Source organism: Alnus glutinosa, chromosome 13 (assembly GCF_958979055.1).
Source record: "Alnus glutinosa chromosome 13, dhAlnGlut1.1, whole genome shotgun sequence".
Lineage (NCBI taxonomy): Eukaryota > Viridiplantae > Streptophyta > Magnoliopsida > Fagales > Betulaceae > Alnus > Alnus glutinosa.
Genome location: NC_084898.1, coordinates 20,545,240 through 20,617,328, shown reverse-complemented (window position 1 = coordinate 20,617,328; position 72,089 = coordinate 20,545,240). Strand labels below are relative to the sequence as shown.

General features: G+C 34.1%; 3 protein-coding genes and 2 long non-coding RNA genes across 5 annotated transcripts; all 5 read right to left on the bottom strand.

Moving 5' to 3' along the window:
• Positions 1 to 20,929: 20,929 nt before the first annotated feature.
• LOC133853786 (receptor-like protein 9b) lies at positions 20,930 to 23,823 on the bottom strand. Its single transcript, XM_062289813.1, has 2 exons — positions 23,329 to 23,823; positions 20,930 to 23,023 (listed from the first exon to the last, which is right to left on the bottom strand). The coding sequence occupies exons 1-2, from the start codon at positions 23,783 to 23,785 to the stop codon at positions 21,000 to 21,002; spliced, it is 2,481 nt and encodes an 826-aa protein (XP_062145797.1). The 5' UTR covers positions 23,786 to 23,823; the 3' UTR covers positions 20,930 to 20,999.
• A 5,688-nt stretch (positions 23,824 to 29,511) lies between these two features.
• Positions 29,512 to 30,479, bottom strand: LOC133853658 (uncharacterized). The gene is made up of 3 exons (XR_009896697.1): positions 30,365 to 30,479; positions 29,950 to 30,105; positions 29,512 to 29,740 (listed from the first exon to the last, which is right to left on the bottom strand). It is a non-coding gene; the product is annotated as an uncharacterized LOC133853658 (long non-coding RNA).
• Positions 30,480 to 35,038: 4,559 nt separating this feature from the next.
• LOC133854955 (uncharacterized) lies at positions 35,039 to 36,856 on the bottom strand. The gene is made up of 2 exons (XR_009896892.1): positions 36,441 to 36,856; positions 35,039 to 35,217 (listed from the first exon to the last, which is right to left on the bottom strand). It is a non-coding gene; the product is annotated as an uncharacterized LOC133854955 (long non-coding RNA).
• Positions 36,857 to 38,077: 1,221 nt separating this feature from the next.
• On the bottom strand, positions 38,078 to 40,626 carry LOC133853674 (receptor-like protein 56). Its single transcript, XM_062289670.1, has 2 exons — positions 40,261 to 40,626; positions 38,078 to 39,951 (listed from the first exon to the last, which is right to left on the bottom strand). The coding sequence occupies exons 1-2, from the start codon at positions 40,622 to 40,624 to the stop codon at positions 38,078 to 38,080; spliced, it is 2,238 nt and encodes a 745-aa protein (XP_062145654.1). The 5' UTR covers positions 40,625 to 40,626.
• A 22,254-nt stretch (positions 40,627 to 62,880) lies between these two features.
• LOC133853961 (receptor-like protein 56) lies at positions 62,881 to 65,840 on the bottom strand. Its single transcript, XM_062289981.1, has 2 exons — positions 65,486 to 65,840; positions 62,881 to 65,205 (listed from the first exon to the last, which is right to left on the bottom strand). The coding sequence occupies exons 1-2, from the start codon at positions 65,838 to 65,840 to the stop codon at positions 62,882 to 62,884; spliced, it is 2,679 nt and encodes an 892-aa protein (XP_062145965.1). The 3' UTR covers position 62,881.
• Between the last annotated feature and the right edge of the window lie 6,249 nt (positions 65,841 to 72,089).

Below are 72,089 nucleotides of genomic sequence, written 5' to 3'. Positions count from 1 at the left end.
AGCTTTCCAACGCAACAATTTCCAGCCAATTCGGAGATTCGTGAAAAAAGATATGGCTGTTTGAATTTCAGTCGTCGGATCATCCCGAAAATCCGGAACCATCTCTCTTATTATTTTTCTTTTGCTTCATCCCTTGTCTCCCCAAAGCTAGAGCCAATACTCGTTTTTCTCCACATTCTCAGCCACTTAATCACTTTTTTTTCCACTCAACATCATTCCATAAAACACTCACCACTCATTCCATAAAACACTCACCACTCATTCCATAAAACACTCACCACTCATCTCTCCACTCATACACCCACTCACCCATTCCACACAAACCACTTGGCTATAAAAGGAGACCAAGGCTGAAAATCAAGAAAGAGAGGAGGCATGAGCCTCTTTGTACATAACTTCTTGCTTCTTTTCTTCTTGTAGCTTATTTCTTTCCTTTTGCAACTCTTTGATTTTTATGCTTTTAATGTTTTAAGTTGTAGTTATTTTATCATGTGTAGCTAATATTTTCGTTTGGGGTTGAGGATGAAACCTCACCATTGAAGAAAAACCGAGTTTCTTGCTTGTTCATGCTATTTGAGTTTATGGGTTTGATTTCTCATTGTTCTACTTCGATTTTCTTGAAATGATGTTTTGATATCTCTTGTGGTTTCCGGATACAAGTGATGATGTGGAATAAGTTTCATTAAATCGGTTGCTTGGTTTTTCATCTATCAAAACATTGGACATTCATTGTGCGTCGTTTGACTAATACATTGTTTTATCGGTTCGAATGAAGATATCCATTGTGATTGAATGATACATTGGATGTTTGGATTTCAATTGGTACTCTTTGTGATTTGTGCTATGAACGAAATCATTGAATGATCTAAATGATTTTTGAAGCAATGTAGAGCATACCTAAGATTTATACGTGACAACCTCGAATAAGTGTGATGAGCATGAGATTAGGTTGATATGATTTGGTGAGTGTGGATTCCAAAACCCTAGACCCCTTTATCTTCATTATTTTTGTTCATGTTTTCTTTTATAAAAAACCCCTAAATTTGGAACTAGGTTAAAATATGATTAGTTTGAATAGAGATTAATTTTCGCAACACAATTCCCTGTGGGATCGACCTCGCACTTGCATAACGCTATATTGCAAAACGATTCGTGCACTTGCGAGTACATAATTTAAGACACATCAAAAACTATTTTAAGAAAAAAAAATTCCTATTCAAACAAAGAGGCAAAAATTAATCCATATCTTAAATTAAAGAAATGAGTATAGAAATAAAAAAAATAATAAAAAAAAAACCAAAAATCATTTAAATTCATCATATCTTAGATCAACTTCTTAAAAATGAAAGGAGGCGAATACTAATTGGGTGGCATTTCAATATGAAAAATTGCCCAAGTTTTGTTTCCTTCGGCAGAATCTGGAAGTCATGCATATATATATATATCCCGAAACACTCGGCGGTTGGGGGGAAGGCTGTTTCCTCAAAGAGTGGAGGAGCTAATGTATCTGATATATTCAAATGAAGTCCTTTCGGGGCTTGGTTTCTCAACAGGCCTGGGGACAATGAGCCGGGTTTCAGCTGAGCCCATTATTCGGGACAGCCCAATTGGTGAAATCAAAGTGGTGCAGGTTAGCCCAGTGGCATAAGTCTAGCTCGGAGGGCCTGGTTGACATCCCGATCATGCAGGATGTCAAATGCGCACGCGTCTGTGGCCTCCACACGACTTTCCAGAATCTACCTTTCTCGTTGGGATTCTCTCTGGTCGACTTTCGGGTAATTTTCTCTCGCACCAAACATCCCCGGTCTTCGTTTTCTATTCATTTTTCTCCCTTAAATTCCCTCATTTCCATCTTCAATTCCCTTTTCAAGAAATGGGTTTTCGAGTTTGCTGTTGATTTGATTCTTTACACCCCCAAAATTGCCGACTTTTGGGAACTGTTTCATAGTCTTTTTTCTTTTTGTCGTGGCATTATGTTGACGATGATTTTTTCATGTGAATTCTCTAAGATGCTTGATTTTTGCTTGAATTTGTATGAATTGGTTTATTATGTACCTGCATGAGCTTTTGATTTCCAACTTTGTCGTTCATTTTCTTTAGTTTTTTATCCTATTGATATTCGGTATCTCACAGTCACAGTCTAAATTGGTGTTGAGTTAATAATTCTTTCGATTTTTTTTTTACATAATTCAGATTATTATATGCATGAAAATTTTCTCCTGGTCCTGAAAATCGCTTATTTCAAGCTTGTAATGATCGAGTTCTTACTATCGGTACTTCAGGGCCTTTCTGTTTCAGTCAATACTAGAGGATTTTGCATTCGTGGTGGTCTGTTTGCTGCAAAAATTTTAGGTTGTATACTTGTATGGATATTGTGAATACTTGTGTGACTTATTTTCTGTTATTTGTATGTATTTTTGTACTATTTTATTTTGTTTTGGGTATGTTGTTAGTCAGTCCACCTCTTTTTAAGTTTTAGGATCCTTTACCCTCTTCCTTCTGAATCAATGAGTGGGAATGATCATTTCTTATAATTATTTTCACGTATTCAACTAGAAAAAAAAAAAAAAAAAAACACACTAATATGCTTCATAATTAAATCTGGACATATCAATTAATTAAGGTTCTGTCTGGCGTTAAATGACTTTTAAAAAAATGTATTTTTCATATATTTTAGTGTTTGGTCCGACCGAAAGTAATAGTCAAACTAAAAATATTTTTAATTTGACCATAAAAACTTTTTTACTGTTCGTAAAATAGTTTATCCATTTTTAAAGCTGTAAATTATTTTTTTGAGTTTAACCATTCCCTTGTCAAATTATTTTTTAAAACTGATCGATCGCCTTTCGTTTTTTCTGGCTTGATTTTGTTCGAAGTATAACTGCCATAATTTTAAGTATACAATAATATGCCTCCACATGGAGCTCGCTCATACGTTGACCGTTGTATCAAACACCACTTTCGCCCAATGGAGAATAACTCACTACTCCATTGTACAATGGCCTTCCCTAGTATTTGTCTACACATGTTTCTTTTTTGTTTTTTTTTTTTTAAGAAAAATAAATAAATAAATAAAATCAGGATTTCTCCAATTTTAAGAAATTTGGACAGAAGATGGTTTTTGAACTTTTATTAGTTTTTTGAAATCAGGACAGTGATAACTTTTTTCGAACATTTCTTTTTAAATATTCTAGCCGTTAGCTATCGGCATATTGCAAAAATTACTATTCATATATTCATCAAGATGACGTCGTTTTGAAGTTTAATATTAAAATGACCTCGTTTTGAGTTATGTTTACATTATTATTATTATTATTATTTTTATGTTGCTTTTTTGTGTAACACTTGGCAAATATGCAAAAGTAATTAATGTGAAATCAATATATATTAATCAAAAGATTAGGGCTTAAAAGAAAATAAAACAAACCCAAAACACTAAAAATAGACTTAAATTATTTTTAAAATCGTTTAAAATAAGCTTTAATAAATACTTAAAAGAATGCCAAAAAAGCTAAAACAGGTCCAAAATGCGTATTATGTAATATGTGGATAGCAAATAATAACTTTGCGGATACAGTTAGTAAAAATATGATGTGAATATTTAAAATTTGATGTCTGTACTTTTTAAATACAACTAAAAACATTATAAATAATCACATCTACTTGTACACCCTAATTAAAGCGTCCCTTTGGGCATCATAGTACATTGTTTGACTGTATGACACACTAAACTAAACAGACATTTTTAATCAAACCATGGCTTCTCTCTTACCCACTTCACCATGGGTCCAACCATGTTTTCCAATATTCTTTCTTATACACGTGTCTTTCCTTCTTTCAAAGATCGAATACTATATAGTACATAATGCATAAAATAATATTTTGTCTCTTTTAAAATGAAAATAAAAATCATGAAAAGCACAAAAATGTGGTATCAGAATTTCTGTAAGTGAAAATATCAAAATCGTTTGGTTATTAATATCCAATTTTAAAGACACGGGACGTAAATGAAAAATCTATATATATATATATATATATATATATATATAATTTTTTTTTCTTTTTTTAATAAGTACATTATTCATTCAATTGATAAGGTCCATTAAGCCTTACTCTTCCACAAAAGGCACCTTAAGGGAAGAGGTTTGCTCAAGGCTTATAAAGCCCACAACCCAGGCATACCTTGGCAATGTGGGACTCTTAACACGCCCCCTCACGTGTGGCATCTTTTGGCCAAACACGTGTTCAACATTGGGAGGGAAGGCCCAACATTGTCCAAGGGCTTGTAGCTTTGATACCATGATAAGGTCCATTATAAAGCCCACAACCCAGGCATACCTTGGCAATGTGGGACTCTTAACACGCCCCCTCACGTGTGGCATCTTTTGGCCAAACACGTGTTCAACATTGGGAGGGAAGGCCCAACATTGTCCAAGGGCTTGTAGCTTTGATACCATGATAAAGTCACTTGAGCTTTACTCATTCCCAAAAGGCACCTCAAGGGAAGAGGTTTGCTCAAGGCTTATAAAGCCCACAACCCAGGCATACCTTGGCAATGTGGGACTCTTAACATCAATAACATGAGAGGGTTACAAGAATAATAGATTAAGATATTATGTTTTCCAACAACAGACTTAAACTGAAAAAACAACGCTAAATCTAAAAACAACAAACAGGAGATGGGTGTGTTAACGATCCCAAATTAGTCAAAAATGTTTCAATCCCTTAAACTTTGAACAATAATCAAAGAATAGGCTGCATAAGGCAGTATATATACATGGGTGGAACCAGCCCAAGAATTGGGGGGTTCCAACCCCTCCAAATTTTCAAAAAAATCATCAGATTTTTGGTATTTTTATAAAATGAACCCCCAAAAAATTTAATTATTTTAGCTTTAGAACCCCTAAAATTATTTTTCTAGTTCTGCCGTGGCGGCGATAAAGGTAAAAAAAAACAAAAAGTCTTTAAGCATAGGAGAGTTAGAAGGTGAGAGCGAGGGTGAACATGTTTGGAAACCTTTTCAAATTGGGATTTGATTCATATACAACACCATCACAACAACCACACAACAACTTCTCACATGAGTGTGGGCTCCAGTGTGTAGGGTCCACCCTCATGTGAGGGGTTGTGTGGTTGTTGTGTTGGTGTTGTAAATTTAACATTTTCCTTTCAAATTCCAATTGCTTATTAATTTCTCACACAATTCACATGCATGGAGCCCCACTGCATTGACGTATGTTCGATATATAGATGTGGTTGCTAACAAACTGGCTTGCTTGCATTGAATTTTACACACAATAAGACAACATTCTTTGAATGCTGCCTCTTTAAATTAGGTCTATCAATTTTTGATACGGATTCAATACTAAATTAGTTGGTTAAGATTTAAGAATTTAATCTGTTTAATTAAATTGGTCGGTCGAATTAGAGTTGACCTATATAGTCTTATACACATGTATCGACAAGACTCAAACCCGACATGCGACATTTAGGGTTGATAAGTTTTTATACGACCTGCAAACACAACTGAAATTAATTGGTTAGAGTTGAAGGGTTTGATGAGTCTTTGACCTTATAGTCTTATATTCATATTTCGATACAACCTGCAAACCCAAAACGGAATTAATTGGTTAAAATTGAGGGGTTTGATGAGTATTTGGCCTTATAGTCTTATATCCATACTTCGATACAACCTAAACCAGACACGCAGATTCTGTCAAATATCACGTTAGCGCCACGTATCGCCAATAAGATGGCGACACGTGTCCATCTTAACAAAATAAATATATATATATATATATATATGTTTGGGTTTGGAGTGGTGAAGCTGACTGCTGAGATCAACGCGCAATGAGAAATAACCGTCAGATGGGATCTGTTATTGAGAGAGAGAGAGTAGGTGGATAGCACTTCGGCAGCAACATGATGCCACATGTCAATCAATTATAACACTCCACATGGCAATTGACATGCATGCCCCCACTCCCCATGTGATATATAATATAATAATATTGGGCAGGCCTCCAACTCCGTGTTGATTGGAGCCTTTTTTGTTTTGTTGTCTACTTGTCGTGCAACCCATGCACTAATTAAGTTACGTACAAAAGGAATGCGATGGGATTCTTGCCTAACATTAAACATACCACCATAGACCATTGGGCTCCTTCGATATATATATATATATAACTTTTTAGTTGTGACATTATATAAAAATGAAAATAGTTACGAGCGTTGTTCGGGTACAATGGTATTGCTCTGTTCATGTGAATGACATGCTTTATGGGCAAAGACGGATTTAAGGGGCCAGGGGCGGTCCTACATTGGGGCTAGGGGGGGCCTGGCCCCTCCCAAGCCTCAAAATTTTCCTCTAAAATTTTTTTTTTCACAAAAAAAAATAAAAAAAAAATTAAAATTTACCCCCTAATTTTTTTAATTTTTTCAGTTTTGCTCTCTCAAATTATTTTTTTTTTTCGATTTGGCCCCTCCATCTTTTAAAGCCTGGGTCCGCCACTGTATGGGGCTGATATAGTTGTATAGGCCCGGCCTCCTCCCCCGGAATTTCAAATATTTTTTTTTTTTTAAAAAAAAAAGAAAGGGTAAAAAATTAAAATTTAGTCTATTGGCCCTTACTAACAATTTTTTTTTTGCCATTACCCATAAGAGTTTTTGGCTCCATATTTGTTTATGGGTGCTGTTTTAAATACCATAAAATGCTTTGACTTTTATCGCTTGACACCAAATATTGTTTTTCAGATTAGATGGTCAAAGACTCAATTCAATAAGTGTTTTATAAGTATTTGAAGAAACTTCACTTAACCATTTTGAATTGTCGTCGCTTTTGTCATTACTCCACTAAACTTCAAAAACTCTAAATTTAGTGTCTTTGTCTTTCAGTTTTTTTTATTATTATTATTATTTTTTTTTTTTTCAATTTCACACATCCGTTAAGATTTTTCATTAAATCCTATCAAAATTTCAAAAATCTCCATTTTTTTTTTCAAATATTTAGACGGTATTTTTGAAAATTCTTTTAAATTCTAACCAACGCCTAAATCTTTGCATTTTTTTTTCTTTTTTTTTTCCCCTAAAAATAAGGAATTGTAGTTTGAGAATTTTGATATCCCTTCGTTAAGATTTAACTGAAAATTCTAATGGATGGGTAAAATTGAAGAAAAAGAAAAATAAAAATAAATACACTAAATTGAGAGTTTTTAAAGTTTAGAAGGATAATTGTAAATGTAATGAAGTTTAGATGGGTTAATGAAGTTTCTCTATGTATTTTGTGTGTCGAATTATTTGTTAGTAAGTTTTGTTTTTTTTTTTTTCAGCAAAAAAGTAAAAAACAATCATAAAAAAAATATAAACAAACAAGCCCTCATATATCTTTTTTTTTTTTGAAGTGAGCTTGTATTTCCATAGATGAAGAAACGGTTAACACTCGGAAGAAACAAGACTCAATATACAAGCAGGGAGATTACCAAACCATACATGATTTTGAGGATGGAGAACAGCCAATTTGGCTAAGTTATGCGCCACCATATTCCCAGCCCTCCTGACATGACTAACAGCCCAGCTATTAAAACCTCTCAGAATTTGACGCGTCTCCCCTATAAGATTGCCAAGATAACCATCCTCATCACCCTCCCTGGAAATAGCACGGACCACCTCCAAGGCGTCGCCTTCCAAAACCACATTCTTTAAGCCCAAAAACAGACCGAATTCAGCACAAATTTTTGCTCCTAGGGCCTCTACCACCGCAGGGTTCGAAATATACCGGTGATAAGAGCATCTAGCCGCTAAGATTTTACCTGTGCAGTCTCTGGCCACAATGCCAACCCCAGATAACCTCTATTTTCTATCAACCGCAGCATCCCAATTCAGTTTGTAAACTCCTTGTGGAGGTTTAGACCACTGATGAGATAAAGGGGGTGGATCAGGATGAGGCTGAATAAAGGAAGATTCACATGCATTCTTGAAATCCTGAAGGGCTTCAACAGCTCCTTTGATCAAACAGTTGGGAGGGGTAAAGACTGCTAATATTCTAGCCGTTAAATATTCTAGCCGTTAGCTATCAGCATATTGCAAAAATTACTATTCATATATTCATCAAGATGACGTCGTTTTGAAGTTTAATATTAAAATGACATCGTTTTGAGTTATGTTTATATTATTATTATTATTATTATTATTATTATGTTGCTTTTTTGTGTAACACTTGGCAAATATGCAAAAGTAATTAATGTGAAATCAATATATATTAATCAAAAGATTAGGGCTTAAAAGAAAATAAAACAAACCCAAAACACTAAAAATAGCCTTAAATTATTTTCAAAATCATTTAAAATAGGCTTTAATAAATACTTAAAATAATGCCAAAAAAGCTAAAACAGGTCCAAAATGCGTATTATGTAATATGTGGATAGCAAATAATAACTGCATTTAATTAATAAATTCAATAAGCCAATAACTTTGCGAATACAGTTAGTAAAAATATAATGTGGATATTTAAAATTTGATGTCTGTACTTTTTAAATACAACTAAAAATATTATAAATAATCACATCTACTTGTACACCCTAATTAAAGCGTCCCTTTGGGTATTATAGTACGTTATTTGACTGTATGACACACTAAACTAAACAGACATTTTTAATCAAACCATGGCTTCTCTCTTACCCACTTCACCATGGGTCCAACCATGTTTTCCAATATTCTTTCTTATACACGTGTCTTTCCTTCTTTCAAAGATCGAATACTATATAGTACATAATGCATAAAATAATATTTTGTCTCTTTTAAAATGAAAATAAAAATCATGAAAAGCACAAAAATGTGGTATCAGAATTTCTGTAAGTGAAAATATCAAAATCGTTTGGTTATTAATATCCAATTTTAAAGACACGGGACGTAAATGAAAAATCTATATATATATATATATATATATAATTTTTTTTTCTTTTTTTAATAAGTACATCATTCATTCAATAACATGAGAGGGTTACAAGAATAATAGATTAAGATATTATGTTTTCCAACAACAGACTTAAACCGAAAAAACAACGCTAAATTTAAAAACAACAATCAGGAAATGGGTGCGTTAACGATCCTAAATTAGTCAAAAATGTTTCGATCCCTTAAACTTTGAACAAAAATCAAAGAATAGGCTGCATAAGACAGTATATATACATGGGTGGAACCAGCCCAAGAATTGGGGGGTTCCGACCCCTCCAAATTTTCAAAAAAATCATCAGATTTTTGGTATTTTTATAAAATGAACCCCTCAAAAATTTAATTATTTTAGCTTTAGAACCCCTAAAATTATTTTTCTAGTTCTGCCGTGGCGGCAATAAAGGTAAAAAAAAAACAAAAAGTCTTTAAGCATAGGAGAGTTAGAAGGTGAGAGCGATGGTGAACATGTTTGGAAACCTTTTCAAATTCCAATTGCTTATTAATTTCTCACATAATTCACATGCATGGAGCCCCACTGCATCGACGTATGTTCGATAGATGTGGTTGCTAACAAACTGGCTTGCTTGCATTGAATTTTACACACAATAAGACAACATTCTTTGAATGCTGCCTCTTTAAATTAGGTCTATCAATTTTTGACACAGATTCAATACTAAATTAGTTGGTTAAGATTTAAGAATTTAATCTGTTTAATTAAATTGGTCGGTTGAATTAGAGTTGACCTATATAGTCTTATACACATGTATCGACAAGACTCAAACCCGACATGCGACATTTAGGGTTGAAAAGTTTTTATACGACCTGCAAACACAACACGAAATTAATTGGTTAGAGTTGAAGGGTTTGATGAGTCTTTGACCTTATAGTCTTATATTCATGTTTCGATACGACCTGCAAACCCAAAACGGAATTAATTGATTAAAATTGAGGGGTTTGATGAGTATTTGACTTTATAGTCTTATATCCATACTTCGATATGACCTAAACCAGACATGCAGATTCTGTGAAATGTCACGTTAGCGCCACGTATCGCCAATAAGATGGCGACACGTGTCCATCTTAACAAAAAATATATATATATTAAAAAATAAATAAATTTACTTATTTTTTTTAAAAAAAAATTAAAATAAAATAAACAGAATCTGTTAAAAATTTTAACTGAATTTGACTCTAGGGATCGATTTGTAATTATTGCTAACCACAATGACCTCCCATGAACTTTTTGAACTATAGGGAGTAAAAAAATAATTATGGTATACCACAGGGACCAGTGGTGCAATTATCCCATATATATATATATATATATATATATATATATATATATAAAACATTAAACAATTTTTTGAGTTTAAGTTTATTCTTTTCAAATCATCAGAGTTCGTCAGACTACAATCAAAAGTTAGAGGACCACCATCAAAAGTTGTCGTACCTCTGTTGGACCATAGTCGAAAGCTGTCGGACCTCCACTAGACCATCATCGAAGGATGTCAGAAGTCGCTGGTCGTTTTTTACTGTCTCTTATTTTCTGCACGAGCCAAACAACAAAAATTATTTTTAAAAAAATTATTTTTTTTTTCGACGAATTTTTTTTATTTTTTTTTATTTTTACGTCGAAACAAACTGAGTGTTTGTCTTAAAAAATTCAAGAAATAAGAAATAAGGGAAAAAAAATGAAAATAATTAGCTAGAAACTAGAATTTAATAATATATTCGACCCACATTAAAAAAAAATTAATGTCAAAGTTGCGATTGAGATGGAGAGAGAGAGATTAGGAATTGAATGATTTCACATTATAAACGATTATAAACGATCGAGAAGGGTTTGGAGTGGTGGGGATGACTGCTGAGAAGCCTGAGATCAACGCGCAATGAGTGATAACCGTCTGATGGGATCTGCATGTTATTGAGAGAGAGAGAGAGAGAGAGAGAGCAGGTGCATAGCACTTCGGCAGCAACATGATGCCACGTGTCAATCAATTATAACACTCCACATGGCAATTGACATGCATGCCCCCCCCCCCCATGTGATATATAATATAATAATATTGGGCAGGCCTCCAACTCCGTGTTGACTGGAGCCTTTTTTTGTTTTGTTGTCTACTTGTCGTGCAACCCATGCACTAATTAAGTTACGTACAAAAGGAATGTGATGGGATTCTTGCCTAACATTAAACATACCACCATAGACCATTGGGCTCCTTCGATATATATATATGAAAAAATATATAACTTTTTAGTTGTGACATTATATAAAAATGAAAATAGTTGCTAGCGTTGTTCGGGTACAATGGTATTGCTCTGTTCACGTGAACGACATGCTTTATGGGCAAAGACGAATTTAAGGGGCAGATACAGTTGTATAGGCCTTGCCTCCTCTCCTGAAATTTAATTTTTTTTTTTTTTTTTTTTTTTTTTAAAAAAAAAAAAGAAAGGGTAAAAAATTAAAATTTAGTCTATTGGCCCTTACTAACAAGTCTGTTTTTAAATACCATAAAATGCTTTGACTTTTATCGCTTGACACCAAATATTATTTTTCAGATTAGATGGTCAAAGACTCAATTCAACAAGTGTTTTATAAGTATTTGGAAAAATTTCACTTAACCATTTTGAATTGTCTTCGCTCTTGTTATTACTCCACTAAACTTCAAAAACTCTAAATTTAGTATCTCTGTCTTTCAGTTTTTTTTTTTTTATTATTTTTTATTATTTATTTATTTTTTTCAATTTCACCCATCGGTTAAGATTTTTCATTAAATCCTATCAAAATTTCAAAAATCTCCATTTTTTTTTCAAATATTTAGACGGTATTTTTGAAAATTCTTTTAAATTCTAACCAACGCCTAAATCTTTGCATTTTTTTTCTTTTTTTTTTTCCCCTAAAAATAAGGATTGTAGTTTGAGAATTTTGATATCACTTCGTTAAGATTTAACTGAAAATTGTAATGGATGGGTAAAATTGAAGAAAAAGAAAAATAAAAATAAATACACTAAATTGAGAGTTTTTAAAGTTTAGAAGGATAATTGTAAATGTAATGAAGTTTAGATGGGTTAATGAAGTTTCTCTATGTATTTTGTGTGTCGAATTATTTGTTAGCAAGTTTTTTTTTTTTTTTTCAGCAAAAAAAGTAAAAAACAATTATAAAAAAAATATAAACAAACAAGCCCTCATATATCTTAATGATAGTTTGTCGGTTGGAGAAAAAAAAAATTAATATGCAAAGAGATGAACAGTTGTTTTTCTTAATCTTCGGTCGTGGACATGGTTTTATTTATTTATTATTGCAAATCTAGAGATTGTTTGAGGGGCATGACTCTGAAGTTGACAAATAAAAAGGTTGATTGTAAAGTCGGATGAAGAGCCAACTTTATTCATCCTACAAAAGAATGCTTAGGGAGAGAGAGAGTGCTTATGTAAGAAATAAATATAAGATTCTTATTTGGGCAGTGTTTAGATCGGAATAGGATTACCTCGATTTCAAATGAAATGAATGCTATTTATTTTATGATTATGATTAAAGTTAATACGTCTAATGATGTACATGATTTCACATTATTTAAAATTTTAAAAAATATATTAATATTGATTTCATATACACCGTTAAATACTAGAAAAGATCTAAATGCTAATCTTGATTCTTGATTGAGAAGCTCCAAACAAATTGCAATGTACAATACAAAATCTAACGGCTATCGTTTGTTTGCCAAACATTATGAAACAAACAAATAATTATATACTTGCAAGAAAATAATAATAAAAAGTTAATAATAATAATAAGAGTAAATGTCTAATAAATCCCTGAGTCAATGTGCGATTTGAAATCAAATTTTCACTGTTTAAAAATCAAATTTTGTGGCTTTAGTTTATCACGGATTTGAAATTAACCATTCTGTAATTTTTCCATCCATTTTCCAACCGTCCGTTAAGGTGAGTCATTGTTGATACATGTAGGCATTGACACATTAGGTAAAATGACGTCGTTTTAAATATTTCAAAATTTCAATTTTATTTAATATTGAAAAATAGGGGGGTGGTTGCAAGTGACAACCACCCCCTTGGGGAGGGGGTGGCCTGTGAGCCACCATTAGAGGTGGCCAATGCCACCTTCGGGGTGGCTTGCTGCCTCCCCATGTTTCGGGGGTGGCCTGCTTGCCAACCCAAAGGCTAAGGGTGGCGCGCTAGCCACCCTAGAGGTAGCCGGCGCCACCTCAACTTTAGGTGTGGCTCACCACCAACCCCTTACTCTAGGGTGGCTCCCATATGGGGTTGGGGCCACCCCCGTCCCCAAGGGGGTTAGTGGCTACCCCCCAAATTAAAGTTTTTAAATTTATAAAACGACTTTACTTGATATGTCAGCGCCTACGTGGATAAACAGTGACTCACCCTAACAGATGTTAGAAAAATGTATGGAAAAATCACGGAAGGGCTAATTTCAAATGCATGACAAATTTAAGCAGTAAAATTTGTTTTTTAAACAGTAAGAAATTGATTTCAAATCGCGCGTCAACTTATAAATTTATTAGGAAAAATGTTAGATTTACAACATCATTACAACAAGTGCACAACAACCCCTCACATGAGGGTGAACCTCACACATTGGAGCTCACCCTCATATAAAGGGTTGTTGTGCATTTGTTGTGATGGTGTAGTGCAAGAATCAAATCCCATTTATTAGATTATTTATTCTACTAATAATTACAAGCCTCCAACCCCGTAAGATGCACACGTGTATGTGGCCTCCACACGACTTTCCAGAATCCACCTTTCTAATTGGGATTCTCTCTGGTTGACTTTCGGGTAATTTTCTCTCGCGCCAAACATCCCCGGTCTTCGTTTTCTATTCAATTTTCTCAAATAAATTTCCTTATGTCCATCTTTAATTCCCTTTTCAAGAAATTGGTTTTCGAGTTTGCTGTTGATTTGATTATTTACACCCCAAAATTGCCGACTTTTGGGAATTGTTTCATAGTCTTTTATTTATTAATTTTTTATTTTTTCGCCGTGCCATTATATTGACGATGATTTTTTCATGTGAATTCTCTAAGATGCTTGATTTTTGCTTGAATTTGTATGAATTGGTTTATTGTGTACTGCATGAGCTTTTGATTTCCAACTTTGTCGTTCATTTTCTTTAGTTTTTTAATCCTATTGATATTCTGTATCTCACAGTCTGAGTTTTTTTTTTTTTTTTTTGAAGTAAGAGTACAGCTGTCATTAAAACAAGCCAAGACCCAAAGGTCCAATTACATTGGTAAGGAATACCATGACTCCCCAAACATAAAATCAGAACTAATTTCTGATTTGGGAGCAAACTACCTAAAAAAACACTCAAAGATTACAAGAACCAACATTGGAAGCCCCTCTAAACAAATAATCACCACTACTAAAATAATAGAGGGCTGATCCACTCTATAAAAGCGAATAAGTCTACTAATATCCAAGCATCTACAAGGCAGCCTGCAGATCTTAACTAACAAAGAAACAAAAAAACTACATCTAAAAAACAAAAACCAAAACAAAACCAACTTAAAAACCACCGAACAGAGACCGGGAGGCGAGAGCCTCCAGCAAGAACCACTAGAACCTCCGAACAATCCAACAGCTGCAGTCAACAACAACCAAACAAAAACAAAGAAAACACAACTGCAAATGCTCTGGCCGACCATATTCCCCACTTCCCCCTTTTGACTCGATGGATTAGACGCTAATCCCGAATCTGAACCGGAAATTTGGGCGCTTTTCGGGTGAGGCCGGACGTGTCGAGCGAGGAAAGGATCGGGTTACCAGAGAAAAAGATCCGCCCAAAACCGAGCCCCTACGCGCCCAAAACTGCCGTTCTAGTAGAAACCCTAAACCGTCGCTACTACAATCAACCACAAAAACTGAACGAAAACAACCCCATCGTGGCCATCGACCTGCAACGCCGTCACAAAGACTCCTGTAAGACATCGGCTCCAACGTGGCATTCCAATCCAGCATCACCACTTCAGAAACACCTATGCGAAGCCCAAAAACCCCCAGCACCACGAATCAGACCGTAGCCCAAAGAAGAGAACCAAAACTTGGAAACGGGGAAAATCATCTGCTGTTACACTCCAGAAATCGAAAGAAAAACAAAAAAAAACCACTTCTCCATCCCAAAAAGGATGAGAACAAAACCACCTCTCCATCCTGAAAAGGACGAGAAAACACCACCCCTTCACCTCTAAAGAGCTGGCAAAGCCCGAAGAGAGAAAGAAATTTATTGCTAAACAAAAACTACCACAAAACACTAGGGAGAAGGGAAGCGTAAAGGAACACGCTCAAAAAGATTTTTGCCTTCAAAGGAAAAAAAATCGCCTTCTAGGATATTTTTTCCCTTTACTTGTTATTTTATTATTTACTATCTCACAGTCTAAGTTGGTGTTGAGTTATACTTATTTCGATATTTTTTCTACATAATTCAGATTATTATATGCATGAAAATTTTCTCTTGGTCCTGAAAATCGCTTATTTCAAGCTTGTAATGATCGAGTTCTTACTATCAGAACTTCAGAGCCTTTCTGTTTCAGTCAATACTTGAGGATTTTGCATTCGTGGTGGTCTGTTTGCTGCAAAAGTTTTTGGTTGTATGGATATTGTGAATACTTCAGTGATTGGCACTCTTTCGTGCAAGATAGTTTTGCAAGCTTATGTTGTTTAACGTGAATACTTGACGATTAATTCATCCAAAATAAAATAAAATTGATAAGTACAGCAATTTTATAAAAAAGCACTGACAGACGCAGCCCAACTACAAAAAGTATACAAGAGCAACTCAAATTAGGGTTCATTCAATTGTGATTTTAAAAGCCACATCACATTAGAGAGGATAAGAGGGGAATAAGAGTCTTGCATATAGCATTACTCATATATGTGTCTGTGTTTTGAGTTTATATAGGTTATTTTGGATGGCTGAGACTTTTTATTATTTTCAAGGATTAGGATGTAGTTTTTATTAGATTTTCGAGGGTAGAAGAGTGCTTTAATTGTTGTAGCTAATTATTACTCAGTGATTTTGATCTTTATTACTCTCTTTTTAATCTCTAGCACAAACAGATCTATTTTCGAGGGTTTCTCCTACATTACATCCACACACACCCCTATTGAGTCTAGAACCCATGTCCTCAGCGTTCACCTTATTCTTACATGAAAAAGAGATGTTATTTGGGTTAAAGGTCATTGACACCAGAAAATATGTATGTTATTTTAAGTTGTACATCTACATGTCATTAGTATCTCATTGCGTTTGACAAATATATGGCTGTTTTTCTATGTAAGTATTCTGCACCCTGTTCTGTGTTGAAACATAAGTTGGTAGTTGGCCAAATCATAGTAATTTATTGATGGAGGCATTGAGCTGTTTGATTAGTAAGTCATTGGATACAGAGCTTCAAGAATTTTCTGAGATTGTGATAACCATAATGGTGATATTGTTCCCTTTTGGAAACTTTATGAAACAATTATTCTTATTATTATGAGTTTTGAGCTGTGTCCAGCGTGAAGGTAGACAGGGAGAAATAATCAGGTTTTTAAATAACTCTTGTCTTTTTTTCTTTTTCTTCTTCTTCTTCTTCTTCTTCTTTTTTATTTTTATTTTTTATTTTTTATTTTATTTTATCTGGCTAGCAGAACTCAGGTGTTTGTTGCTTCCAAGTTTGCTGGTTTATGAATCTCTGTTACAAGAAGTTGTACTGGTTTGTGTCATTGACATACCATTCCGAAACCTATGAATTGGACAAAATGTATTAAAATGGAATTTGTTTAGCCCAATTCATGTGCTTGGAGCAAGAAAAAAAAAAGGTGAATTCAAATTCACCCATGAATTGAATTGAATAGAATTAGAATTTTTGTGAACTGGTCAAATTCAATTCAAATCTAATTTGAGAAGAAGAATCAAACATTACTGCTTTCATATTGAGGATAGCAATTAGTCTTTAATGATATTTTTAACTTCATTATTTTTTCATGTTAGTGTAACCGGTAACGTCTTCTTCTGTAATTTATATAGCATTGAACTTAGTTGTGTCAATTTTGTGCTTGACCTGCAAAGTTTTTGTTGTTTCAAAAGTAATTTTTCACTGTAACTTTTTAGGTAGCACCCAGAAGTCCATTTTTGCTAACTACATTGCTATCCTTTTTGTCATATTTCATCTTCTTTGCAGGTAAATTGCTTCGTAAGAGGAGTAGATGGCTTTTTTGTTTAAGGGGATGAAAGAGGAGGCATCTGAATGCCCCTTTGATGCAAAGGACATTCAGAGATGTCCATTTTTGAGGAACATCAACAAACCCACTTGCTTTTCCTTCTCTTCAGCTAATTTCCTCATTCCTGTAAGTTCTATTTCTTTTCTCCTTTATTTCGCTTTACCATTTGTTTAGTTTCTTCTTAATCTTTATTAATAGATGATGATTTATCAATATGCTTTGATATTGAGATTGACTGTGTTTTATTTTCTTCAGGCCCAATTTTGACATGGCGTTTAGCCTCTCTTTCATGGGAAGGATGGGGTTGTTCCACTCTCAGGGAGATCTAATGTTCATAGTGACATTCCAGAACCTGAGCCTTCACCTTGTTAGAAATAAGGAGAAGGAGATGGATGTCTGTAATGGAAGAGGGAGAGAACACAAAGGTAAACAAAGGACTACATCTTTACTGATTTCCTTACATGCTTGATTACAAACTAGTCTACTATATAGACTTAACAAAAAGGTAAAGACTAGAGTACAAAGAGATAAATTAAAGGTTAATAACATGGTGGTATGGGTTGAGGAATGGCTTGACCAGAGGGATGGCTTGCTGCTGCAATGGTGACTTGTGATTGTGGAAGACTTGTTGATGCAGAGATGGTGAGGTTGCTGCAGACTTGTTGATGCTGATGAGTGGTTAACTTGTTGCTGAGGTTTATCCTCTAATACACCTCAGTTCAACCCTTTAGCAACAAAAGCAGCCACCATAAGTTTGTCAGCATTTGGACTGGGAGGGCCATTTGGTTTTGTTAACTTCTCTGAGAAGTGGAAGAAGCAGAAGAAGTCTGAGCCGTCCAGCAAGAGGGAACCCTCTTCTGAGGTAGATTTACATCCTTTTGCCAAGGCTAACATTTTATTCTGAAAAAGGAAGTGATTTTGGGAAAAATTGCACAAGGGTTTGTTAACCAATGCATTGGTGCTTTGGGATAATAAAATCTGTTATGGGATTTCGAATATCCAGTTTAGGAAATTAATTCATAATTTCATCTTATACAGAAAATTGTTTGAGATATTGCATTAGTGTCATTCTATAAACCTCACTTGAAAATTGTGACGAGCATCAATGTAGAGGAAATAATTTGACAGGCAACGGTCCAATCCGGCAACTCACAGAAGAATATGTAAAAATGCTTAATGAATCATGCCCTATGCTCTCAATTTCAAATAAATAATTAATTACATGTTGCAAACCTGACCGAGACTTCTTTTTGTTTCTGATCAACCATGCAAAAAGGAAATGTATCAAAACACGAGGCACTGGGAAATGCTGGGTTAGAAACAAGAAACTGCCCAATTGGCAAGACCTACAGAGCAGTGAGCCGTGTTCTCCCTCTCGTGGCAACAGCTCCTCAGCCACCACCTAGTATGAAGTTTAGATGCCCTCCGGCTGTAGTTGCTGCAAGTAGGGCTGTAGTTGCTGCAAGTAGGTTATTATAGATTTTTTTTAGTTTAAATTTGTGTTTTTATTTTTATTTTTATAGACTTTATTATATAATGGGTCAAACGGGTCGTGTCGTGTCAACTTGTTATTTAACTGGATCGTGTTAGGGTTAAAGAGTCTAACCTTTTTAGTTAAACGGACCGTGTTAGGGTTGACCCTTAACGGGTTCACGGGTCAAACGAGTTGACTCGAACCCGACACGCGAACCCGTTTTGATAGCCCTGGTTGCAAGGGCTGCCCTGTGCAGGATTGCCCTTGTTAAAAATTTATGCCCTCAGCCTCTACCTGCTAAAACTCATCAATCTTGTGAATAATCTTTCTAGTGGGAGTTTGTTACGTGAATGATTTTACAAATACTTAGAGTCCGTTTGGGTTTGCGATTTCAAAAAGTGTGATTTAAAATCACGATTTTAAATTGTGCGATTTAAAAAAAATGATTTTTAAAAACGCAGTTAAGTGTTTGGCAAAATCGCAGTTTAGCATTTAAAATTGCAAATTAGCCTTTAAAATTCTGCGTTTTCAAAAAAGCATCATCTTACCTGCGATTTGAAATAGTAGATTTTCTGCGTTTTCAAATCGCATTTTTTAAAAACACAGTTCCCAAACGATTTATATTCTGGGATTTGGTTTAAAATCGCACTTATTGTCTACGAAATTGCAATCCCAAACGCACCCTTAATGAGATAATTTGTTAGGTTTTGAGGAAACCTATACTCTTTAGATTCGTTAAAAGGAACCTAAACATTTTCAAACACAAAGTTTGAGATTAATTTTTTGCATACCTTCTCATTATTTCATCATGCTTAAATAGAAAATATTACAACCGTAAAGGTGGAAATAAAAATAAATATGGTAATCAAATTATTTGATTTGATTACCGTCAATTACAATCAATCCTCTAAAAAATAATTATTCTATAAGGTAAGTATCAAATCATAACATATATTCTAACATAAAGAAAATATTCTACCATATTATATATTCTAATATTAATATTTGCTCCACGTAGAATTCCATTTTCATAATAATATTTATGTTATCAATATTTATTTATTTACTTTTTCCTTCTTGTGGGTAGCATATAATGCATGATCATTTCTCTTCTATGATTAACTTGGAGCCCTAACTATTCCTTAGAAAACTACTTTTGTTTTTATAATGTGACCTATGAGAATAATTACTTTTTCTCTTAACTATTTAGAATATAATAATTGTTTGGGGAGTTGTGAAAATTAGAACCACCGCCTAAAGAAAGGAAGAGCAAATGGCAAAGAGAAATGGACTGGTTACTCTCCTCGACCAACTATATGGTTGAGTTAGTTCCTGCTAAACAAAATGGTGCAAATGGCTTGACCCTGTTTTGCTAAATCAATCTAGAAAGAAATTGCTTCACCAAGGAAGAGTGGCACATCAAGTGTTCAAGGCTGCCAAATCAATCATAGAAAATGTCTTGCTTGAAATGCCCGTGCTGGCCATTATCCAAGATACTCATCCCAAGCTAATTAAACTCTCCCATTTAAAAGATTCTTAATTAATCTGCCTTTCTCAATTCTTGTAGGATGTTGGGCATTCAATTCTGGAAGCATATTCCCGTATTTTTGGAAACTTGGCCTATAGCATTTTGTCTAGGATAAGAGATAATTTGGAAGAAGATGGTTTGAGCACTCCAAATTCACCGGTGGTAATGCCTTACTTCTTTGGTATAAATCATTGCAAAACTTCAGCAGTTGGTATAGATTTAAGGCACTCGTTGATTAATCAGATGAACAAGGTGCATGGGCATTATTGTGACTCTAATTCAAGTAGTACTTGTGATTTGGGATCTTCATACAGTGAGGCCAAAGCAAGTTCTGTGGCTGCAATACCAAGTCATAATAGACTTTGTGCATCGACAAAGAGGCCTGTGTTAGCGTGTCTCCTAAAAATTCTCCTTGATAAACAAAAACAAAAAATGTATGGTCTTCAATAGCTTTTTTTTTTTTTTTTTTTGTAAAGATAATTTTGGTTTGCCTCTTAAAAAATGTGTAGTTGAGGTCATGGCAAACTTTAGATGTATTGCTTAGAAATATGTAGCAAAACATTAACCATAATTTTTCAATCGACAACGATTCCTACCAAAATCAAAACTAAGCTAAATTGATTTCAAATTCTTTAAGGTGCAACAATTCCCATAAAAATGGAATTTCAGGCAAGAATGAAATTCTAGAACGCTTGCAACTTGTACACAACTACTTCCAAGTGTAAGCTAGAAGCACTTTGCAATACAACATCTTTATTGAAGATAAGCATAAATTTGAAGTACATATATATATATATGGTTATGAATCACTGATAGAGCATTTCAAAACATGACTCAATAATTCTGTCAACAGCTCTAAAATAGATATGCCTCCAATTCTTGTTAATAATTAGGATCCCAAAGAAAACCCAAAATCCGAATGCATAAGAGACAGCAACAAATGCATAGAAGAATAAAGGGCTATCGATTATTCTAGTCTCTTCCTTTTCTTCCTCATGTCCAGGTTCAAGTTGGTTTGTAGTTGAACAGTTTCTCGGCAGAGGGTCTCCACATAGATCTGGATTTCCATCATAGCATTGCGACTCGAAAGTTGAGAACTGACGCTCAAATGGGACTCTTCCAGAAAGATTGTTATAGGCAACACTAAATACTGATAGAGAAGTCATTTCAACAAATTCAAAAGGGATTCTCCCACTCAACTTGTTGTGGGAAAGATCCAAGCTCTCTATGTTTTTCAAGTTTTGAAAAGAATTTGGAATGGAGCCTGTTAGAAAATTATTCGACAAGTTCAAGGACCGAAGCTGAGACAATTCTCCCATTTCAAAAGGAATGTTACCTGTCAATTGGTTTGATGACATGTCAATTATAGTCATCATTGAGAGTGGGATACCTTTGTAAGCATGTACCTCATGTTTTACTCGCAAGTCCGTTTTAATTTCGAATTTAGGCCTTAGTGCTGCTGGATGTGCCAGGGAAAACAGTGGACCCTTTTCCATGAAAGAGTTTGAGCCATTAGAGCTTGGAGAACTCTTCTTCCATAATGTAATGTTATCAAGGCAGGACGGAATACCTCCCGAAATATGATTATCAGAGATATCGAAAACTTGCAAACTTTCCATTTGACACATTCTTCGGAGTAGGTGACCTTCAAAGCGATTTCCACTTAAAAGAACTTGCACCAAGCGAGGATGATCATACAACAACTTTGGAATATTACCAGACAAGTTATTGTTTCGAATATCTAGGATTAGTAGAGAGGGGCTGTTTGATATTGCGGGTGAGATCATTCCTTGAAATTGATTGCCGCCGAGTTGCAAGCACTCCAATCTTTTCATGTTGGCGTCCCTTGGGAGCATTTCTCCTTCCAATGTATTGTTTGATAGATTTAGATATACCAGTCGGGTGCCATTTCTAGTCAAACTTTGCGGTATTGTCCCTGAGAGCTTATTATTAGAAAGGTCTAATGCTTCAAAAGATAGATTACCAAAAGACCAAGGAATGATGCCCTGTAATGCATTTGAGGACATGTCAACACTGTATAAGTGTGGAAGAAGATGTCCAATATTTTCGGGAAGAGAACCTTTGACATTATTATTTGACATGTCGAAGAATACAAGTGATGAAGTTCGATTAGCATGACAATCAAGAAAAAGAGAACCATCAATTTTGTTACTTCTCAATAATAAAACTCTGATACTCGTGTTGAATAGCAACTGACAAGGTATGCTTCCCTCTATTAAGTTGTGAGACAAGTCTAGCAAGTCCAAGGCAACTTGGGTGGTGATAAAGCTTGGGAGAACGTGACCATTCTTCTTGTTGAGGCTGCAATTCGCCAAGTTCAGATAAATTAGCTGAAAGGTTGGAACCCATGAGGGAGATTCGGTTTCAATTTCCAAATTGCAGTTGCTTGAAAGATCAAGGTATTGGAGACTTGAAGCATTGGCAAAAGTAGAAAATGATAAAACCCCATCTAATTGATTGGCCGAAACATAAAATGACTGAATCTTGCTTTGTTTGGAGAATAGTGATGGAGGTAGATTACCATGAAAGCGATTACTCGAAAGATCAAGGTATCGGAGACTTGAAGCATTGGCAAAAGTAGAAAATGATAAAACCCCATCTAATTGATTGTTCGAAGCTTGAAAATCCATAATCTTGCTTTGTTCGGAGAATATTGATGGAGGTAAACTACCATTAAGACGATTATTTGATAGACGAAGTGTTTCAAGGTTTCCAATCATCCCAAGACAAGAGGGAATAACGCCTTCCAGTTTATTATCCGTAAGATCCAAAGAATTTAGATATTTTAATCGCGTCAGTTCGCAAAAAGCTGCATCAAAGTGATCGAGTGTGAAGAATGAGTTCCAATGTAGGATATTATGTATATGCTTAGAAGGCATCAAAATAATGAACAACCTAATATTGAGGTTAGAAAATATTATGACTGATATATTATGAATTATGTGAAACTCTATGAAGGTAGGATTCTCTACAAGATCTCAAGGTATGAATTGAGAGTCATTTAGAATTTCAGGAATTAGCTAAAATGAATTGAGCAAATAAAATTAAATGAAGCTGAACAAATTATTATGGGATTAGAAAAGAAAAAAGAGGAAAGTAAGAGTTCTCACGTACCTTCAAGGCTTCCTCCAATTTGCATGTCAGACAGTGTTAGTTCTTCGAGTTCATCAAATAAGGTGAACAAGGTTACATTTGGATACCATGTACTTCTTGATGAAGCGTACGCCCCTCCCAAATCCATTCTCCAAACTCCTCCAGTAATATCATCACATTCAATTTCATTCGGTTCACAACAATCCCTTCCGTCCCAACGCCAAAGAAAAGAAGCAACTGTGGCGTTCTTGATCTCCAAGAGAGCTCTCGTCTGTTCTTTGGTGCATCCAGCTTTAACACAAGCCAAAGGGGATGAAGCGATGAAAGCCAAAGCCCAAACAAAAATGACATTTTTAGCAAAACAACAAGTCTCCATTTCTAAAGTGATTCTATTCTGATCGATGCAACTATGGAAACTGCCTTTATATAAAATGCAATATTGTTGGCAAGTCTTGAAAATATTAGTCCACGCGCGCATTTTGTGGGGAGCAGTAATGTGTATTGGAAATTGCTTGGAAATTAATTACAACATTTATGAACAACGTACGTAGTACTTTTGGTTTCCTTTTATTTTTCTTAGTTTTTCGAAATTGCAGCTGCTTCGTTTCTAAACTTGAAATTATGACGTACCGATCGAATACTCCAAACCAAGAAGCACGTATGTGTCTATGAAATTTATATATCTATGAATTGAAGCCAAATTTCTTCTCAATTCCAATTATCCATCTTCCTGTACGTTGACGTAAAAGCTCACATGCATCATTTCAAGACTTGAAAACAATGGTCGTCGTCGGGACTCGGGAGTGGGGACACTCCTTTCATGACTCCCGTGATTGATGCCGTGAATCCAGGAGAAATAATTATGGCCCATCACACTTAGCATGAAATAGGATTAGTAATTTAGTATGGCTAAAGCTTTTTGATCGAACGGAACAATATTTGATTGGTTAATGCATGGCTCCTTTAATTGAGTGTATGATTTTCTTTACGGAAAAGATATTAAATTGTTGGCAATTCTTTGAATAATCCAAGCGCAGAAAGCGCTCATTTTCTGGAGATCGAGCAGTGTGTGTATTGGAAATAGCTTCAAAATTACAACTACTTTTGGTTTCCCTTTTTTTTTTTTTTTCTTTTTTTTTTTTTCTTTTTTCTTTTTTCTTTTTTCTTTTTTCTTTTTTCTTTTCAAACTTCAAATTATCACCCAAGACCCCAAACCAAGAAGCACTTAAAAGCTTTAGCCAAAACTAGTATTTTTAAATGTCTAGGTGGGGGAAGCACTATTGTACTAGTAATAATTAGGGTTTGTTTGGATTTGTAGTTTTAAAATGTGTAATTTAAAATGTGCGATTTGAAAAAGTGATTTTTAAAAAGGCAGTTAAGCGTTTGATAAAATCGCAAATTAACTTTTAAAATTTCGCATTTTTAAAAAAGTATCATCTTAATTGTGAATGCTCAGATGAAAAAGGTGATACCATCGGCTTCCGTTTGGATTCTACCATATGCATTAACTTTAGTCAACTACACATAATTTGAGCATTTTTCTTCCTTTTCTTTTTCTTTCTTTTTTGGAAATTGTAAATAGCAAAACAAGAATAACAAAAATAACAGTTTTAGCAAAACAAGAAGACTCCATTTCTCAACAGATTCTATTCTGGTCGATGCAACTATGCGGTAATGATGGCAGTGCTGCCTTTATATATATATATATATATATATATATATATATAATGCAATATTGTTGGCAAGTCTTGAATAATCCACGCACGCATTTTCTGGAGAGCAGTAGTGCGTATTGGAAATAGCTTGGAAATTACAAACATGTATCAACTACTTTTGGTTTCCTTTTCTTTTTCTTCCTTTTTCGAAATTTGTCCAAGTGGGGGAAGCACTAACACTCACCATTAGAAAATTTGTCCAAAAGTACTTCATATATATATATATATATATAAATGTCTAGGTGGGGCCGGGGGAAGCACTAACACTCACCATTAGAAAATTTGTCCAAAAGTACTTCATATATATATATATATATAAATGTCTAGGTGGGGCCGGGGAAGCACTAATACTCACCATTGGAAAATTTGTCCAAAAGTAGTTCATAATGCAATTGCATAGTCGTTTAATCCCTTTTCATGACTTCCATGATTTATGCCGTGAATTCGGGAGAAGTATTGATGTGTGACGAAGGAAATGGAGGAGACCCACAGATTAAGATCCTCTCAAATTTTATTTGTGCAACGACTCACTCCAACAAGACTTTTTAGGAGGTCACCAATCTTGATACTATTCTCACAAAAGCACGCTTAACTACGGAGTTCTGATATGTTTATGGCTATCACGACTTTAAAACGCGTTGTGTCAAAAGGAATGAGAATATATATATATAAACATGAAATTATGCCTCAAGACCCAATTTGACAAATGGCAATTAAGTCTCCGTTTTGTCCAAACCGAAAAGCACGTAAAGCATTATTCAAAAGTAGTTCATATACATATATATTAAGTCTCTGTTTTCTCCAAATCAAGAAGCACGTAAAGCATTATTCAAAAGTAATTTGAAAATAATATAGACTCCTAAAATTAACGGCAACCAAGCATGCAACCAAATATGTAAAGCAATACAGAGATATATATTCTTTATTTTATGTTATTTCATTGTGTTGCATTTCATAAAAAATCAGCATTCATTATATTATTGGAAACAGCAGACTTACTTAGGTATTTTTGTATTATTGTTTCCCTCTATATTATTTATTAATACAAGATTTGAGGATGAAGAGTATCAGGACTATCCAGATGCTTAGATGGATCCTAGTGGCAGTCTTTTGAGGCTAGACTGCCTCCATTTTGTGAACTACTATGTTGTAGTTCCTTAGGTTATTATCCAAAGAACAATATTTATATTTCAGTTAATTGGTTTGTAATAATCACATTATGATATTTTGGGTTGTAAATTATCTGTGCCAAATATGTGGCACCGGTACTATCTTTGTGTAATTGTTTAATTACGCACTTTTTAATCTATTTTGAAGTATTTTATTTAGAAGTTCTGACGTGTCATTGTTAAATAAAAATACATTCTGTTGCCAATTTATAACTCTGATGAAATCGTAATATCACATAAAAATCAAAATTTTCACTTACGTACTCATTTCATTTTTGTAAAAGACGGGGCGTTACACAAAAGCATGAGATAGTGGTACGCCAGTGACCGAGCTGATGAGCTCAGGGTCAATCCTGATGTGTGTCCTGCGAACCTTGGTCTCTAAAACCAGAGACTGCTACAGAATGTGAATTTATCTTCAGATTTTTGTAAAACTCACGCACGAGTCGAGGATAAATGTTGCTGGAACTGAACGGACTCAGCCACCCGTTCTCATGAAAAGTCATGTAGATGAAGTCGAATGGGGCCACCATGACCAAAATATATATATATATATATATCCCAAAAAGCACCGATTATCCAAAACACAAGTTAGATTCCAAAAAAAAATGCTAGACCAAAAAATATAGATGCACTTTAATAGTTACGTGACATGTATGCCCAAAAATTTATAAAAAAATAAAAAAAATAACACATGCAAAAACTAATATGGGCCACAAAGTAAAATCACATGCACAACTTAAATGCCAACACTAATTAACAATGCCACGAGCTTAAACATATTCCAACCCCAGCATAATGAATCATCAAGCATATATTCTCAAAATAACACATTATCCATAATCCCTACATTTTCAAAAACATAATCTAAAACAAACCACATAATGAAAGGGAGAAGAATGACATACCTGGATAAATTGTGAGATGAGATAATACAAGAGAACCAAAAAATAAAAACACCAGCGTCTCAAGAGGAAAAACAAGAGAAAACGGGAGGGAGAAGGAAAAACTCAAGGCAAAGAAATAGATGACGGCGGTGAGTAAGAAGAAACTAGAGTTTTAAGCACCTTGGGTTGTGCGTCCGAACGCCATACTTGCACGTCTAGATGTGCTTCGCTAAAAAAAAATACACTGATTAGCGTGTCCGAATGAAAGCTACAGCCGTCCGAATGCTTCACACAAAAACTTAAAAAATTGGAGAAAATAGCAGGTTTTTTTTTTTTTTCCTAATGGTAACTCCAAATCATGCATATATTTAAAATTAATAAAACAATCAAATAACAAATAAAAAATATTCAAAAAATATAATTGAGAGTTTAGTAATTTATGAGCAAAAATTTCTCTGCAGAATAAGAATTTAGAAAATTTGCTCAACTCATGATATGCATGTCGTGTGTGAAAGCTTGCCCAATTAAGGCAACAAGTTCACTGATAAGGTTTAAAACAACTGAATTTTCTAATAAAAGAAAAATTATTGTTTGATGAGTCAAAAGTCAAACCTTATCTTATTAGGGCCTAGCCACCATCATCTGATACACTCCATCTGAGAAACAACACATTTGATTCTTTAACTTAATCTGTTAGTAACCGTGAATTTCCGCAATGATTTGGTTACAGACTCTTTCTATAGAGACAAGTGCAATAACTTTTTAATAGCACATTCAACAGTGGACTTTTTATCCATATTTTATGAGAATTTATTGTTATTTATTCTTGGTGCTGTAACCTATAAAGAATGCTAGAATTTATAGGTTTTAGGTTCAACTAGCGAGTTGGTCAATTTGACTATCTTTGTGAAAAAAAAAAAAAAAAAAACTTGAGTGAGCTTTTGATAGTGTACAAAGAGTAATTTGCATGAGATGAATAAATTATTAAGCTTCAGATGTGTAACAGTCTGCCAACTGGAGCTCGTTACTGTTGACACGTGGAAGGGCTTAAGGGACGTGAGGAAGTGACTTGGCAGCTACACAAGGCCATACGTCATGCAGCATGTGCGCTTATAGTTGGCCATCCATTTCAGTAATTCTAGTATTACCGTTAAGACTCCTATTGATTCTGATAGTTCATTTCCGTTAACTCTGTTTGGATAGTGTTAGCTTCGGTTAGGGGGTATTGGGTTAGACTATAAAAGGGAAGCTAAGATGAGAAGGGAGGCATCGAAATTGATTGTAATCCTTTGGATCGTTTGGATGTTCCTTGGCCCCTCAAAGTGCCAAGATCTCCTATTCTGCTATTTCAATACAAATTTACATTTCCTTTGATCTCTCATTCATCTCTCTTTCTATTTTCTTCTTTAATTCTCATTAAACACCTAAATAGTCAATTTGACTGTTACAAGATGTAGCGGAAAAATTTAGATATCTTATCAATGCACAAAGACTGAGATACCAATTATAAAGACATGAGATATTTGAAAAACTAACAATATATATATATATATATATATATATATATATATATATATATATATATATATATATATATATATATATATATATATCTTCATCTCCCCCTTTTTTTATATTAAAAAAAATACACATTCAATTAAAAACATACAAAATAAAAGAAAAGAACAAGCCATCAGTTACGGCCATCACAGTGAACAGAATGAAAAAGAAAGAAAGGAGAACAAGACATCATGCTACGTCTAATCCAAGAAAAGAGTTAAAAAAAAAAAAAAAACACAAAGAGATGTCCCTGAATGGTAGCTGTCTACCGTGGGAAGTAAAGGTGCACAAGCGGATAGTTATTAACAATAAAATAACCGATAACTGTTAATAACTGTTAATAATTATTAATCGAAAAAATTGAGAATAAATAACTGCAACATGATAATCGGATAACCAAGTATCCGGTTGCAGTTACCGGTTATTACATTTTAAAAAATCGGTTAATAACCGGGTAAGCACAACCAATTTTTATTGTTATATAAAATTATAATTTTAGTGACGTGTCTAACGTCACAATTTGACACGTCACTACATTTAGTGGTGTGCCAAATGTAACGCGTCACTAATTAGTGACGCGTCAAATTAGACACGTTACTAAATGTTGTGACACGTTTTCAACTTCTCGAAATTGTAAGTCGCCAACGGAATTTTAGCTACGTGCTAATTTTGGTATGTCACTAAATTTAGCGAGCCACTAAATTCCCGTTTAAAAAAATTATTATTGTTTTAGTTACGTGTCAAATGTTTGGGACATCATTAATTGTTAAATTTCTCCTAAAAAAAAAAAAAAAGAAGAAGAAAGAACATAAACTATTTTCGCTTCTGCTCTTTTTTTTTTTTTTTTTTTTTTTTTTTTAAGATCTTTTCCAGTTCAAATAAAAAATCTTGTCTTCATTGTCTGCAATCAAAAATCTCACTACAACAGGATGCTCTGATCTTGCATCTCCTCCGATCATGTGAGCAGCACCTAACCACATACACAAAAATCCAGAATTTGATTTCTATTTCCTAACCACAGCAACATGTGAGCAGACACTACATTCCAATGACTCCCATTCCTCAAACCCTCCGATGAACCACATTCTTGCTCAGCCTTACTCTGCACTGACAACAAATTGCAAACAATTCAAACTAAAATTCTATGTTTCACACACCCATTCATTTCTTCCACATAAAACTAATCGAAACGCAACCCCAAATCACTTCCAAACAAACAGTCAATCCAATTAACTAAAACAAAATGAACAAAAATCAGAAATACCCATTAAGAAAAGAAAAAAATTGAATTGAAAGCTGAATCAGAAATACCTCGGTTTCACTCTCCATTCTCTGCAAGTTTCCAAACTTTTTTCATCTCTCTGAACGACTGAACCCACAACATTCAGAATAACAGCAACGAAGCAGATCTACACCGGCACATGCAATAAACAAAGACTACAGAGAACAAAGGCAAACAGAGCAGATCTACAACAATATACACCAAAACCAAATATTATACAACCAAAACAAAATCTCTCAGAAAAGGGGAGCCAAAATAACCCAAGAATAAGCGGAATCAAAAACAATGGAATTTTTAAACTATATTACCTGTTATCCTATCTCATATAACAAATCCCATAAAAATGTACAGATGGAGAGAGAGAGAGAGAGAGAGAGAGAGAGAGAGAGAGAGAGAGAGAGAGAGAGAGAGAGAGAGAGAGAGAGAGAGAGAGAGAATACGAACAGAGAACGCCGGGTAGAGAGAAACTGCAGGAGAGAGAACGTGCCGGAAGAAGGACGGCCGACGACACTGTGTGTGAGAGAGAGAGAGGCGTTGGGGACGGGAATACAGAAGAAAGAAAAAGCAGGGGAGAAGATAAAGAAAAAGGAAATTTTATATATATATAGAAAGAGAAAACGAAAATTAGTGACGTGCAAAATTGACACGTCGCTAATTAGTGACGTGTTAAATTTTGCATTCGTGGTGACCTGTTTGCTGCAAAAGTTTTAGGTTGTATGGATATTGTGAATACTTGACTCTTTCGTGCTAGACAGTTTTCCAAGCTTATGTTGTTAATCGTGAATACTTGATGATTAATTCATCCAAAATAAAATAAAATTGATAAGTACAGCAATTTTATAAAAAAGCATTGGCGGATGCAGCAGCCCAACTACAAAAAATATACAAGAGTAATTCAAATTAGGGTTGATCCAATGATGAATTTAAAAATCATGTCACATTTGGAAGGATAAGAGGGAAATATGAGCCTTGCATATAGCATTATTTATATGTGTGTGTGTTTGAGTTTATCTAGGTTTGCATATAGCCATCTAGGTTATTTTGGATGGCTGAGATTTTTTATTATTTTCAAGGATTAGGATGTAGTTTTTATTAGATTTTCGAGGCTAGAAGAGTGTGCTTTAATTGTTGTGGCTAATTATTACTCGGCTTTGATAATTTTCAGTAGAGAAACTTATTTTCTTTCTTTTCCCATTGCTGTATAGCCTAGAAGACCAGCCTCTTGGCAGTGATTTTGATCTTGAAATATCTGTAGCACAAACAGATCTATTTCACGGGTTTCTCCTACATCACATCCACACACACTCCTTTTGAGTCTAGAACCCATAACCTCAGCGTTCAACTTATTCTTACATGAAAAAGAGATGTTGTTTGGGTTAAAGCTCATTGACACTAGAAAATATGCATGTTATTTGAAGTTGTACATCTACATGTCATTAGTATCTCATTGCGTTTGAAAAATATATGGCTGTTTTTCTATGTATGTATACTGCCCCCTGTTCTCTGTGTTGAAACATAAGTTGGCAGTTGGCCAAACCATAGTAATTTACTGATGGAGGCATTGAGCTGTTTGATTAGTAAGTCATTGGATACAGGGCTTCAAGAGGTTTTTGAGATTGGGATAACCATAATGGTGACATTGTTCCCTTATGGAAACTTTATGAAACAGTTGTTCTTGTTATTATGAGTTTTGAGCTGTGTCCAGCATGATGCAAATAATTAGGTTTTTAATTTTAATTTTTAATTTATTTATTTATTTATTTTTCTGGCTAGCAGAACTCAGGTGTTTGTTGCTTCCTAGTTTACTGGTTTATGAATCTCTGTTACAAGAAGTTGTACTGGTTTGTGTCATTGACATACCATTCGGAACCCATGAATTGGACAAAATGTATTAAAATGGAATTTGTTTAGCCCAATTCATGTGCTTGGAGCAAGAAAAAAAAGGGTGAATTCAAATTCAATTCAAACCCATGAATTGAATAGAATTAGAATTTTTGTGAACCGGTCAACCAAAGATCATATCAAATCTAATTTGAGAAGAAGAATCAAACACTACTGCTTTCATATTGAGGATAGCAATTAGTCTTTAATGATATTTTTAACTTCATTATTTTTTCATGTGAGTGTAACCGGTAACGTCATCTTCTGTAATTTATATAGCATAGAACTTAGTTGTGTCAATTTTGTGCTTAACCTACAAAGTTTTTGTTGTTTCAAAAGTAATTTTTCACTGTAACTATTTAGGTAGCACCCAGAAGTACATTGTTGCTAACTACATTACTATCCTTTTTGTCATATTTCATCTTCTTTGCAGGTAAATTGCTTTGTAAGAGGAGTAGATAGCTTTTTTGTTTAAGGGGATGAAAGAGGAGGCATCTGAATGCCCCTTTTGATGTAAAGGACATTCAGAGATGTCCATTTTTGAGGAACATCAACAAACCCACTTGCTTTTCCTTCTCTTCAGCTAATTTCCTCATTCCTGTAAGTTCTATTTCTTTTCTCCTTTATTTCGCTTTACCATTTGTTTAGTTTCTTCTTAATCTTTATTAATAAATGATGATTTATCAATATGCTTTGATATTGGGATTGACTGTGTTTTATTTTCTTCAGGCCCAATTTTGACATGGCGTTTAGCCTCTTTCATGGGAAGGATGGAGTTGTTCCACTCTCAGGGAGATCTAATGTTCATAGTGACATTCCAGAACCCGAGCCTTCACCTTGTTAGAAATAAAGAGAAGGAGATGGATATCTGTAATGGAAGAGGGAGAGAACACGAAGGTAAACAAAGGACTACATCTTTACTGATTTCCTTACATGCTTGATTACAAAGTAGTCTAATATATAGACTTAATTAAAAGGTAAAGACCAGAGTACAAAGAGATAAATTAAAGGTTAATAACATGGTGGTATGGGTTGAGGAATGGCTTGACCAGAGGGATGGCTTGCTGCTGCAATGGTGACTTGTGATTGTGGAAGACTTGTTGATGCAGAGATGGTGAGGTTGCTGCAGACTTGTTGATGCTGATGAGTGGTTAACTTGTTGCTGAGGTTTATCCTCTAATAAAATCTGTTCTGGGATTTCGAATATCCAGTTTAGGAAATTAATTCATAATTTCATCTTATACAGATAATTGTTTGAGATATTGCATTAGTGTCATTCTATAAACCTCACTTGAAAATTGTGACGAGCATCAATGTAGAGGAAATAATTTGACAGGCAACGGACCAATCCGGCAACTCACAGAAAAATATGTAAAAATGCTTGTTGAATCATGCCCTATGCTCTCAATTTCAAATAAATAATTAATCATGCCCTATGCAGGAAGGAAATGTATCAAAACACGGGCCGCTGGGAAATGCTTGGTTAAAAACAAGAAACTGCCCAATTCGCAAGACCTACAGAGCAGTGAGCCGTGTCCTCCCTCTTGTGGCAAGCTCTTCAGCCGCCACCTGGTATGAAGTTTAGATACCCTCCAGCAATAGTTGCTACCAGCAAGGCTATTAATTTTTGACATGACTTGTAAACTCTACACAAAAATTAAAAGATTAGAGTTAAGCTTAAAATGGTTCGGGTCATAAAATGGTTAGCCCGTTTAATAAAATTGTCATTATCAAGTCAACTCGTTTGACCCATGGGTCAACCTGTTTGACCCGTATATTTAAAAATTCTTTTTCTACATTAAAAATTAAATCTAAATAATCATGTTACCTCTCTTTTCTCTCACTATCTAAATAGTAAAGACTAAACTAAACAAACTCACAAAAGACAAAACAAGTCTATTTCTTTTATTAAATTAGAACTTGAACAAAAAAGACAAAGACTAAAAAATTCTTTTATTGAGTTAGAACTTCAACAAAAAAGGCAAAGACTAAAAAAAAATAACGGATTTTTTTTTTTTTTTTTCAAACTTGAAGTTGAACCAAAACAAGTAAACAATAAAACAACTCAATGCTTCATATTTCAATTGTGAAATAATATGATTATTCAAACAATATGATTTTTTTTTTCCTTTTTTGTTTAAATTTGTGTTTTTATTTTTATAGACTTTATTATATAATAGGTTAAACGGGTCATGTTGTGTCAACTTGTTATTTAAGTAGGTTGTGTTAGGGTTGAAGTGTTTGACCCTTTTAGCTAAACGGGTCATGTCAAGGTTGACCCTTAACGGTTCACGGGTCAAACAGGATGACCAGAACCCGACACGCAAACCTGTCTTGACTGCCCTGGCTACAAGGGCTGCCTTGCCCAAGACTGTCCTTGTTAAAAACTTGCGCCATCAGCCTCTACCTGCTAAAACTCATCAATCTTGTGAATAATCTTTCAAAATGGACTCAGTTACTTGAATGATTTTACAAATATGTAATGAGATGATTTGTTAGGTTTTGAGGAAACCTAAACTCTTTAAATTTGTTAAAGAGAACCTAAACCTTTTCAAATACAAAGTTTGAAATTAATTGTTTGCATACCTTATCATTATTTCATCGTGCTTAAATAGAAAATATTACAACTGTAAAGGTGGAAAAAAAAAATGGTAATCAAATTATTTGAATTGATTACCGTCAATTACAATCAATCCTCTAAAAAATAATTATTCTGTAAGGTAAGTATCAAATCATAACATGTATTCTAACATAAAGAAAATATCCTACCATATTATATATTCTCATATTAATATCTGCTCCACGTAAAATTTCATATTCATAACAATATTTTTGTTATCAATATTTATTTATTTACTTTTTCCTTCTTGTGTGGGTAGCATATAATGCAGGATCATTTCCCTTCTATGATTAACTTGGGGCCCTAGCTATTCCTTAGAAAACTACTTTTGTTTTTATAATGTGACCTATAAGAATAATTATTTTTTCTCTTAACTATTAAGAATATAATAATTGTTTGGGGAGTTGTGAAAATTAGAACCACTGCCGGAAGAAAGGAAGAGCAAATGGCAAAGAGAAATGGACTGGTTACTCTCCCCGACCAACTATATGGTTGAGTTAGTTCTTACTAAGCAAAATGGTGCAAATGGCTAGTGTCACGCCCCCGTTTTGGGATATAAGGGGAAACGCGAACTTGAGCCTAAAAAAAATATATTTACATAAAGCACGCCTCTAATAGATATAGATCTTAACCATCTATTTTATTTATATGTACATAAGAGTTGCTCTTTACAGAGCTATAAATTCTAAAAGGGAAACATACTATACAATATAAAGATTACATCAGTCTCCCAACGTTCTATTACCCTTAGCGAGGTCTATGCCATTACCAAAAAGTGAATCCGGCTTATTGTATCCTGAAAAGGTTGTAGGGGTAAGGGGTGAGTTTGAAAACTCAGTAAATAACACAACAGAACATCTGGGTGTATAAAAATCACAGTTTGGTATTTTAGAATTTTCAAGAGTCCACATATAGAAATATCAGCATCAATAATAAATGTGCATATGTAATCATCATTCATAATGTGTAAGTTTTGTCTACCACATTAGGTGCATACTGGTAATGTAGTAGTCATCCGGGCATGTAACCATTTTTGGCACAAAGAAGCAAGCTAATGATATTAAAAATGGGTTCAGCCCAATGATGTTCATTTAATAGCATAGGGAGATAAATTCTACATCTACGTCTAATAATTCTCAAATTTTCTATTTGTATTTGAGATTCCTGCTCAATGATCTTTAGTTTATTAGACTAGAATAACTACACGGCTTTAGTGACAAATTTCCAATGGGGGTTAAAATCTGTACATCTTTTTGTCATCATTAAGAGGCTCAATTAACATACTCTGTAGAAGATTAAATTAACACCTCAAGGTACAAATTTTGAAGTAGGCACAATAAATTAGTAGGGACCAAGAAATGCAGCATATATTGGCTAATTAAAAGCAAATCAGTAGCTATACATATCAACCTTGACATGGCCCATAATCTCTTTTTTTTAATAAGGTCTGGAACTTATTGACAACCAGAATAAAATACCCCCTCATACTAAGTCATGTTTTAGTTTTTGCTTTTTCTTAAATTTGTCTATACATTCCGTTATTACAAAAAAAAAATTTTCACAACCTAGATTCAAGACCAAAAAACCCACTTTTCTCACCATTAGTACATATCTATTTCTCCAAAACCATTAAACTATCAAAGATAAACAAACCCAGAAATTAAATTCTCAAGAAGGTTCATACCCGGAAGCCTACCCATAGATTTTCTTCAAAACAATTCCAAAAATTATAAACCTCTGATTGTCTTCCTTTTTTTCTACCAAAAATTCTTCATAAAGCAAAAAGTTTTCTCAATTAATCAACAACACCCAACCGATTTCATCTCCAAACCAACCCAGATTTTTGTTTCCCATTACCCGAAACCCATTCTGCCTCTAAGGAAAAAAAAATTCTCCATAAACAATACCCAAAACTAAAAATTTACAAAAAAAAAAAAAAATCCAACAAAACCCATCTGAAAACCTGCAGAAAAATCAAAACCAATCAATTTAAAATCAATGTTTGAGAATTCGACTAACCTAAAACGGTTTCCTCTTGGTTTGGGTACTGAGAAAGTACCAAAAATCAGACTCCCCGTGGCCTTGCCGAAGCCAAGCCGTGGCCTACCGGCCCAACATTCCCGTCCGCCCCAACAGGTGGCTCACCCACCGGCTCTCTCTTTCTTCTCCCTCTTTCGGTCTCTCCCACATCTCTTCCTCTCGGTTGTGTTCTAAAAGAAAGGAAAAGAAGGAACTAGAAAGGAGAAGCCGAGGCAGGGGAAGAAAAAGAAAATAAGAAATAGAAGTGGTCGTGCGTTGGCAAATTTCTGCAAAAACTTGTGCATGTCCGAAACGTGTGGGAAGGAGATTGAAAAGTGGCAGATAGAAGATGAGCTGCTGCTACGTGTATAATGAGGTATTAAAATTTGGCTTATGTTTGAAGGCAAGGTCGGGAAAAAAAATATAATTGTTTTCTAGAGTTTTCTTTTATTTTCCATGAGGATGGAAATAAAATGATGTTTTAAATCATGGGCTTTATATGTGGCTGTCCATGGCCTTAACATAAATGGGTCAGCAGAATAATTAAAGGCCAAGAAACTAGTCTGAATGAAAGGGCCTTTACAACCCATGGGCTATACTATATCTTACAAAACAATTTTAATCTCATTTATTTATTTATTTTGGGTTCTATTTAAAAAGCTAAATTTTTCTGGGGTGTTATAGCCATACCCTGTTTTGCTAAATCAATCCAGAAAGAAATTGTTTCACCAAGGAAGAGTGGTACATCAAGTGTTCAAGGCTGCCAAATCAATCAATGAAAATGTTTTGCTTGAAATGCTTGTGCTGGCCATTATCCAAGATACTCATCCCAAGGTAATTACACTCTCCCATTTAAAAGATTCTTAATTAATCTGCCTTTCTCAATTCTTATAGGATGTTGGGCATTAAATTCTAGAAGCATATTCTCGTGTTCTTGGAAACTTGGCCTATAACATTCTGTCTAGGATAAGAGATAATTTGGAAGAAGATGGTTTGAGCACTCCAAATTCACCGGTGGCAATGCCTTCTTTGGAATAAATCATTATGAAACTTCAGCAGTTGGTATAAATGTAAGGCACTGTTGATTGATCAGAAGAACAAGGTGCATGGGCATTATTGTGACTCTAATTCAAGTAGTACTTGTGATTTGGGATCTTCATACAGTGAGGCCAAAGCAAGTTCTGTGGCTGCAATACCAAGTCAAAATAGACTTTGTGCATTGATAGAGAGGCCTGTGTAGTGTCTCATAAAAATTCTCCTTGATAAACAAAAACAAAAAATGTGTGGTCTTCAATAGCTTTTTTTTTTTGTAAAGATAATTTTGGTTTGCCTATTAAAAAATGTGTAGTTGAGGTCATGGCGAACTTTGGATGTATTGCTTGGAAATATGTAGCAAAGCATTAACCATAATTCTTCAATCGACAACAATTCCTACCAAAATCAAAACTAAGCTAAATTGATTTCAAATTCTTTAAGGTGCAACAATTCCCATGAAAATGAAATTTCAGGCTAGAATGAAATTCTAGAACCCTTGCAACTTGTACACAACTATTTGCAAGTGTAAGCTAGAAGCACTTTGCAATACAACATCTTTATTAAAGATAAGCATTACTTTGAAGTACATATATGGATGTGAATCACTGATACTTGGAGAGTATTTCAAAACATGACTCAATAATTCTGTCCACAGCTCTAAAATAGATATACCTCCAACTCTTGTTAATGATTAGGATCCCAAAGAAAACCCAAAATCCGAATGCATAAGAGACAGCAACAAATGCATAGAAGAATAAAGGGCTATCAATTATTCTACTCTCTTCCTTTTCTTCCTCATGTCCAGGTTCAAGTTGGTTTGTAGTTGAGCAGTTTCTCGGCAGAGGGTCTCCACATAGATCTGGATTTCCATCATAGAATTGCGACTCGAAAGTTGAGAATTGCCGCTCAAATGGGACTCTTCCAGAAAGATTGTTATAGGCAACACTAAATGCTGATAGAGAAGTCATTTCAACCAATTCAAAAGGGATTCTCCCACTCAACTTGTTGTGGGAAAGATCCAAGCTCTCCACGTTTTTCAAATTTTGAAAAGAATTTGGAATGGGGCCCATTAGAAAATTATTCGACAAGTTCAAGGACCGAAGCTGCGACAATTCTCCCATTTGAAAAGGAATGTTACCTGTCAATTGGTTAGATGACATGTCAATTGTAGTCATCAATGAGAGTGGGATACCTTTGTAAGCATATACCTCATGTTTTATTCGCAAGGCCATTTTAATTTCGAATAGAGGATGTTGTCTCATTGATCGCATCGCGAAAAACAATTGACCATTTTCTATGTAATAGCTTCGGCAATTAGACCTTGGAGAACTCTTCTTCCAAGATGTAATGTTATCAAGGCAGGAGGGAATACCTCCCGAAATATGATTATCAGAGATATCGAAAACTTGCAAAAATTCCATTTGACACATTCTTCGAAGTAGGTGACCTTCAAAGCGATTTCCACTTAAAAGAACTTCCACCAAGTGAGGATGATCATACAACCACTTTGGAATATTACCAGACAAGTTATTGTTTCGAATATCTAGGATTAGTAGATAGGGGCTGTTTGATATTGCGGGTGAGATCATTCCTTGAAATTGATTGCTGCCGAGTTGCAAGCACTCCAAGCTTGTCATGTTGGTGTCCCTTGGGAGCATTTCTCCTTCCAATCTATTGTTTGATAGATTTAGATATACCAGTAGAGTGCCATTTCTAGTCAAACTTTGCGGTATAGTCCCTGAGAGCTTGTTATTAGAAAGGTCTAATGCTTCTAGATTACCAAAAGACCAAGGAATGATGCCCTCTAATGCATTGAAGGACATGTCAACATGGGATAAGTTTGGAAGAAGATGTCCAATATTTTCGGGAAGAGAACCTTTGACATTATTATCTGACATGTCAAATAATTGAAGTGATGAAGTTCGATTAGCAAAGCAACCAAGAAAAAGTGAACCATCAATTTTGTTACTTCTCAAGGATAAACCTGTGATACTCGTGTTGAATAGCAACTGACAAGGTATGCTTCCCTCTATTAAGTTGTGAGACAAGTCTAGCGATTCCAAGGCAACTTGGGCGGTGATAAAGCTTGGGAAAACGTGACCATTCTTCTTGTTGAGGCTGCAATTCGCCAAGTTCAGATAATTTAGCTGAAAGGTTGGAACCCATGAGGGAGATTCTGTTTCAATTTCCAAATTGCAGTTGCTTGAAAGATCAAGGTATTGGAGACTTGAAGCATTGGCAAAAGTAGAAAATGATAAAACCTCATCTAATTGATTGTTCGAAGCTAGAAAATACACAATCTTGCTTTGGTTGGAGAATATTGATGGAGGTAGATTACCATAAAGACGATTATTTGATAGAAAAAGATATTGAAGGTTTCCAATCATCCCAAGACAAGAGGGAATAACGCCTTCCAGTATATTATCCATAAGATTCAAATACTCCAGATATTGTAATCCCTTCAGTTCGCAAAAAGCTGCATCAAAGTGATCGAGTGTGAAAAATGAGTTCCAATGTAGGATATTATGCATGTATATGCTTAGAAGGCATCAAAATAATGAACAACCTAATTAATATTGAGGTTAGAAAATATTATGACTGATTATGAATTATGTGAAACTCTATGAAGGTAGGATTCTCTAAAAGATCTCAAGGTATGAATTGAGAGTCATTTAGAATTTCAGGAATTAGCCAAAATGAATTGAGCAAATAAAATTAAATGAAGCTGAACAAATTATTATGGGATTAGAAAAGAAAAAAGAGGAAAGGAAGAGTTCTCACGTACCTTCAAGGCTTCCTCCAATTTGCATGTTAGGCAGTACTAGTATTTCGAGTTCATCAAATAAGGTGAACAAGGTTACATTTGGATACCATGTACTTCTTGATGAAGCGTCGTTGTACTCCCCTTCCCAATATATTGCCCCAACTCCTCCAGCAATACCATCACAATAGATTCCGTTCGCTTCACAACAATTCCTTCCGTCCCAGCCCGCAAGGGAAGAAGCATTTGTGGCGTTGTTGATCTCCAAGAGAGCTCTCGTCTGTTCTTTGGTGCATCCAGCTGCTTTAACACAAGCCAAAGGGGATGAAGCGATGAAAGCCAAAGCCCAAACAAAAATGACATTTTTAGCAAAACAACAAGTCTCCATTTCTAAAGTGATTCTATTCTAAACTATGGAAACTGCCTTTATATATATATATAAAATGCAATATTGTTGGCAAGTCTTGAAAATATTAGTCCACGCGCGCATTTTCTGCCTTTATATACATTTATGAACAACGCAGTACTTTTGGTTTCCTTTTATTTTTCTTAGTTTTTCGAAATTGCAGCTGCTTCGTTTCTAAACTTGAAATTATGACGTACCGATCGAATACTCCAAACCAAGAAGCACGTAAAAGCTTTAAATGTCGATGCAGGTGGGGGAACTGAGATAGTTAGATAGACCTATTCCGTCTTCATGTTGCATTGAATTTGAGCGTGGAAAATTCAAATAAACACGTTACTAGTAATAATTAGAGTCTCTTTGGGTTTGTAATTTTAAAAAGTGTAATTTAAAATAATAATTTTTAAATGTGTGATTTAAAAATATAATTTTTAAAAACGCAGTTAAACGTTTGGCAAAATCACAGTTTAGCCTTTAAAATTTCGCGTTTTTAAAAAAGCATCATCTTACCTGTGATTTGAAAAAGCAGATTTTTTTGTATTTTCAAATCGCAATTTTTTAAATCGTAGTTCCCAAACGCATCCTTAGTATTGCAGCAATCCAAATTGTTACTTTCGGCTATTTAAAAAAGGGAAAAATTATATCTAGTCCCTAGGTTTTCATTTGATTTGGATTTAGTCATTGAGTTTTTAATTTCAAGAATAAAGTCCTTAAGTTTTGCCAAAGCTTAAAATAGGTCATTCTGTCACTTTATCGTCAAAGTTAACGTGTCACACATATCTTATTTAACACGCTAGCATCCATGTTAATCCTCGAATGCAATGCCATGTTAGCAAGTGGCAAGTGCCAAATCATTCATGAAAAAAAAAAAAAAAAATGTTATTGAGGGGCTGCTCTTTAGATTATCAAATTTATTTTATATGAATGACGACTTGGTAAAAGTTAGATGCATTTTTTATCAATAAAATATTCAAATTTTGCGTTTAAAAAAGATGCATCTACTGAGGTGTTATAATATAGAGCATTTAATTACAATAAATAGTTATTTAAAATACATATGATTAAGATTAAAAAAATGTTAGGGCCTTGTTTGGTTTGCAGAATGAGTATTCTATTAAAAAATTAAATAGTTATTACCGGGAATAAAAGATAGTGAAATGAAATGGTTATTCATAATCTTTAATTTGATAACAATTCATATACTTTAATTGGAATCCAATCAAAATTACTAAAAAAAACCCCATATTATTATTATTATTATAATATTTTTTTTAAAAAAAAATCAAATTATATAAAAAAAAAAAAAAAAAAAAAAAAAAAAAAAAAATTCAAAACTAGTGAGTGGCCGCACCCACTCCCAGAGTGGTCTTCAGGGGTGGCCGCGAGCTAACCACTATAAGATGGGTTGCGGTTTTGGTGTTTACTTATCAAATATTAGTTGATCATACGGAAGAATATTTGATTGGTTAATGGCTCCTTTAATTGAGTGTATGATTTTCTTTATGGAAAAGATATTGTTGGCAAGTCTTGAATAATCCAAGCGCAGAAGCGCTCATTTTCTGTGGAGCAGTAGTTTGTATTGGAAATGGCTTCAAAATTACAACTACTTTTGGTTTCCTTTTCTTTTTCTTTCTTTTTAAACTTCAAATTATGACCCCAAACCAAGAAGCACGTAAAGGTTTTAGCCAAAACTAATATATTTAAATGTTTAGGTGGGGGAAGCACTATTGTACTAGTAATAATTATGGTCTGTTTGGATTTACGATTTTAAAAAGTGCGATTTAAAATAACGATTTTAAAATATACAATTTTAAAAAATGATATTTAAAAACGCAGCGTTTGGCAAAATCGCAATTTAGCCTTTAAAATCGCAAATTAACCTTTAAAATTTTACGTTTTTAAAAAAGCATCATCTTACTTGCGATTTGAAAAGGTAAATTTTTTGCGTTTTAAAATCTCAATTTTTAAAAACTTAGTTACCAACCGATTTAGTTTTGCGATTTAGTTTAAAATCGCACTTATTGTCTCCGAAATCGCAATCCTAAACGCACCCTTAGTATTGCAGTAATCCAAATTGTTACTTTTGGCTATTTAAAAAAGGGAAAAATTATATCTAGTCCCTAGGTTTTCACCTGATTTGGATTTAGTCATTGTGTTTTTAATTTCAATAATACAATCCTTAAGTTTTGTCAAAGTTTAAAATAGGTCATTCTGTCACTTTATTGTCAAAGTTAACGTGTCACATATATCTCATTTAACAAGCTAACATCCATGTTAACCCTCGAATGCAATGTCATATTAGCAAGTAGCAAGTGTCACATTCATGAAAAAAAAAAATGTTATTGAGGGGTTGCTCTTTAGGTTATTAGATTTTGTGTTTTTTTTTATATGAATGACGACTTGGTACTTTTTTTTTTTTGACATGTCCACACAAGAGGGAGGAGGAGGAATTCGAACTAGTGACTTCCGTTTCATGAGGCATGGTCTCCAGCCGATTAAGCTACCCCTTGGAGATGACGACTTGGTATTTGCTGATGTGGCATTGCATTGGGGGTGTTGATGTGCGGACAAACTATTAACTTTGAAACTAAAGTAATAGAGTGACCTATTTTAAACTTGGACAAAACCTAAGGATCATATTCTTAAAATTGAAAACTCAATGACTAAATCCAAATCAACTGAAAACTTAAGAACTAAATATGATTTTTCTCTTTAAAAAACTCCTAAAACTTTAAGGGATAATTGTACCGCTGATCCATGAGATATGCCATAATTACGAATCACTCCCTATGGTTTAAAAAGTTGATGGAAAGTCATTGTGGTAAACTATAATTACAAATCGATCCATGAAGTCAAATTCTGTTAAAAAGTTTGACAGATTCTGTTAAATACCACGTCAACGCCACATCAAACCAATAAGATGGCGACACAAGTCCATTTGAATAAAAAAAATATAAATTTATTATGAAAAAAAAAAAAACAGAAAAGGGAAGGGGTGGCTGGTGGCTGGGCCACCCCTTCCTTTTTTTTTTCTTTTTTTTTTTTTTTAAATAAGTTTATTCATTTATTTATTTTTTAATAAATTTATTTATTTATTATTAAAATAGACACGTGTCGCCATCTTATTGGTTTGATGTGGTGCTGACTTGACATTTAACAGAATCTGTCAAAATTTTTAACGCAATTTGATTCCAGTGATCGATTTGTAATTATAGTTTAACATAAGGACCTCCCATGAACTTCTTAAACCATAGGGAGTGATTGGTAATTATGGCATACATCAGGGACCAGTAGTGCAATTATCTCAAACTTTAAATTCTTTGATTTTCAAGATGTGTTTAAATTTTAAAATTAAATTATAATGAAGAATCTTGCTCATAATTCGGGTTATGAGCTAGTATATATAAATATGAACTACTTTTGGGTAAATTAATTAAGCTTAGGCGTGCTTCATGGTTTGAAAAAAAAAAAAAAACAAAGAAAAAAAAGAAAAAAAAAAAAGAAAGAAAGAAGGGGGACTTACTTAATTGCAAGTATTCAAAAGAAAAAGGTGATACCATCAGCTTTCATTGGGTTTTACTGTCTATATTAACTTTAGTCAGCTACACATAATTTGAGCATTTTTCTTCTTTTCTTTTTCTCTCTTTCTTGAAAATTGTAACTACATTTTAAACTTGAAATTATGCCTCAAGAACCAATTTCACAATTGGCAATTAAGCCTTTTTTTTTTTTTTTTTTCTTTTTTTTTAACATGTCCACACCAGAGGGGAAAAAGAATTCGAACTAGTGACCTTCGCCACATAAGGCGTGGTCCCTAGCCGATTGATTTACTCATTGGGGACAAAAGTCTCCATTTTGTGCAAATCAAGAAGCATGTAAAACATTATTCAAAAGTAGTTTATATATATATGTCTAGGTTGGGGAAGCACTAACACTCACCAAAAATTCAATTAAAAAATTTGTCCAAACGTAGTTCATATCTAAATTGCATAGTCGTCTAATCCCTTTTCATGACCCCTGTGATTTATGCCATGAATCCGGGAGAAGTACTGATGTTGATGCGTGACGAAAGAAATGGAGGAGGCCCACGGATTAAGATCCTCTCAAATCTTATTTGTGTAACGACTCACCCCAACAACACAATATTATTCGTTTTTTATTTTTCTGGACCAGACTTTTTAGGAGGTCACCCGTCTTGATATATATCTTGCAAAAGCACGCTTAACTGCAGAGTTTTGATGAATTCATGGCTATCATGACTTTAAAATGTGTTGTGTCAAAAATGGTGCGAATATAAATATAAACTTAAAATTATTCCTCAAGACCCAATTTGATAACTGGCAATTAAGTCTCCGTTTTGTCCAAACCAATAACCTAGTAAAGCATTATTCAAAAGTAGTTTTATATATATATTAAGTCTCCGTTTTGTCCAAACCAAGAAGCACGTAAAGTAGACCAAAAGTATGAGTTATAATGCCTTCACAAATTCTTTTAAATAGGCTTTTGTACGGTAGTAGAAACAATTAATATTAGATTTTCTTTTCAAAGTACCTAGGGATGTAAATAAACCAGTCCGTTCGACAACCCGCCCTATACCTGCTCGGTTTAGTCCAATTCGAACTCGAGCTCAATACTGTAGAAACTCGCTCGTTACTGTAGAAGCCCGCTCGATTAGTAAGTGATACATATCCGACTCGCTCGACAAAACTCAATAAGGGCTCACGAGCTCAGCTCGTTTAAAGCTCAATTAGATCGCTCGCCTGACTCGTTAGCTCGTTCATATCTCTTATATATTACTAAAAATGAGTTATATAAATTTAAGTATGTATATTAGTAATTAAATAATATATGTTATATATGTTACTTAATATATATATATATATATATATATATATGTTTGTGTATATTAGTTAACATACTAAGTAATTAGTTCATAAACTAACATATTATCTAATTTATTAACATATACTAAGTAAATGTAATTAACTATATGTTACCCGATATATATATATATACACACACACACACATACTAAATAAGCATATAGTACACTATCTAAGTAAATATTGTATTAAATATTAAATATAATATTTTGATAATAGTATTTACTATGTTAAACTAACATATTAAGTTATTAATAGTTATTTGGAGGTTGTTCACAAACTCGGGCTTGAACTCCGCTTTGATCATACATTGAAAAATTTAATAGCCTACCTTGAGTTCTAGTTGAGCTGAGCTTGTCGAGTAACTCGGCTCGGCTCAGCTCGAATATCATTCTCAACGAGCTCGAGCTCGCCTGAGTTTTAAACGAGCCGAGCTTGAATACACATTTTATAGCTCGGCTCGAATTCGACCTCGACTATTTAAGCTCGACTCATAAACGAGTCAGTCTTGAAATCTTCAAACTCGACTCGGCTCAACTCGATTACATCCTTAAAAGCACGCACACCATGCGTTCTCGATTTCAAAGGAAGTTGGGTACAGTTCACTTTTATATTTTGTAATGGTTATATTTTTTGGAAACTTCTCTCCTCCTTCTCTCTAAACCTTCACTTTATCTGGAAAAAACCTACCATCCATACACCCACTAAAAATAAAAAATAAAAAATTTTAAAAAATAAAACAAAATTAGTGACAGAGTTTTAGTGACTTGTTTGGTGGTCTGACACGTCACTAAATTTTTAGTGACTTGTTACTAATCACCTCATCACCAATGGGGATTTAGTGACATGCCATTTTTGACTCATCAAAAACTTAATATTTTATATTTTGTTTTATTTTATTTTTTTAAAAAAGACTTACAAATTTAGCCAAAAAGAACTTAAAACCTGAAAATTGCACGAGATTAAGCATTTTAAATCCCCAATATCGCGAATTAGCACGTCACTAAAATAGTGATGTGCCATTCAAGAATTAGTGACATTCCAATTTGGCATGGCACTAACTCTTGACATGCCACTTTGACAATTAGTGACGTGTTATTTTGACACGTCAATAATTAGTAGCATGTCAAATGACACGTCACTAATTAGTGACGTATTAAATTTTGTTACATCACTAAAAATTTAAATTTAAATTTAACTATATATATATATATATATATATATACACACACACACACACACACACTTAAAATTTCGCAACGTGTCAATCTTTGACACGTCACTATTTAGTAATAGGGCAAAAATTTAGGTTACTGTAGACACGTTACTAAATGCTTTTTTTTTTTTTTTGGGGGGGGGGGGAGGAGGAAGGGGTAGTGCACATCATTAATTAGTGACGTGTCAAAAAGTTGATTATTGTAGACACATCACTAAATGCAAATTTTTTTGTAGTGACCATGGGAGGGAGAAGCTCTATGCTTCTCTCCCCATCCTCTCCCTTTTCTCCTTCTCTCCTCCCCTTGCTTCCTTCTGTTAACGCCTCGGCTGAGACCTTTATCTTTTTGGAGTTTGCTCTAGCCCTATCCACCTCCTTCGAGGTATTTAATATTCTTTCCTTCCCATCAACACAGCTATCACCGAACATGCCCTTCCTCCACTGTGTCTAGTACGATTTTTGGCTCGATTCTTGGATTGAAATTTTTGGATTTAGATTTATGTTCCTCTGTCAATTTTTGCACGACACGTGCCTCTCGACTGGGTTTGCCGGTGTCTTCCGCTTCCACTGACATTCGCCGCATTTTCTCCCGACTTCCACTTATTACAACATGACATGCACGCGCTAGGAAGTTTGTCTCCCTTTCCGGGGCATGGTGGTCACGCTTCTCCCTCCAACTTTCCCTCGGCCCTGTAGTTGGCGGTTCACGGTAGCCCCTTGCGATCACAGCTGGAGAGAGGTCTTCCAGTGATAGCGTGTGGTCTTCACACGCTGCCACTGGCGACCCCAGCCCCTCCCTTCAACTGGATTTGTGTTGTTGTTTTGGCTCTTTTTTGTTTTTTTTTTTTTTTGTTACTTGGGTTATTGCTTTCCTTTAGGGGAAACTACTGTATTTGAAATTGTGTTAGTATCTCTCTTTCCTGCCATCTTATTTTAAAATTCTAACAGCATTTTTACTGTTCCAGCCATCTTTTGGTGGTTGTTGTAGGTCTCAAGTGGGGATACAGATAAGCTTGTCCTAATCTGTTTTATTTTCACTTTTAAAACCACCTTGTGCGGCCCTCTGAAAGGACCGGATCATTTGTTTGACCAATTTCCTACCATTTTTAAATATTTTAGCGATGTTTTAGTTTGGTTTGAGTCTACTGTTGGGAACTCACTCCTGTTTCATTAATAGGATCGCCCACTTCTTCTTCCTTTGGGATCAAATGTGGAAATGATCCACCATTATAATCCTTTCCTCATTCAATTAGAAAAAATAAAAAAATGCAATGGTTATAAGTAGATGATCGGATTATGATGACATATGTGGTTAGATTATTATTTTTTTTTCAAAAAAAAATAAAAATACATAACCCAAATTTTTGCTCCTTAAACTCGTGTTTAAGATATATATAGTAGTAACATTCATCTCAAAAAAATAAAAATTGGCAGTAACACTTTAAATTAATTGTTAATTAATTAACTTTAGGCATTAGGTCAGTCCTCTCAACTCATCCGTGGCAGCATTACCTTGTAGCCTTTGATTCTTCATAAAAAAAAAAAAAAAAAAAAAAAAAAAAAAAAAAAAAAAAAGTCGATAATATTTCAGCCGTGGTTAGAGATCATAATGGGAAAGTGGTGCCTAGCAAAGCTTGAAAATCATGCTAATTAACTTGGTCTAAGGGGCAGAAGCATTAACGATTTGTTTTCTACTAAACTCTTTGCGGTGCTAGTCAAGCAATCCTTAAAGAAGGCCATGAAACTAAATGCATTTAAAGCTTCCATTTGTTTCAGCATAAAAAATATGTTATCGGTTGGCTTGTACGAAAATTTAGTGACTGCAAAAAGTGGTTGGCAATTTTTAGCAAACACCATGCGAATTTCAGCAATCTCCAGTGGTGGCGATTGGCAACCGACGATGGATTCCGGTGGATGTCGGTCGCAAATTATGGCAAAATCCGGTGGTTGTAGAGAATGAACTGCAAAATATAGTACATGCAAGAATGAAAATTTCAAGAGAAAAGTACACATAACTCCCTCAAACTACCACATTATTGTAAATGTACCCCCCAAACTACCAATTGTGTCAATCTCCCCTCTTAAACTATCAGAAAATGTCAATGTCCCCCTAATGACAAAAATGCCCTTCATAAAATTATTAAAATAAAATAAAAACTAAAAAAAATTATTAAAAAATTATAAAATAACAAAAAATTATTCCAAAAAAAATTAAAAATTAAACTGCTTTTTATTATTATTTTTAAATAATAATTTTCAGTTTTTTTTTTTTAAAAAAAAAATTGTTCTTTTTCGTTTTTTTAATTAAATAAAAACTAGTTTTTTTTTCATTTGTTTTTTTTTTTAAATAAATAAATAAATTTCAGTTATTTTTGTTTTTTCGTTTTTTTTTTCTTTTAAAAAAATGTTCTTTTTCGTTTTTTAATTTAATAAAAACTGGTTTTTTTTTCATTTGTTTTATTTTTTAAAAAAATAAATAAATTTCAGTTATCTTTTGTTTTTTCGTTTTTTTTCTTTAAAAAAATTTGTTATTTTTCGTTTTTTAATTTAATAAAAACTGGTTTTTCTTTTTTCTTTTTTTCATTTATTTTTTTCAAAAAAAAAATTTTGTTTACTTTTTTTAAAAAAAAAAATTAAAAAATTAGTTCTTTTTTTAAAATATTTTTTTTTTCGTTTTTTATTTAATTTAATTTAATTTTTTATTTTTTATTTTTTTAAGTTTTTTAGTTTTAGTTTTAATTTTTTTGAATTTATGAGGACATTTTTGCCTTATTCAAAAAAAATTAGGGTCATTTTTGTCTTTTTGTTGGTCTTAGGGGGGATATTGACATTTTCTAGTAGTTTAAGGGGGGAGATTAACACAATTGATAGTTTATGGGGTACATTGACAATTGAATGATAGTTTGAGGGGTTTATGTTTACTTTTTCCAAATTTCAAATTCGAGAAATTGTTTACTATCTTAAAGAAGAAAAACTATTTTAAGAAAAAAAAAAAATCCTATTCAACCAAAGAGGCGAAAATTAATCCATATCTTAAATTAAAGAAATGAGTATAGAAATAAAAAATAAAAATAAAAAATAAAAAAAAAAACCAAAAATCATTTAAATTCATCATATCTTAGATCAACTTCTTAAAAATGAAGGAGGCGAATACTAATTGGGTGGCATTTCAATACGAAAAATTGCCCAAGTTTTGTTTCCTTCGGCAGAATCTGGAAGTCATGCATTTATATATCCCGAAACACTCGGCGGTTGGGGGTAAGGCTGTTTCCTCAAAGAGTGGAGGAGCTAATGTATCTGATATATTCAAATGAAGTCCTTTCGGGGCTTGGTTTCTCAAAAGGCCCGGGGACAATGGGCCGGGTTTCAGCTGAGCCCATTATGCGGGACAGCCCAATTGGTGAAATCAAAGTGGTGCAGGTTAGCCCAGTGGCATAAGTCTAGCTCGGAGGGCCTGGTTGACATTTCGATCATGCAGGATGTCAAATGCGCACGCGTCTGTGGCCTCCACACGACTTTCCAGAATCTACCTTTCTCGTTGGGATTCTCTTTGGTCGACTTTCAGGTAATTTTCTTTCGCACCAAACACCCCCAGTCTTCGTTTTCTATTCATTTTTCTCCCTTAAATTCCCTCATTTCCATCTTTAATTCCCTTTTCAAGAAATGGGTTTTCGAGTTTGCTGTCGATTTGATTCTTTACACTCCCAAAATTGCTGACTTTTGGGAACTGTTTCATAGTTTTTTTCTTTTTGTCGTGGCATTATGTTGACGATGATTTTTTCATGTGAATTCTCCAAGATGCTTGATTTTTGCTTGAATTTGTATGAATTGGTTTATTATGTATCTGCATGAGCTTTTGATTTCCAATTTTGTCGTTCATTTTCTTTAGTTTTTTATCCTATTGATATTCGGTATCTCACAGTCACAGTCTAAATTGGTGTTGAGTTAATAATTCTTTCGATTTTTTTTTACATAATTCAGATTATTATATGCATGAAAATTTTCTCTTGGTCCTGAAAATCGCTTATTTCAAGCTTGTAATGATCGAGTTCTTACTATTGGTACTTCAGGGCCTTTCTGTTTCAGTCAATACTAGAGGATTTTGCATTCGTGGTGGTCTGTTTGCTGCAAAAGTTTTCTTGTGTGACTTATTTTCTGTTATTTGTATGTATTTTTGTACTATTTTAATTTGTTTTGGGTACGTTGTTAGTCAGTCCACCTCTTTTTAAGTTTTAGGATCCTTTACCCTCTTCCTTCTGAATCAATGAGTGGGAATGATCATTTCTTATAATTATTTTCACGTATTCAGATATAAAAAAAAAAAAAAAAAAAAAAAAACACACTAATATGCTTCATAATTAAATCTGGACATATCAATTAATTAAGGTTTCGTCTGGCGTTAAATGACTTTTAAAAAAATGTATTTTTCATATTTTTTAGTGTTTGGTTCGACTGAGAGTAATAGTCAAACTAAAAATATTTTTAATTTGACCATAAAAACTTTTTTAATGTTCGTAAAATAGTTTATCCATTTTTAAAGCTGTAAATTATTTTTTTGAGTTTAACCATTCCCTTGTCAAATTATTTTTTAAAACTGATCGCCTTTCGTTTTTTCTGGCTTGATTTTATTCGAAGTATAACTGTCATAATTTTAAGTATAACTATTCATATATTCATCAAGATGACTTCGTTTTGAGTTTAATATTAAAATAACATCGTTTTGAGTTATGTTTATATTATTATTATTATTATTTTTTTATGTTGCTTTTTTGTGTAACACTTGGTAAATATGCAAAAGTAATTAATGTGAAATCAATATATATTAATCAAAAGATTAGGGCTTAAAAGAAAATAAAACAAACCCAAAACATTAAAAATAGACTTAAATTATTTTCAAAATCGTTTAAAATAGGCTTTAATAAATACTTAAAAGAATGCCAAAAAAGCTAAAACAGGTCCAAAATGCGTATTATGTAATATGTGGATAGCAAATAATAACCGCATTTAATTAATAAATTCAATAAGCCAATAACTTTGCGGATACAGTTAGTAAAAATATGATGTGGATATTTAAAATTTGATGTCTGTACTTTTTAAATACAACTAAAAATATTATAAATAATAACATCTACTTGTACACCCTAATTAAAGCGTCCCTTTGGGCATCATAGTACATTGTTTGACTGTATGACACACTAAACTAAACAGACATTTTTAATCAAACCATGGCTTCTCTCTTACCCACTTCACCATGGGTCCAACCATGTTTTCCAATATTCTTTCTTATACTCGTGTCTTTCCTTCTTTCAAAGATCGAATACTATATAGTACATAATGCATAAAATAATATTTTGTCTCTTTTAAAATGAAAATAAAAATCATGAAAAGCACAAAAATGTGGTATCAGAATTTCTGTAAGTGAAAATATCAAAATCGTTTGGTTATTAATATCCAATTTTAAAGACACGGGACGTAAATGAAAAATCTATATATATATAATTTTTTTTTTCTTTTTTTAATAAGTACATCATTCATTCAATAACATGAGAGGGTTACAAGAATAATAGATTAAGAACAGGAGATGGGTGCGTTAACGACCCCAAATTAGTCAAAAATGTTTCGATCCCTTAAACTTTGAACAAAAATCAAAGAATGGGCTGCATAAGGCAGTATATATATATATGGGTGGAACCAGCCCAAGAATTGGGGGGTTCCAACCCCTCCAAATTTTCAAAAAAATCATCAGATTTTTGGTATTTTTATAAAATGAACCCCTCAAAAATTTAATTATTTTAGCTTTAGAACCCCTAAAATTATTTTTCTAGTTCTGCCGTGGCGGCGATAAAGGTCAAAAAAACAAAAAGTCTTTAAGCATAGGAGAGTTAGAAGGTGAGAGCGATGGTGAACATTTTTGGAAACCTTTTAAAATTCCAATTGCTTATTAATTTCTCACACAATTCACATGCATGGAGCCTCACTGCATCGACGTTTGTTCGATAGATGTGGTTGCTAACAAACTGGCTTGCTTGCATTGAATTTTACACACAATAAGACAACATTCTTTGAATGCTGCCTCTTTAAATTAGGTCTATCAATTTTTGACATGGATTCAATACTAAATTAGTTGGTTAAGATTTAAAAATTTAATCTGTTTAATTAAATTGGTCGGCCGGATTAGAGTTGACCTATATAGTCTTATACACATGTATCGACAAGACTCAAACCCGACATGCGACATTTAGGGTTGATAAGTTTTTATACGACCTGCAAACACAACACGAAATTAATTGATTAAAGTTGAGGGGTTTGATGAGTATTTGACCTTATAGTCTTATATTCATGTTTTGATACGACCTGCAAACCCAAAACGGAATTAATTGGTTAAAATTGAGGGGTTTGATGAGTATTTGACTTTATAGTCTTATATCCATACTTCGATACGATCTAAACCAGACACGCAGATTCTGTCAAATGTCACGTTAGCGCTACGTATCGCCAATAAGATGGCAACACGTGTCCATCTTAACAAAATATATATATATATATATATATATATATATATAAAACAAATAAATTTACTTATTTTTTTTTAAAAAAAAATAATAAAATAAAATAAACAGAATCTGTTAAAATTTTTAACTGAATTTGACTCTAGGGATCGATTTATAATTATTGCTAACCACAAGGACCTCCCATGAACTTTTTGAACCATAAGAAGTAAAAAATAATTATGGTATACCACAGGGACCAATGGTGCAATTATCTCATATATATATAAAACCTTAAACAATTTTTTGAGTTTAAGCTTATTCTTTTCAAATCATCAAAGTTCGTCGGACCATTGGGCTCCTTCGATATATATATATATGAAAATATATATAACTTTTTAGTTGTGACATTATATAAAAATGAAAATAGTTGCGAGCGTTGTTCGGGTACAATGGTATTGCTCTGTTCACGTGAATGACATGCTTTACGGGCAAAGACGGATTTAAGGGGCTGATATAGTTGTATAGGCCCTAGCCTGCCTCCTCCCCCGGAATTTCAAATTTTTTTTTTTTTTTTTTTTAAAAAAAAAAGGGTAAAAAATTAAAATTTAGTCTATTGGCCCTTACTAACAATTTTTTTTTGCCATTACCCATAAGCGTTTTTGGCTCCGTATTTGTTTATGGGTGCTGTTTTAAATACCATAAAATGCTTTGACTTTTATCGCTTGACACCAAATATTGTTTTTCAGATTAGATGGTCAAAGACTCAATTCAATAAGTGTTTTATAAGTATTTGGAGAATTTCACTTAACCATTTTGAATTGTCGTCGCTTTTGTCATTACTCCACTAAACTTCAAAAACTCTAAATTTAGTGTCTCTGTCTTTCAGTTATTTTTTATTTTTTATTTATTTTTTTCAATTTCACCCATCCGTTAAGATTTTTCATTAAATCCTATCAAAATTTCAAAAATCTCCATTTTTTTTTCAAATATTTAGACGGTATTTTTGAAAATTCTTTTAAATTCTAACCAACGCTTAAATCTTTGCATTTTTTTTCCCCTAAAAATAAGGAATTGTAGTTTGAGAATTTTGATATCCCTTCGTTAAGATTTAACTGAAAATTGTAATGGATGGGTAAAGTTGAAGAAAAAGAAAAATAAAAATAAATACACTAAATTGAGAGTTTTTAAAGTTTAAAAGGATAATTGTAAATGTAATGGAAGTTTAGATGGGTTAATGAAGTTTCTCTATGTATTTTGTGTGTCAAATTATTTGTTAGTAAGTGTTTTTTTATTCAGCGAAAAAGTGAAAAACAGTCATAAAAAAATATAAACAAACAAGCCCTCATATATCTTAATGCTAGTTTGTCGGTTGGAGAAAAAAAAATTAATATGCAAAGAGATGGACAGTTGTTTGCTTAATCTTCGGTCGTGGACATGGTTTTATTTATTTATTATTGCAAATCTAGAGATTGTTTGAGGGGCATGACTCTGAAGTTGACTAATAAAATAGTTGATTGTAAAGTTGGATGAAGAGCCAACTTTATTCATCCTACAAAAGAATGCTTATATATATATATATATATAGAGAGAGAGAGAGAGAGAGAGAGAGAGATAAGAATGCTTATGTAAGAAATAAATATCAGTTTCTTATTTGGGAGCAGTGTTTAGATCCGAATAGGCAGTGGCAGACCCAGCCTCCCAAATATGGGAGGGCCAAATTGAAAGAAAAAAAATTTGGAGGGGCAAACCTAAAAAAGTAAACAAAATTAAGGGTAAAATTTTATTTTATTTTATTTATTTTAGAATTTTATTTTATTTTTTGAGAAAAATTCTGGGGGTTGGGGGGGGCCAGGGGCCCCCCTAGCCCCATGTAGGTCCGCCATTGGGAATAAGATCCTCTCCATTCTAAATGAAATGGATGCTATCAATTTTATGATTATGATAAAAGTTAATATATCTAATGGTGTAAATAATTTTATATTATTTAAAATTTTAAAAAATATGTCAATATTGATTTCATATTACGGTTAAATGCACAAACTTTAAATCTTAACTTTTCATTTAAATTTGATACTATTTATTTCATTTAACGAAATGAAAAGAATCCTATTCCGTTTAGATCTGCATATATAATTATATAACTATTCGAATATATGCATAATGAGAGAATGAGAGAATGTATGGGCCTAAAAAACTACATCAAACCCAAAACACATAACTGAGCCCAATTATTCGGTCTTCATCAATAAGAAGGCCCAAATACATGAGTTTTATAAAATATAAAATAAAATAAACAACTGCAATGATGGCAATTTTGTTTATCAAACTAAGATGACACCTGCTTGCTTTAATTTACAATTTCCAGCTGCCCTCCATTTCCCAAGACAGCTCGACCAATCATTTCCTTTCCAGGAACGGAATATATTTAATGAATTGAAGTCAATTATAAAGGATATAAAATGCTGGCAATAATGATTATGAGTATCTGAATTTACATTTACTCACTAGCGATTGTGGCCCGTAATCCATCAGGTACAAGTTTGTTTTTGGGAATTGTTTCATAGTCTTTTTTTTTTTTTTTTAATTTTTTTTTTTTCGTCGTGCCATTATATTGACGATGATTTTTTTCATATGAATTCTCTAAGATGCTTGATTTTTGCTTGAATTTGTATGAATTGGTTTATTATGTACCTGCATGAGCTTTTGATTTCCAACTTTGTCGTTCATTTTCTTTAGTTTTTAATATAAGGGTTAGATAGGTTTAATAGTTGAGTTGGAATGGAATTCCAACTTATTAGGATTATGCTTATTTGAATTTGAATATTTGAACTTTAAGCATTATCACCTTAGGTATTATCTACTTGTATTTCTATTTAAAGACCATTTGGTCGTGAATGAGAAGGAAGAAAAGAATTGATATAGACTTTTGTCTTGTGGTTTGATTCCAGCCTTAATTGGATTCACTTGGAGTCTGTCTCCAGCCATTAATTGAAGTTCACTATCATCTTTCCATTCCATTTCTACATTCATCCCTATTTTTCATACATCCAATCAGAAATCTCGCATCATACTGGTTTGTGTCATTGACATACCATTCTGAAACCTATGAATTGGACAAAATGTATTAAAATGGAATTTGTTTAGCCCAATTCGTGTGCTTGGAGCAAGAAAAAAAAGGGTGAATTCAAATTTAATTCAAACCCATGAATTGAATTGAATAGAATTAGAATTTTTGTGAACTGGTCAAATTCAATTCAAATCTAATTTGAGAAGAAGAATCAAACATTACTGCTTTCATATTGAGGATAGCAATTAGTCTTTAATGATATTTTTAACTTCATCATTTTTTTCATGTTAGTGTAACCGGTAACGTCTTCTTCTGTAATTTATATAGCATTGAACTTAGTTGTGTCAATTTTGTGCTTGACGTGCAAAGTTTTTGTTGTTTCGAAAGTAATTTTTCACTGTGACTTTTTAGGTAGCACCCAGAAGTCCATTTTTGCTAACTACATTGCTATCCTTTTTGTCATATTTCATCTTCTTTGCAGGTAAATTGCTTCGTACGTAAGGGGAGTGGATGGCTTTTTTGTTTAAGGGGATGAAAGAGGAGGCATCTGAATGCCCCTTTAATGCGAAGGACATGTTAAGGTTGGGTGACTTGAAAATCAAGTTGGTACCTAGCAGTTATCAGGTTATCATTGTCAAAATCAGTAGCGCACAACGTTGTAAAGAAGAAGACCACAGCAGGTCTAATGACGGCCTTGTCAAGCATGTATGAGAAGCCGTCGGCTAACAACAAGGTGCACCTGATGAAGAAACTGTTTAACTTGAAGATGGCGGAAGGGGCATCGGTGGCGCAACATCTGAATGAATTCAATACTATCACAAATCAATTGTCTTCCGTGGAGATTGATTTTGATGATGAGATCCGCGCATTGATTGTCCTGGCATCTTTGCCAAACAGTTGGGAGGCCATGAGAATGGCTGTGAGCAGTTCTGCAGGGAAGAGTAAACTCAAGTATGAGGATATTCGGGATTTGATTCTGAGTGAAGAGATGCGCAGAAGGGATTCTTGCGAAGCCTCATGTTCTGATGCTGTCTTAAACCTCGAGACGAGGGGTAGAGGAAACGGTAGAAACTCTGGTCGAGGCAGATCAAGATCCAGAAAAGGTAGAAGCGAATCCGGATATGGTAACCAACTAGAATGTTGGAATTGTGGCAAGACTGGCCACTTTAAGAAGAACTGCAAGGAACCAAGGAAGAAGACTGTGAATGACTCTGCAAACATGGTGACAGAAGAAATATATGATGATGTCCTAATTCTCTCTGTCGACAGTCCTCTTGATTCTTGGGTCTTGGACTCAGGAGCTTCTTTCCATACAACCGCAATTCGTGAAGTTCTCGAAAATTATGTTGCCGGAGATTTCGGGAAGGTGTACTTGGCTGACGGATCGGCATTGGATATTGTGGGCATGGGTGATGTTCACATTAGAGTCCATAGTGACTCAGTATGGAAACTGCAAAAGGTCAGACATGTTCCGGAACTGAAGAAGAATTTGATTTCAGTGGGACAGTTGGATGAAGAAGGGCATGCTATTAGCTTTCACGGTGGTAGGTGGAAAGTTAGCACTGGAGCTAGGATTTTGGCTCGTGGATACAAGACAGATACTCTCTATATGACTGCAAATAGAGATAGAGTTAATGAGACATTTGGCCATGGGTTTTTGGATGACCAAAATCGGAAAATTATTAGAAGTAGGAAAATTACTTTTAATGAACATGCTGTGTACAAGGACAGGTCAAGTGCAAACAGAGCTCAAGAAGGTGAAGCACCGACTGACAGCCAGAAAGGAAAACAAGTCGTGGAGGTGGAACTTGATAAACAGCGCTCACTCACAGATGAAGGTGATGACGAAGAATCTTCAGGAGATTCACGGCACAGGAAAGAGCCTGGTAGCGGAGATCCATTGTCTGTTCAGAATGGTATTCCGAAAGAGGTGGAGTTGCTACAGAAAGGTAAAGCTTGGGAGTCAGTAGGATTGCTCAAGAGAAAAAGGGCTAAATGTTGCAGATGGGTTTACAGGAAGAAAGAGTCATCAGAGAAAGCTAGGTGGCCAAGTGGGCTGGTAGAAAAGCATGGTGGTCTGTCTAAACCATGTCACATGCTCAAGTTCAAGAGACGCTTGGACGGCACTTGTGGATTATGATTGCCCTTTGAGGGCAATGGGCAGAGGCATACTGAGAGGTGATTGCTAGACTTGATGGGTTTCAAGTCAAGGTGGAGATTGTTAAGGTTGGGTGACTTGAAAATCAAGTCGGTGGACCCACCTATTTGCTCTTTCCTTCTCAAGTGTTTGAAAATCCTGTACAAGTTACTTTTTTGGATTTGATCATTTATGTGTTGACCAATTACTTGTAGGAGAGGGAAAGATTACACCTCCTATTGATTACTTTTCCAAGTTGGGGATTTCTTTCCTTCCTTGGTTGATTCCTTTCCAAGGAAGAAAAGGAAAAGGTGTGGTCCTCAACCACTATAAAAGGAGAAGTGTGCAATCAAGGATTGTGTGGGAGGGGCATAGAGAGAGAAAGGAAAGGTGAGAGTTCCATAAAAAGAGAGGTTTTTTCTTTTTGTTATTATTCTCCTTTTGGGTTAAAGTGAGAATTGGGTGTATTGGAGCTTTGGGTTTGAGTAGTTTTCTCGCCCTGTTATTTCCTTGTACTCACCTTTTGATAGTTAATTTTCTCCGGGATTGCCTCCGCCAGTGGACGTACCTCGGTTTGAGGGAACCACTTAAATCTGGTGTCGTGTGTGATTGCTTATCTTTGTTATTCCGCTTTCTTCTTATTTTTCGCCTCTCACGATCTGGGGAAATAGGACAAAATTTCCCAACAGGACATTCAGAGATGTCCATTTTTGAGGAACATCAACAAACCCACTTGCTTTTCCTTCTCTTCAGCGAATTTCCTCATTCCCGTAAGTTCTATTTCTTTTCTCCTTTATTTCGCTTTACCATTTGTTTAGTTTCTTCTTAATCTTTATTAATAGATGATGATTTATCAATATGCTTTGATATTGAGATTGTCTGTGTTTTATTTTCTTCAGGCCCAATTTTGACATGGCGTTTAGCCTCTTTCATGGGAAGGATGGAGATCTAATGTTCATAGTGACATTCCAGAACCTGAGCCTTCACCTTGTTAGAAATAAAGAGACGGAGATGGATGTTTGTAATGGAAGAGGGAGAGAACACGAAGGTAAACAAAGGACTACATCTTTACTGATTTCCTTACATGCTTGATTACAAACTAGTCTAATATATAGACTTAATAAAAAGGTAAAAACCAGAGTACAAAGAGATAAATTAAAGGTTAATAACATGGTGGTATGGGTTGAGGAATGGCTTGACCAGAGGGATGGCTTGCTGCTGCAATGGTGACTTGTGATTGTGGAAGACTTGTTGATGCAGAGATGGTGAGGTTGCTGCAGACTTGTTGATGCTGATGAGTGGTTAACTTGTTGCTGAGGTTTATCCTCTAATACACCTCAGTTCAACCCTTTAGCAACAAAAGCAGCCACCATAAGTTTGTCAGCATTTGGACTGGGAGAGCCATTTGGCTTTGTTAACTTCTCTGAGAAGTGGAAGAAGCAGAAGAAGTCTGAGCCGTCCAGCAAGAGGGAACCCTCTTCTGAGGTAGATTTACATCCTTTTGCCTAGGCTAACATTTAATTCTGAAAAAGGAAGTGATTTTGGGAAAAATTGCACAAGGGTTTGTTAACCAATGCATTGGTGCTGTGGGATAATAAAATCTGTTATGGGATTTCGAATATCCAGTTTAGGAAATTAATTCATAATTTTATCAGATAATTGTTTGAGATGTTGCATTAGTGTCATTCTATAAACCTCACTTGAAAATTGTGACGAGCATCAATGTAGAGGAAATAATTTGACAGGCAACGGTCCAATCCGGCAACTCACAGAAGAATATGTAAAAATGCTTAATGAATCATGCCCTATGCTCTCAATTTCAAATAAATAATTAATTACATGTTGCAAACCTGACCGAGACTTCTTTTTGTTTCTGATCAACCATGCAAAAAGGAAATGTATCAAAACACGAGGCACTGGGAAATGCTGGGTTAGAAACAAGAAACTGCCCAATTGGCAAGACCTACAGAGCAGTGAGACGTGTTCTCCCTCTCGTGGCAACAGCTCCTTAGCCACCACATAGTACGAAGTTTAGATGCCCTCCGGCTGTAGTTGCTGCAAGTAGGGCTGTAGTTGCTGCAAGTAGGTTATTATAGATTTTTTTTAGTTGAAATTTGTGTTTTAATTTTTATTTTTATAGACTTTATTATATAATGGGTCAAACGGGTCGTGTCGTGTCAACTTGTTATTTAAGTGGATCGTGTTAGGGTTAAAGAGTCTAACCTTTTTAGTTAAACGGATCGTGTTAGGGTTGACCCTTAACGGGTTCACGGGTCAAACGAGTTGACTCGAACCCGACACGCGAACCCGTTTTGATAGCCCTGGTTGCAAGGGCTGCCCTGTGCAGGATTGCCCTTGTTAAAAATTTATGCCCTCAGCCTCTACCTGCTAAAACTCATCAATCTTGTGAATAATCTTTCTAGTGGGAGTTTGTTACGTGAATGATTTTACAAATACTTAGAGTCCGTTTGGGTTTGCGATTTCAAAAAGTGCGATTTAAAATCACAATTTTAAATTGTGCGATTTTAAAAAAGTGATTTTTAAAAACATAGTTAAGTGTTTGGCAAAATCGCAGTTTAGCATTTAAAATTGCAAATTAGCCTTTAAAATTCTGCGTTTTCAAAAAAGCATCATCTTACCTGCGATTTGAAATAGTAGATTTTCTGCGTTTTCAAATCGCATTTTTTAAAAACACAGTTCCCAAACGATTTATATTCTGGGATTTGGTTTAAAATCGCACTTATTGTCTACGAAATTGCAATCCCAAACGCACCCTTAATGAGATAATTTGTTAGGTTTTGAGGAAACCTATACTCTTTAGATTCGTTAAAAGGAACCTAAACCTTTTCAAACACAAAGTTTGAGATTAATTTTTTGCATACCTTCTCATTATTTCGTCATGCTTAAATAGAAAATATTACAACCGTAAAGGTGGAAATAAAAATAAATATGGTAATCAAATTATTTGATTTGATTACCGTCAATTACAATCAATCCTCTAAAAAATAATTATTCTATAAGGTAAGTATCAAATCATTACATATATTCTAACAGAAAGAAAATATTCTACCATATTATATATTCTAATATTAATATTTGCTCCACGTAGAATTCCATTTTCATAATAATATTTATGTTATCAATATTTATTTATTTACTTTTTCCTTCTTGTGGGTAGCATATAATGCATGATCATTTCTCTTCTATGATTAACTTGGAGCCCTGACTATTCCTTAGAAAACTACTTTTGTTTTTATAATGTGACCTATGAGAATAATTACTTTTTCTCTTAACTATTTAGAATATAATAATTGTTTGGGGAGTTGTGAAAATTAGAACCACCGCCTAAAGAAAGGAAGAGCAAATGGCAAAGAGAAATGGACTGGTTACTCTCCTCGACCAACTATATGGTTGAGTTAGTTCCTGCTAAACAAAATGGTGCAAATGGCTCGACCCTGTTTTGCTAAATCAATCTAGAAAGAAATTGCTTCACCAAGGAAGAGTGGCACATCAAGTGTTCAAGGCTGCCAAATCAATCATAGAAAATGTCTTGCTTGAAATGCCCGTGCTGGCCATTATCCAAGATACTCATCCCAAGCTAATTAAACTCTCCCATTTAAAAGATTCTTAATTAATCTGCCTTTCTCAATTCTTGTAGGATGTTGGGCATTCAATTCTGGAAGCATATTCCCGTATTTTTGGAAACTTGGTCTATAGCATTTTGTCTAGGATAAGAGATAATTTGGAAGAAGATGGTTTGAGCACTCCAAATTCACCGGTGGTAATGCCTTACTTCTTTGGTATAAATCATTGCAAAACTTCAGCAGTTGGTATAGATTTAAGGCACTCGTTGATTGATCAGATGAACAAGGTGCATGAGCATTATTGTGACTCTAATTCAAGTAGTACTTGTGATTTGGGATCTTCATACAGTGAGGCCAAAGCAAGTTCTGTGGCTGCAATACCAAGTCATAATAGGCTTTGTGCATCAACAGAGAGGCCTGTGTTAGCGTGTCTCCTAAAAATTCACTTTGATAAACAAAAACAAAAAATGTGTGGTTTTCAATAGCTTTTTTTTGTAAATATAATTTTGGTTTGCCTCTTAAAAAATGTGTAGTTGAGGTCATGGTGAACTTTGGATGTATTGCTTGGAAATATGTAGCAAAGCATTAACCATAATTCTTCAATCGACAACAATTCCTACCAAAATCAAAACTAAGCTAAATTGATTTCAAATTCTATAAGGTGCAACAATTCCCATGAAAATGAAATTTCAGGCTAGAATGAAATTCTAGAACCCTTTCAACTTGTACACAACTACTTCCAAGCGTAAGCTAGAAGCACTTTGCAATACAACATCTTTATTGAAGATAGGCATTAATTTGAAGTACATATATATATATATATATATATATATATATATATATATATATATATATGGTTGTGAATCACCGATAGAGCATTTCAAAACATGACTCAATAATTCTATCAACAGCTCTAAAATAGATATGCCTCCAATTCTTCTTAATGATTAGGATCCCAAAGAAAACCCAAAATCCGAATGCATAAGAGACAGCAACAAATGCATAGAAGAATAAAGGGCTATCGATTATTCTAGTCTCTTCCTTTTCTTCCTCATGTCCAGGTTCAAGTTGGTTTGTAGTTGAGCAGTTTCTCGGCAAAGGGTCTCCACATAGATCTGGATTTCCATCATAGCATTGCGACTCGAAAGTTGAGAACTGCCGCTCAAATGGGACTCTTCCAGAAAGATTGTTATAGGCAACACTAAATACTGATAGAGAAGTCATTTCAACAAATTCAGAAGGGATTCTCCCACTCAATTTGTTGTGGGAAAGATCCAAGCTCTCCATGTTTTTCAAGTTTTGAAAAGAACTTGGAATCGGGCCAGTTAGAAAATTATTCGACAAGTTCAAGGACCGAAGCTGCGACAATTCTCCCATTTCAAAAGGAATGTTACCTGTCAATTGGTTTGATGACATGTCAATTATAGTCATCATTGAGAGTGGGATACCTTTGTAAGCTTGTACCTCGCGTTTTACTCGCAAGTCCGTTTTAATTTCGAATTTAGGCTCTAGTTTCGCTGGATGTGCCAGGGAAAACAGTGGACCCTTTTCCATGAAAGAGTTTGAGCCATTAGAGCTTGAAGAACTCTTCTTCCATAATATAATGTTATCAAGGCAGGAGGGAATACCTCCCGAAATATGATTATCAGAGATATCGAAAACTTGCAAACTTTCCATTTGACACATTCTTCGGAGTAGGTGACCTTCAAAGCGATTTCCACTTAAAAGAACTTGCACCAAGCGAGGATGATCATACAACCACTTTGGAATATTACCAGACAAGTTATTGTTTCGAATATCTAGGATTACCAGAGAGGGGCTGTTTGATATTGCGGGTGAGATCATTCCTTGAAATTGATTGCCGCCGAGTTGCAAGCACTCCAAGCTTGTCATGTTGGCGTCCCTTGGGAGCATTTCTCCTTCCAATGTATTGTTTGATAGATTTAGATATACCAGTAGGGTGCCATTTCTAGTCAAACTTTGCGGTATAGTCCCTGAGAGCTTGTTATTAGAAAGGTCTAATGCTTCAAAAGATAGATTACCAAAAGACCAAGGAATAATGCCCTCTAATGCATTTGAGGACATGTCAACATGTGATAAGTTTGGAAGAAGATGTCCAATATTTTCGGGAAGAGAACCTTTGACATTATTATCTGACATGTCGAAGAATCGAAGTGATGAAGTTCGATTAGCAAAGCAACCAAGAAAAAGTGAACCATCAATTTTGTTACTTCTCAACGATAAACCTTCGATACTCGTGTTGAATAGCAACTGACAAGGTATGCTTCCCTGTACTAAGTTGTGAGACAAGTTTAGCGATTCCAAGGCAACTTGGGTGGTGATAAAGCTTGGGAAAACGTGACCATTCTTTTTGTTGAGGCTACAATTCGCCAAGTTCAGATAATTTAGCTGAAAGGTTGGAACCCATGAGGGAGATTCAGTTTCAATTTCCAAATTGTAGTTGCTTGAAAGATCAAGTATTTTGAGACTTGAAGCATTGGCAAAAGTAGAAAATGATAAAACCCCATCTAATTGATTGTCCGAAACATCAAACCATTGAATCTTGTTTTGTTTGGAGAATATTGATGGAGGTAGATTACCACGAAATTGATTCCTTGAAAGATCAAGGTACCGGAGACTTGAAACATTGGCAAAAGTAGAAAATGATAAAACCCCATCTAATTGATTGTCCGAAACATCAAACCATTGAATCTTGTTTTGTTTGGAGAATATTGATGGAGGTAGATTACCACGAAATTGATTCCTTGAAAGATCAAGGTACCGGAGACTTGAAACATTGGCAAAAGTAGAAAATGATAAAACCCCATCTAATTGATTGCCCGAAACATCAAACCACTGAATCTTGTTTTGTTTGGAGAATATTGATGGAGGTAGATTACCATGAAAGCGATTATTCCAAAGAAGAAGGTATTGGAGACTTGAAGCATTGGCAAAAGTAGAAAATGGTAAAACCCCATTTAATTGATTGACCGAAACATCGAACACCTGAATCTTGCTTTGATTGGAGAATATTGATGGAGATAGATTACCAGAAAGATTATTATTTGATAGATAAAGTCCTTCAAGGTTTCCAATCATCCCAAGACAAGAGGGGATAACACCTTCCAATATATTATTATCAAGATTCAAAAACTTGAGATATTTTAATCGCTTCAGTTCACAAAAACCTGCATCAAAGTGATCGAGTATGAAAAATGAGTTCCAATGTAGAAATATGTATATGCTTAGAAGGCATCAAAATAATGAGGTTAGAAAATATTATGACCAATTATAAATGAAGCTTTGAAGGTAGGATTCTCTACAAGATCTCAAGGTATGAATTGAAAGTCATTTAGAATTTCAGGAATTAGCCAACATGAATTGAGCAAATAAAATTAAATGAAGCTGAACAAATTATTATGGGATTAGAAAAGAAAAAAGAGGAGGAAAGTAAGAGTTCTCACGTACCTTCAAGCCTTCCTCCAATATGCATGCTACCAAGTGAGAGTACTTCCAGTTCATCAAATAAGGTGAACAAGGTTACATTTGGATACCATGTACTTCTTGATGAATCGTAGTAGTGCCCTTTCAAATATATTGAGAGAACTCGTCCAGTAATACCATCACAAATGATTCCTTTCGCTTCACAACAATCCCTTCCGTCCCAGCCCGCAAGGTAAGAAGAATTTGTGGCGTTTTTGATCTCCAAGAGAGCTCTCGTCTGTTCTTTGGTGCATCCAGCTTTAACACAAGCCAAAGGGGATAAAGCGATGAAAGCCAAAACCCAAACAAAAATGACATTTTTAGCAAAACAAGTCTCCATTTCTCAAGAGATTCTGATCGATGCAACTACGGAAACTGCCTTTATATATATATATAAAATGCAATATTGGTGGCAAGTCTTGAAATATTCGTCTTCATGTACGTTGACGTAAAAGCTCACATCATTTCAAGACTTGAAAGCAATGGTCGTCGTCGGGACTCGGGAGTGGGCCAATTCCGGTCTTAATTATCAAATATCAGTTGATCGAACTGAACAATATTTGATTGGTTAATGGCTCCTTTTGAGTGTATCATTTTCTTTACGGAAAAGATACTGTTGGCAAGTCTTGAATATTCCAAGCGCAGAAGCGCTCATTTTCTGGAGAGCAGCTTGTATTGGAAATAGCTTCAAAATTACTATATGTATATGTATGACCAAGTAGCACGTAAAAGCTTCAGCCAAAACTAGTATATAATGTCTAAGTGGGGGAAGCACTACTGTATTAGTGATAATTATAGTCGTTTGGGTTTGCGATTTCAGAAAATACGATTTACAAAAACAATTTGAAAATGTGATTTTTAAAAACGTAGTTAAGCGTTTGGCAAAATCGCAATTTAGCCTTTAAAATTTCGCATTTTTAAAAAAGCATCATCTTACATGCGATTTGAAAATGCAGAAAATATAATAAAAACGTAGTTCCAAAATGATTTAGTTATGCGATTTGATTTAAAATCGCACTTAATTATTGTCTACAAAATCGCAATTTCAAACGCACCATTAATATTGCAGCAATCCAAATTGTTACTTTCGGCTATATAAAAAAGGGAAAAATTATATCTAGTCCCTAAGTTTTCATCTGATTTGGATTTAGCCTTAGAGTTTTTAATTTCAAGAATACAATCCTTAAGTTTTGCCAAAGTTTAAAATAGTCATTCTGTCACTTTATCGTCAAAGTTAACGTGTCACACATATCTCATTTAACACGCTAGCATCCATGTTAACTCTCGAATGCATTGCCATGTTAGCAAGTGGCGAGTGCCAAATCATTCATTAAAAAAAAAAATTGTTATCGAGGAGTTGCTCTTTAGGTTATCAGTTTTTGTGTTTTTTTAAGTTTCAAGGCTAGATTGATTAGTTTTTTTTTTTTTTTTTTTTAATGAATGACGACTTGGTATTTTTTGATGTGGCATTGCATTGTAGTGTTGACGTGTGGACAAGCTATTAACTTTGACGTACATTAAAGTGATAGAGGTACCTAAGGATTATATTCTTGAAATTGAAAACTCAATACGTCTTACAAACCCAAATCGAAATTAATTGGTTAAAATTGAGGGGTTTGATAAGTCTTCAACCTTATAGTCTTATATCTATATTTCGATACTACCCGAACTAGATATGCAAACATGAATCGTCACCCATACTTTAAACCAAACAAATTAATTAACTTTATCATGTTATTTTAGTAACTAGCTAATGTAATAATTTTTTTTTAACAAAAAAAAATAAAATAAAAAAATGACATCTTGATAATCGTCTCGTCAATTTCCATCCTCATTCGTAGCATTTTTCTTAATATATTTCTTCTTCTAATTTCTTACCTCTGGTAATTAAATAGCTTAAATATTTTTATGCGCATCTATTAAATAGCTTTGTTTGGTAATGGAAGGAAAATTGATAATGATAGTTAAAAGTGATAGATGCTATTTTTTAATTCAAGGCCGTAGGCTCCAAATACTCCAAACCAAGAAGCACGTAAAAGTAGTTCAAAAGTCGTCAAATTAGAGAGGAACTGACACAAATTAGTTTAGAGCTATTCCTATTGCATTGAATTTGAGTGTCAACAGATACGTATAAGTCTTTATAGACCGGATCAGTTGATCCTCTTAACCCTCCCAGATATATTGGCAAACTTGTTTAATTTCTAAATTTATATATCTATCACATCCAATTGATCAAAGGTATAGAGGTATGCGTGTATGAAGGCAAATTTCTTCTCAATTATTCCCATTATCCATCTTCCTGTACGTTGACGTAAAAGCTCACATCATTTCAAGACTTGAAAGCAATGGTCGTCGTCCGAACTCGGATAGTGGGGACACTCTTTTCATGACTCCTGTGATTTATGCCGTGAATCAGAAGAAATAATTATGGCCCATCACACTTAGCGGTATAGAGGTACGTGTCTACGAAGGCAAATTTCTTCTCAATTCCCATTATCCATCTTCCTGAATGTTGATGTAAAAGCTCACATGCATCATTTCAAGACTTGAAGGCAAGGGTCGTCGTCGGGACTCGGGAGTAGTGGGCCAATTCCGGTCTTATCAAATATCAGTTGAACGGAACAATATTTGATTGGTTAATGCATGGCTCCTTTGAGTGGCGTATGATTTTCTTTGCGGAAAAGATATTGTTGGCAAGTCTTGAATAATTCAAGCGCAGAAGCCCTCATTTTCTGGGGAGCAGTATTTTGTATTGGAAATAGCTTCAAAATTACAACTACTTTTGGTTTCCTTTTCTTTTTCTTTCTTTTTAAACTTCAAATTATGACCCAAGACCCCAAACCAAGAAGCACGTAAAAGTTTTAGCCAAAACTAATATATTTAAATGTTTAGGTGGGGGAAGCACTATTGTACTAGTAATAATTAGGGTATGTTTAAATTTACGATTTTAAAAAGTGCGATTTAAAATAACGATTTTAAAATGTGCAATTTGGAAAAATGATTTTTAAAAACCCAGTTAAGCATTTGACAAAATTATAGTTTAACCTTTAAAATCGCAAATTATAGTCTTTAAAATTCTGCGTTTTTAAAAAACATCATCTTACTTGCGATTTGAAAAGATAAATTTTCTGAATTTTGGGCAAATTAATTAAGCTTGGGCGTGCTTCATGGTTTGAAAAAAATAAAATAAAATGGAGGCTTACGTAATTGTGAGTGCTCAAATGAAAAAGGTGATACGATTAGCTTCCATTGGATTCTATTATTTGCATTAACTTTAGTCAGCTAGCTATACATAATTTGAGCATTTTTCTTTTTTTTTTTTTTTTTTTTTTTTTTTTTTTTTTTTCTTTTATGGAAATTATAATTGCTTTTTAAACTTGAAATTATGCCTCAAGACCCAATTTCACAATTGGCAATTATTTTTTTTTATTTTTATTTTTTAACATGTCCACATAAGAGGGGGAAGGAAAATTCGAACTAGTGACCTCCACTACATGAGCTGTGAACTCTAGCCAATTGACCTACCTTATGGAGACAAAAGTCTCCATTTTGTGCAAATCAAGAAGCACTGAAGGCATTATTCAAAAGTAGTTCATGTATATATATATTTGTCCAGGTGGGGGAAGCACTAACACTCACCAAATCCAATTAGAAAATTTGTCCAAAGTAGTTCATATTAAAATTGCATAGTCGTCTAATCCCTTTTCATGACTCCTGTCCACTACGTTGTTCCGTCCCAAGCCTTTCCAAACAAGGCCAATAATTCTTTTGATGTTTTTTCTCCATAATTCAGATTATTATATGCACAAAAATTTTCTCTTGGTCCTGAAAAAAAGCACTAAGGGACGCAGTCCAACTACAAAAAGTATACAAGAGCAACTCAAATTAGGGTTAATCCAATTGTGACTTTAAAAGTCATATCACATTTGGGAGGACAAGAGGGAAATAGGAGTCTTGCATATAACATTATTCATGTGTGTGTGTTTGAGTTTATCTAGGTTATTTTGGCTGGATGAGACTTTTATTATTTTCAAGGATTAGGATGTAGTTTTTGTTAGATTTTCGAGGCTAGAAGAGTATGCTTTAATTGTTGTAGCTAATTATTACTCAGCTTTGATAATTTTCAGTAGAGAAACTTGTTTTCTTTCTTTTCCTCTTGCTGTATTGCCTAGAAGACCAGTCTCTTGGCAGTGATTTTGATCTTTATTACTCTCTTTTTTATCTTGAAATATCTCTAGCACAAACAGATCTATTTTCATGGGTGTCTCCTACATCACATCCACACACACCCCTATTGAGTCTAGAATCCATGACCTCAGCGTTCACCTTATTCTTACATGAAAAAGAGATGTTATTTGGGTTAAAGCTCATTGACAACAGAAAATATGTATGTTATTTTAAGTTGTACATCTACATGTCATTAGTATCTCATTGCGTTTGACAAATATTTGACTGTTTTCCTATGTATGTATACTGCACCCTGTTCTCTGTGTTGAAACATAAGTTGGTAGTTGGCCAAATCATAGTAATTTATTGATGGAGGCATTGAGCTGTTTGATTAGTAAGTCATTGGATACAGGGCTTCAAGAAGTTTCTGAGATTGTGATAACCATAATGGTGACATTGTTCCCTTTTGAAAACTTTATGAAACAGTTATTCTTGTTATTATAAGTTTTGAGCTGTGTCCAGCTTGAAGGTAGACTGGGAAAAATAATCAGGTTATTATGAGTTTTGAGCTGTGTCCTGCATGATGCAAATAATCAGATTTTTAATTTTTTTAATTTTTCTTGCTAGCAGAACTCAGGTGTTTGTTGCTTCCTAGTTTGTTGGTTTATGAATCTTTGTTACAAGAAGTTGCACTGGTTTGTGTTATTGACATACCATTCCGAAACCCATGAATTGGACTTAGTATATTGAAATTATGATAATGTTTTGAAGTATGAATATGATATGTGATTTTAGAGTGAGTATAAGTTGGAGATTTAAGTTATGCAAATTGTTTAAAAAATGACATGTAGAATTGTTTATGTTTTATAAAGAAAATATGTGTTAAAGGCATGATTCATGAAATGAAATGTATATTGTTTTAAGGCATGAGGCATATGCATATGAACGCTAAACGTCCATCGAAGTGAGGTTTATAACCCACGGGAAACTATGCTTGGGGTAACACCCATGATGCTTGGGGTAACTCCCATGATGCTTTGATTAATTTCCATGATGCTTGGGGTAACACCCATGATGCTTGGGGTAACTCCCATGATGCTTGGATTAATTTCCATGATGTTCTTAGCGTAATTCCCATGATGTGTATTGCATGATCATTTATAGCATGGTTTTGATGAGTGATGTTTTTATACTATGGGTAGTTTTGCTAGACGTATTAATATGCATAAGAGTCTTATATGGGGAAGAACTTATGTATATTTTTATCGGATGGTTGCATGATTTAAATGTCATTGTTTTCTATAATGAATCTTCTACGTATAATCTTAGCTGCCTAGTATGTTTAAATGCTTTATAATAGTCAGTGTTTACTATATCAGCTATGGAGGGTTTTCAAACAAAAGTTTATAAAAATTGGTAGCTATTATAGTGTACGTAGGTCTAAAAATGAAAAGTTGGTTGTTTGCGAAAACTCAGTGAATAGTATACCTCTAAGGTCTTAGTGCAATTATTTATGCTAAGACGATGGGCTCATAATTCCACGTATACGGATGTAGCAAACCCCCATAACCGTATAGATAATGTTTCTTTGGCTGCAGGTACTCCGGTCGTAGTTGATGACATAGTAGAAGTGTACTTGAGATATTATGACCGAAGCTCGCCGCGACGATCGTAATTGCGGGACCATAGGCGTCCTCTGTTTTGTGGGTTTTTTATAACTCGTGACGCCTGTGTCACTTGTTATTGTATAAAGTTATTTATGTTATGTATTTAATTTGAAGAAAGACTTAAATAGATAGATGTAATGTTGGCTCTTGTTTATGTTTAATTTATGATAGATATTTAAGTTGTGATTTCTACTATTAGGTTTATGTTTTCTGCTGCATAGTAAATAGATGTTATACTCTGATTTAGCAGGTATATATTATGGGGTATGTACCTTATGTTGGCTTTGCGACATATCGTCGTGCCACTGTGAACCGTTTTATTTTAAGAAATTAATGTATATGAAAATGTTTTGTATAAAAAAAAAAAACAAAAAATGGGTCGTCACAGCATTAGTTCGATCGACCGTTATACGATCAAATAATCGATCAAACTTGACATAGTGAAGGAGGTATTATTTTTTTCAAAAAAAATTAACTATTTTTTTTTAAAAAAAAAAAATTTGTTGGACTAATTTTTTTTTTCTGTAAGTTTTAAATTTTTTTAAAATTTTATTGGACGAATTTAATATTTATTTTTTTACGACCCATCGTGATACAATTAGACTATTTTATTTTATTTTATTTTATTTTATTTTATTCATGATCAATAGCGGCGACGTAAAAAAGTCGCCACTATTCGCTGAGAAAAACTTGTTTGTTTTTTGTAAAAGAAAAGAAAAAAGCGGCAAGCTGAAATTAAAGCGGGAGACTCAAAT

What these genes read in the sequence shown, in the direction of transcription:
- LOC133853786 (XM_062289813.1), bottom strand. Translation starts at nt 23,785, where the DNA reads ATGCGCGCGTGGACTAATATTTTCAAGACTTGCCAACAATATTGCATT. An exon ending in AATTGGAGGAAGCCTTGAAG is followed by an intron (nt 23,024 to 23,328) that starts GTACGTGAGAAC and finishes ACTTTGATGCAG; the next exon opens with CTTTTTGCGAACTGACGCGA.
- LOC133853674 (XM_062289670.1), bottom strand. Translation starts at nt 40,624, where the DNA reads ATGGAGACTTGTTGTTTTGCTAAAAATGTCATTTTTGTTTGGGCTTTG. An exon ending in AATTGGAGGAAGCCTTGAAG is followed by an intron (nt 39,952 to 40,260) that starts GTACGTGAGAAC and finishes ACTTTGATGCAG; the next exon opens with CTTTTTGCGAACTGAAGGGA.
- LOC133853961 (XM_062289981.1), bottom strand. Translation starts at nt 65,840, where the DNA reads ATGGAGACTTGTTTTGCTAAAAATGTCATTTTTGTTTGGGTTTTGGCT. An exon ending in TATTGGAGGAAGGCTTGAAG is followed by an intron (nt 65,206 to 65,485) that starts GTACGTGAGAAC and finishes ACTTTGATGCAG; the next exon opens with GTTTTTGTGAACTGAAGCGA.